Consider the following 63,161-nt stretch of genomic DNA (forward strand, 5'->3'; position numbering starts at 1 on the left):
TGAAGATGAAGACCCAAGATAAAGTTGTCGACCATAAGATAAAGTTGTATGGAAAATAATTGCTAAAGTTGTCGACCATAAGATAAAGTTGTTAAAGTCCTACTTTCCAAAAAATAAGAATCAAGTGACCCTTCGAAAAAAATTTTCCCAAAGGTCATTTTACTATACAAGTGTCAGTCGTTTTTCTATTATAAATAGATGAATCATTCCATTTGGAAGATCATCTTAGCTGAAATCAATAAAATTTTCGAGTATTATAAAATCTCATGGCAACTTAAGTTTTCCTTTATTTTCTTCAAACAAGGCAATGATACATGGCTCGAAGGGTATCTAAAATTGCTTCATAAAAGTCCTTTGATCGTTCAAAGCTGAGGAGATGGTTGTGTTTGATCGGGAATACCTTGAAGAAGCAACAAGGATATACGCATATTCATTTTGAAAGCCATCAGAATTTCGATACCTCTGCTAAGGAAGAAGAAGAAAGAATCCCTGTGGTCAATATGGCAACTGAAGCTGAAGTCCAATTAAGGTGCATCTAAGACCATCGTTTTAGCAAGATTTTAGCTCAAGAAGAGACTCCAAAAACTGAAATTTTCTGCTCAACTTTTGGCCATGAGTATGGCCTCAAAACCAGAATTTTTGAGCTCCAAGTTAGAGCTAAATTGGGGTTTTTAAAACTAGAAATTTTAGTACATGGTTGGAGTTAAAATGAAACTCTAAAAACCTGAAATTTTGTTCTCAAAGTCTCGGCCAACAGTAGACTTTAAAATTTGAAATTTTAGCTATCATTTTCAATCAAAATAATGGCTCAAAAATTGAAAGTTTTCAACTTTAACTCTCGACCAAAGAGGCTTCGCTAAAAACCAGTTTTTGGCTAAGATTTTAAACTACAAAGAAGGTCACTAAAATCAGAAATATTTAGCACCATTTTCGTCCAAAGAGGGGGGCTCAACCTGAAATTTTTAGCCTCAATATTCGGCCAACTAGTGGCCTTGAAAAACTGAAATTTCTCTTGCATTTTTCGGTCAACAAGGAAGATGCCAAAACTGAAATTTTTCACCAAAATTCAAACATTATAACTCACTTTTCATGCCATCAAAACAACCAACAAAGCAAGTCAATATTAACCAACAAAGTCATAATCTTGCAAGCTAGTAAAGAAGTAAAATCAAATCATCAAGCAAGCCAAGAATCCATGCTATATCACATGATCATCCAACCAAATCAAGCATATCATCTCTCAAGGCATCTTCCTAAGAGCAAGTCAAGAAAGCAAGAAAATCCTCAAGACATGCTACCTAATATCAATGTTCATAGAACTCTTCAACAATCCCAAGTTTATTTAGCTAAGATTTAGCTAAAAGATGAAAGAAAGATTGGAACTTGGAGAGGTTACATTCTTCCAAGGATAGCAAGCAAGATCTCAAGCACCCAAGCACTAAACCTCCAAAAATCTTCCCTCCACCAAGCCTTCTATCACGCTTGAAGATGATCCAAGATGTGAGCAAGGTTGGGAACAAGATTGAGAAGAAGAAGATGAAGTTTTTTCTTGGTCAAGGGAGAGGGAAGGTTCGACCAATGGAGAGGAAGAGAGAGTGTGTGTTGTGTGATTTTTGTAAAGTGAAATGGTGAAAGAGTGAAGTGACATAAACCAACTTTTATGGTACAAAAGTCAACATTTGAATAGTAGTTCATTAATGCTCCTAATTGAGGTTAACTCAAATCACTCAACTCTAATCCCTCAATTAACTTTTCTTAATCTACAATTGATCATCCTTAACTCTCCAACACCACTGCACTCTCAGACCAAATATTGTCTCGAAAAGCGTGCTTTCTCAAATTTTCACAAATTGGGCGACAGAAAAACTCACTTGATTTTCACAAATTGAAACTTTTCTTCACCAAAACTCACTCTTTTCTTGCTTCTATCTCAATAAATACCACACACATGTCCAGATAAAAGAAGTAAATGGTAAATGAAGTGAGTTCTTGATCAAAACCAGCAAAATCTTGCAGTTAAAATCTTTTAGTAAGGTTATTTCAAAATCCAACACCAATCTCATTTAGATTTATGTAAAACACTATGTGCATGTCATAAAAACAGAGATAGAAGGTATATAAGGTACATCTAGACAAAATCCAGCAAAACTTTAAAGAAAAGAACCGAAAATAGCAGCTTTGTCCTCTCAGTCTTCAGGTAGCAACTTGTCCAGAAATTTCCAGCTTTGGCTGACATTCTCTCTCTCGATTTTCTTAGCTAAAAGAGTTGAAATTTTTCCTTGTTTCTTGGTTGATGTTCATGGTTGAAAAATATGAAGAAAGCCCCTGGTTTAATCTTGTGGTTTTCCCTTGTTTTTTAGCAAGCAAATGAGGAGAGGGAATTTGTTTCTTCCTAACTCTCTCTCTCAGTTGGAAATGGATAGGACAAAAGTAAGAAAAATTCTCCATCTCTTTTATCTCTTTCTCTCAGTTAAGATAAAGGAAAGAAACAAGGAGGAATGAATTTTTGACTTGGTCAACTTTTACATACCATTGTGAATAAATTCTCTTGGTAAAAAATGGAGGCAAACAGCAAGACTAAAGAAAATTTCTGGTCAAAATGTTTTGTGGTTGAGCAAGATATTTTACACTTGACACACACTCACCCACTTGTCACTCATACATGAATCAAGAGTTTAATTTAACAATTACCTCACATCTCTCTATTATCATGCTATGACCTAACTAATTTCTCATTGTAGTTGTTGTCAAGTCCTATTGATTTTGATCCTACACTAATTGAGGGTGCATTCAAGTCATCTAATCACATGAAACAAGCAAACATGGAGGTTAAATAATATCATGCAAATTACAACACATTCAAATTTTTTATGAAGTCATAGATGACAAAAATAATTTTCAGGTTGTCACACTTCCATCCTTAAAGTGCCAAAACTACGTACCTCCATCACTCAAAAAGTACCTTTACAAGCCATATGGCAACCAAGTCAATGAAATCAAAATACAGCCAATCCACAATGTCAAAATTTAATAATATATTATTCCTCAATGTCAAATTTCCATACTCTGACAACCAATCCCAGCTTTTCAGAGATCTGAAGTACTGGAACTGGTTTCTCACAGCTCTAAAGTACCGATATTTCCTCAAAGGAGACGGGTAAGATGCCCCTGAGCTCTCACTAGCACTCATTAGTTCAATATTCATTGCACAAATACACTTGTTCAAAAACTAATATTCAAATGTTCTTAATAACTAAACTTAGAGAAATCATCCCAAATAGATCAATCCTACTTTAAGATATCCATCCAACAGAAATCAGTAAGTATAAAATTATAGAGTAGTTAACAAAAGTAGCTTATCAAGTTTATGCAAATAAACCTACACCCACTACTTAAAAAAAATAATAAATAAAAGATAACTAATACGAGCTTATGATTTGATTGGTAGCCTAAATTTGTAACTGTATTAGATTTACATAGTAAAATGCTTTGTACTCGAAAACGAATATCGGCACTTAATTTTAAGTTCCAAGAAAACCTTATACTATGGCTAGGTTCCTATAAAGTTGAAATATTCCTAACAAACTAACATATGGATCCCCACATGAAACATAAAGCTTCTCTAAAGCCAAAACTTCCCAACAGATTAACCAATAGGCCCTTAATCAGAATTAATCAATAGATTCCCCAAAACTTCGAGAGATTATCAAAATGATCCTAAGCATGCAATTCTGTGTTTTCCACAAAGTTGATAACCTTAAACAAACTTCCTAGCTAAAAGAGCTCGTCAAAGAATAAATCCATTTAGATGCCCAAAGATTATGTTATTAACAAAAGCACACTAAGCAAAGCCTATCCATCCTAAAGATACCTATCATGGATCCAAAACACATACCTTGAAATTACGGTCTGAAATCATTTGAAATTTCATACGGATCATCTTTTCATATGTCAATCTCTTGTGACAATCAAATCCTAAGAATATTCAAATGCAACATAATCACTTCAGAATACATATTTCCATGTTATAAGCATCAAAATTGAATGCATCAATCACACAAAATTACCTTTAGCAGCCATATGGCAACCTAGCCTATGCAACCAAAATAAAGTCTACCCACAACTCAGGTTGGCCGCTCCAAAGTATGGACAAACTTCAGAATCCAATTGAACGTATGGTGTCTAGTTTCCAAGATTCAACAAACATTCAGTGCTAGAGTCATATTTCAATACTCAAAGGGTGTGAGAGCCCGAATATTATTTTTGTCATCTATGACTTTATCTAGAATTTGAATGTGTTGTAATTTGCATGATATTATTTAATCTCCATGTTTGCTTGTTTCATGTGATTAGATGACTTGAATGCACCCTCAATTAGTGTAAGATCAAAACCAATAGGACTTAGCACCAACTAGAATCAGAAATTAGTTGGGTTATAACATGATAATGGAGAAATGTGGGGTAAGTGTTAGATTAAATTCTTGATTCATGTATGATAATTGATCTCTTTTGCTTCGTATAACACTGACAACTATTGATCTAACTTAAACGTGATTTTTCCCTTGTTTCGAATACGAAAATCTTATGATTTTTTGAACGAGTTTTGGAAGTTGACATGTCTCAACTGTGGTAGTTTGAAATTGTGAACTTTTGATATATTCTTTTGGTCTCAGGACTTGAAAGCAAGCGAGAACGTGAGCCCGGTACTGAAATATGAAATTTTCATTATATGGGTAAGTGATCCAATTGTATGTTAGAACTTGTTGCTTGATTGATATGTAATCTTGACAAGTTTGTTGACTACTCGAAATGCTAAACTGCTACTTCTGTTTATCACGCTTAACTTTCACAACTACAAGACTCAATTCGCCCAAACCATTTCTAACCTAGGTTCTAATACCAACTATCAGGACCTGGGTCCAAGGGCTAGCCCAAGCAATTTTTGAATCGAAATCCACTGGCCCAAAATGGTTAATCCAAATTATCTAATAGCCATTGGACCCAACTCTTATACACAGTCCATTCCCTTCCCACTACCAATGTGGGATCCCTCACTAAATGTAACTTTCCATATAGTGAGGACCAATCCCACAGCTTTGAGCAATTGATATAACCTCAGAAAGATCAACCCAATTCGAAGACATTCCTCAAAAAGAAATTAGAAGCATCTCGTGGAAGCTCAAGAATTATAAAATTACTGACTAATTAACTGAAGTAGCGCAAGGAGTTTATGTGCATATAAAAACTTTCAACAAACCTCGAGAAAAGCCACAACAAACTCATTACATTATAGGCAGATATGGTTTGCAATCTTATTATGCCTTAAGTCTTTATATTAAAACTGACATCTACTCCAAAACAAATACCAGAATAATTCTACATTCCAACAAAATAAAACTTGCATATTCCGACTTGACTCCCATAAAGTCAAAACTTTCCTAATAAATTACAGAATAGGTCCACCATGTAACAGGAATCATCTCCAAAGCCAAAATTTTTTACGAAATTAACTAATAGGTCCTTAACATCACTATTAATGACTAGATTCCCCAAAACTTCAAAAACTTTTCAATGATGTTCCTAAACTATGGAATTTCTGCTTTCCAAAAAGTTGATAACCTTAAAGGCACTTCCTAGCGCAAAGAGATCATCCTAGTACTTCAAAATGGATTTCCAAATATAGCCCCAGGCATTATATTATTAGCAAAAGCACACTAAGCGAAAAAAGATTCATCCTAAAAGAATTCTACCATAGATCAAAGACACATATGCCCTGAATCTATAGCGTGGAATCAATGGAATCTTCATAGGGGACTTCTTTTCCATGTCAATCCCTTGTGACGATTTGCCAAATCGTGTAGGTACTGAAATGTACCATAATCACTTAAGGAAAAAAAAGTTTAGATTGTTGAAATGAAATTTAGATTGTTGAATCTTGACAGAAATATATGTTTGAGGGTTTATGTCGTGTTTTGTGTCAGATACAGTTAACAGCTTTCATATAGTAGTCATCTTCATATGAGTATAGATGGCAATATTAATATATACTCAAGTTGTCAAAGTCCAGTATGAGAAGATATTAGAAATCCGAAACAGCTGGACTAAATGAAAGTCTAGGTTGCAAGCATATTATCTCGAGTTATTAGAGAAGCTCTCTAATACAAAACATGTGACAACATTTAAGTTACAACATTCCAGGATGAACAGATAAGAAAGATCTCTGAAATGAAATCCACTTGGGTGTGTATTTTGTGTCAAGCAAACGTTTAGCAGCTCCATATATACTATTTATCTTCTTATGAGCGTGGTGCATACTGCCCAAGTGATCAAAATCAAACATCAAAAGATATCAAGAAGTCATCACAGCTCAAATATACTATTTATTCTCTAGATAGTCTGTAGGTTCAAAAACAAAAATTGTACCCCTTTAAATTCTCCCAAATTCTAGTACCCCCACTTTCCATCACTCCAGTCAGCTTAAGCTATCTCCTCTCTCTCTCTCTCCCCTAGCAAATTTTTACCGACAGGAGTCTGGAAAAAACAAACAGGATAGAAGCAACCAAAACCTGCCAGGTCTGACCCAGTAGGTTAAAACAGAGATCCCCCTTAAGACACAAGGAATTACAAATAGGTCCTTAACATCACAATTAATTAATCAACCACAATAAATTTTGAAATATTTTCAACTATATTCTTGAGAGATTCTCTAATTCCCCTTAAGTTGATAACCTCGAAGACACTTTCTAGTTCCGACAGCTTACTAAAGTACTTCAAAACAAGGTCCTAGTATAGATTTCAGTTACTTCCCCAAACACTTTTATGTATAATGAATTCTTACCAAGCAATGTTGTCCATCCCAAAACAAATCTACCAAAGATCTCAACATCTCTATTCTATAACTACATTATGAAATCAAATCAATCTTCATATAGGACGTTTTTCACATGCCAACCCTTGTAAAAGTGAGCCAAATCCCAGAAATACTAAAATATACCATAATCACTTAAGAAAGTCAATTTCCATCTTTTAAGTACCAAATCTGTATACCTCTCTGACTCAAAATTCTCTTTGTCAATATACGGCTGTCCATCTATGCAACCAAAATAAAGTTCAACCACATCTCGGGCCGGCCGCTCCCAAGTATGGATTATCTTTATTTTAGAATCCAACAGAGGGCATGATATCTTATTTCCAGAGATTTAAATAAAATCAAGTCCTAAATGTCATGTTTCAATAACCTGAGAATCAATCCAAGCTTTGACTATCTAAAAAGATGATACCAGTTTCTCATGCCCAGACCTACCTTACAGGACAAGTTAATCATTATTATAGCTCACTAATTCATTGAGAGCCTACAGTTGCAGCCATATTAAGTCTACTTATTATTTGCCTCAAAAAAAGTCTATTTGCTAAGACTGCTATATACAAGAAAGCATATCTGAGCACTTCATTTTTTGACATTCCATAAAAATATACAAGGATAAGAATATTTCTGAAATGTATACTCTCCCCTCTCTACTCATCTCTCTCTCAGACTCCGAAAATCATTCTCGCACTTAGATAACTACAAAAGAAGTTTAGAAAAGTTATAAGCATATACAAGCACTTAGTTTCCTACATAGATTCAAAACATACATGTTTAAGAAAGATCTATTCAACCTTCACGTTCCTTAAAACTCTCACTAGCTCTAACAAACATTAGAAACCAAAAAAGAGAAAAGCAAGAGTGAAGCAAATGAAAGCTGACAGGTTCAACCTAGGAAGTTGGACCAGAAATCTTCTCTAGAAGGCCCAAAATTAAGAATTACACGAATAGGTATCTGACATGATTACGAATGACCTAAACCTTGACAACCTCAATAGAATTTCAACTATGTTCTTTAAGTGTGCCACTATTGAACTTATATTCAGTAAAAACAGCTAAAGAAAGTGCTCTTAAACAAACAACAAATACAGAGAGCACTCAATTTCAATGTATGCAACCTGATACAACTATGAATTATTCAATCAATTCTCCCCCCCCCCCAACACACACATCATCATATAACCAGATAGCAAAAGTACAAGAAACTGAACAATACCAGCCAAAAATTAACCAACAAAAGAAAAACAAAAAAAAAGTACCAAAAATAATAAATCGATCAGCAACTATAGAGACAAAAGCCTTCACAAAGGAAATTTCTCAAACACTTAGGCTGCAACACGACAAAGCCAACAAATAATCTAAAGAACCAGTGTATAGATTATCGACCAATAAAAAACAACAATTAGTAGAATCGTATCAAGAAACAGAGAACCAAAATTGGAAGAGAATAACGGAGAAAAATCAAAAGAATTGAGGAATAAAAGCAATAAATTAGTAAACGAAGATGGAAAAACTTATCTGATTACATCACCTGAAATCTCCCTCACTTCTTCTTTTCCTCCTCCTCTTCCTCTTCCTCTTCGCCTTGTTGCTGGCGCCCTCAAATTCTCCTCTCTCACACTCTCAAAGCTTGAAAGTAAGAAAAAATGCCTAATTTAGTTCTCAGTGGTGATTTAAATAGCATGAGAATGGGCCCCGCAAACGGCTAGTTTTCCTGCTCAAGGCAGTGGGGCGCTTTCAAAGTTTCATTCCTTTCCTAAAGGTCCTAAATGGGTTTTTGCTAGGGGTGGCATGGGGCGGGGTTGGGGGCGGGGATCCTTCCCCCGCCCTTCGTCCTGTTGTCAAATAACTCTCACCGTTCTCTGCCCCTTGCCCCTACCCCTGCTCCGTTTTTCCTACGGTCCTCGTGAGAGAAGAAATCAACTTATCATAAATGTTCATTTACAATAATACAATTGTAAACAATATTAAATAAGATTAAAAACTGTTAAGATGGAAATAAAGTATAACAAGTCAAGTTACATTTAGTGCAGAGAAAAAGAACCGATTGAAATAAAAAAGATTAGGAGCAAAACAGGTTAGAATTAGATCGCTTAGTCTTGGGAGGGGGGGTTAGAAACAAATCAACAATAGTCCAAAAAATTTCCACATTGTTGCGCCGTCCATTGACACTTACTAGCGTTTTACTTGTAAGTAAGGGCGCAACTTTGGAGAATTTAGGATTGTATTATATAAATAAATAAATATATATATATATATATATATATATATATTATTGTATGCGGGGGACGGGACGGGTGTATGTTTCCCAGCCCCCCACCCCGTTTTAAGGTAGGGGGAAATATTTTGCCCCCGTTTCCGCCCTCGTCCCGCCCTGCTTTTACCCCGGCGGTGCCATCCTTAGTTTTTGTTACTAAATTGGACTTTTCGAATTATTATTTTGGGTTAATTACAGTTGATTTCCCAAGGTATGCTTTTGTTCTCACATTACCCCATAATATTTTTGTGTCATTTAACTCCTAAGAGACAAAACTATCCAGTCTTTTTTTATTATGCTAATTTTTTTTATTTGTCAATTAACGTGAATCCGTGGTTCAACTTTCAAAAGAATCTAATAAGCAAAAATTCATTAGAGGAAAACAATGAAAAGATTTCCAAATAATTGCATGTGAAAGTGATTGTGAAAAGTATTCAATTTATTTCAAATTGTCTAATTATAAGGATATAATATAAAACTTAACTTTTTTCCTTTAATTTCTTGGATAGAAAAATGGATGAAATTAATTAGAATGCAATTTAGTGTTAATTGTCTAATTACAAGAAATATATACATACATGCATGCATGCATATATATATATATATATATCTGTATATCTGTATGTGTGTGTGTGCATTGGTGTGTGTTGTGCAATAATCATATTTTCACAAAAAGTTCTTTTATAATAATCATTTATATATATAATATTTTTTATTATATATATATAATTTTTTACTATATATATATATATATAGTTTCTCTATGTTTGTAAATTAGAGAAAGGACATCTTAACATTTTTGAAAGGATGGATTATAACAAACAAAAGAGAAACAAATTGCTATATGTAAAAATAAAAAAAAAAGGTAGAGCATAAATTCAATTAAATTTCTATTATTTGACTAGTACAAATTTTAGAAAAGGAAAATAATAAATAAATGATATTTCTATTTGCTTAGAACTAAGAACTTGAAAAAAGAAAACTAATTTGAAAAAAAAAACAAGAAAATATCAACATAATAGAGTGATAGTTTTGTTCTACAAGGGATTAAGTGACACCAAAAAAAAAATTGGGGGGATAAATATTTGAGGATTAGGGTACATCTTAGGAAGATAAATTATAATTCATTGCTCTTTTCTTTTAACATCAACACTTGTTAGAGTTTCCCTAGATAAATATTTTGTTTTTCATAAAATAAAGGATTATATTCGTTTTTTAGAAAATTATTTTTAGAATACTTTTAATAATTCAAATCAATTTTTTTAAGTATTGCCTAATGAATTACTAGTTGCTGACACACAACATACAGCAAATTTATTTTTAAAATACTTTTCAGCAATTTGAAATGATATCTTTTAACAAGTGTCTAACGAACAATTCATGACTAACACACAACTAAGTACATACCCCACCACCAATTTAGACACTTTCCAATTTAACTTTTTTCCCAAAAACTAGACCCGAGACCCATTTTAATGTGTCCATTTCAGTCATCAGATTAATCCACTTAATTTTTTTTTTTTTTTTTTTGCATCTTGAATTTTGTAGTCAGCTTTAACTTAATTTGCAAATCTAGATAACATCACAAACAAACAATTCGAGCATATTTATCTATCATAGGAGATTTTTGGAGAGTAAATGATGTCTTGAAGTGGGTGAGCTTCCTCATGTTTTAATCTTTTTGTACCAAAAAGTAAAAATTCAAAGAAAAAAATTGAACATGCATCAAAAAATATTCCCACATGTGGCTCAAGTAACTTATACAAGAACTAGCTCATGAAACCTTCACCAAAAATCATTTTGACTTGGTGTTTGGACATATTTCTCCCGTGGCACATTGGCATTTGATCCAAATTCCACCAAAAATATGGTCCCTTTTTATTAATCCATCATGTTTCTGAGGTTACAAAATTCATTAAAAAAATATTAAATAGGGACCGGCAACTTTCGGATCAAACAGCTAGATTAATTACTTAAAGCAAAACCTAGGAAAAAGGACATCCAAATATGAAGGGCAAGGGTAGTAGTCTAGGTGATGCATGATATTCTCTGCAAGTGCTCTCATTCTTCCTATTGACATATTTATACAGGATTGAACTGCAAGAAAAAAAGCGCTAATTCAAAATTGGATTACATAATGGACATGGAATATTATTTGAAAATTTAAGATGCTCAACAAATCTGGACCCCCAAGTCCTAATATCAATCAAGGCAAATCAACTCCACCACTGGTGCACTGCTACCCCTTGATCTCTCAAGCTTCCATATAGTGCTAAACATTGCCAATAAGTCATCTTGCTTTTTCTTTGTTCAGCTTCATCATCTTGCCACTGGTTCTTGCACTCAAGAAACAACTCATCCACCAAGCACATTGTCTTCTCCTTCATCAGCTCCTCGACTAGTTGTGCTTCCGCCTTCATCACAACAAAGTCTTCTTCCTTCACATTATTCCGCAACCAATCTGGTAGTCCAGTCACCTGAGAAGCTATCATGCTTCTTCTAGAGGATTTATCTGAACGGAAAGATCTTACCTCCAATGTATACATCTCAAAATGTTGCTTCCTGGTCGGATAGTTCTTCTTAAACCATTCCTGAACACCATTTTTCTCGTCAGAAATGAAAATTCTACGTTCATATGTTGCAAGAGAATCTTCTAACAAATCTGGAAGGAATCTGATCTTCCTCATTCCATTGTTGGATTTCAGCAGAGTCCGTCTTGGTGGCTCAAGCAAAGCATCTTCTATGCCATTCAGCGCAGCTTTCCTTTCCTCTTGTATAATGCCACAACCTGTTGGCTTTCTTGTGGAATTAGCTAACACATTGCTTAATCCTACTTTCCTCATTGCCACGATTGTTTTCTCAAATGAGCGTAAATACACAACTCGATAATTTGGTTGTTTTTTCAGCATAGTTGAAGGATTGCTGCACAATTGTGTGATCACAATGCCTCCTTTCTTGAGAACGCAATCGACAGCCTTGATTTTGTTGAATCTAAAGCTTACGACAAAATCAAATGTCTCATCTTGAATTAAATTTTTGTCCTCCAAGTTGCTACTTGATTGAATTACCAAATTGTTGTCATTGTCTTTTAAGAACTCCAAATCTTTCGCCAGACCATCAATGCCATAGCCCAGAATTAGGCCTTTGTGGCCCCTCCTCAAAAGGCCTTCATCAACCAAATCATGAAAAAGGATGGCCAAACTCTTGAAACTAGCAAGATTGAAGTCCATATCGGAACCATAAATAGCATTTGAAGGACCTACTACAATAGAACCAATGTAGGGTAACGTCAGCAAAACAATCGCCAAAAGCAATGATTTTGACATGATCTGCAAAACCCTCGAATCTGATGCCTTGACGATCAAAAGGGTACCAACATTATTCGATACCTTCACCTTCATTCCATTGTTGGCTCCATTCCCCTGAGCCGTATCCATTTTTAAAAGGGGAAATGGAAGCTCTTTTTGACTTCTGCAACTTTTCACCAAAAAAAAAAAAGCCTAAATCTTCCCTGGGGCAAATTTTTATTCAGGGGAAAACCCAAGATTGGGAAACTTCAAGAAATCGATGCTTGTTTGTAAGAGAGAAGATCAAAGCCGAAGGGGACAAGAAAACAGGACTTTAGCGGGAGCAAAATCTGGCAGCAGTGTGGTTTCCACCCACAAGGGCCACACGAGTGCTTCTTATTTTACACCAAAGAAGTATCAACTGTAAAATTCGTTGCAACCTCCATGACTCTTTCGTGGGTTCTCTCTCTCTATTTACCTCTAACTCAAAAAAGAGGGTCACTTCATTCAAAGGAAATATTTCATCCTTCTTAGATGATATTTTGTAACTGATCATCATCTGAAAAACAGCCAACATCAACCATGGAAAGAAAGACAGAAGAAAAAGCAAGAGAAATGAGCAAAGCAAATGAGGAGAGGGGTTAAGACTCGTAGGAATGAGGATGGGAAGTGTACGAAAATCTGAAGCAGGTGAAATGGAATAAAGAAGAGTTAGGCTTTAATATTGATGGCATGCAAGAATATTATGTGCGTGTGCAGGCCGTGGGAATTCGTTGCATGGTTTTCTTGTTTTGGTACATTGTGTTGTTTGTGGTTCGCAGGAGTCGAGATTTAAGGAAAAAAGAAGCTTCATAGCTGACATGTAGCAGAAGAGGTGTAACTGAAATATGTTGCAAGGAAGGATTAACCTTTAAAGGATATGAAGACAGAGCTGTACAACTTGGTTATATCAACAGCTTATGAGATCATTGCAACACGTAAATGAATAGCAACTAAATTTGTATAATTGGGAAAATTACTGGTTGTCCTTCTGCTGCTTTGTGGTCGAACCACATCATCCTCCTATGCTATAAAAATAGACACTCTTCTATCCCACATCCTGTGCCACGTCCTTTGCAACGGATCTTCTGTCCCACATCCTGTGCCACTCTCTGTCCCACTTTTTATTATATTACTATTTCTTTTTCATAAACATCATGTTTTAATTCCTTTTTGCTTCCTTAAGATCCAATAACTATTAATTGAGTAATACACAAAATTTAACAAACTCAAAAAATCAAAATGCATAAAAATTTAAATTTTTTATGAATTTTCTGCTATATTTTTAAATTTTGTATTATATATTACTTTTTTGAAGCTGTTGTATTTATTTTTTACTTAATTAATAGTTATTGGATCTTAAGGAAGCAAAAAGGAATTAAAACATGATGTTTATGAAAGAGAAATAGCAATATAATAAAAAGTGGGACAGAGAATGACACAGAGTATGGGACAGAAGATCCGTTGCGCTCTTTTTTATTGTTTACTATGTCTAGTAAACAATAGCTTCTCATTTTTTTAGAGATGATTCTTCTGGCGTTCCTGCCTTGACTACATACCGGACTCAATCAGTTCTTTTACAAATAATCTCAAAGAAATCTCTGACGATTAATCAACAATTCAGAGAGAATCTTTTCTTCTGAATGAATCCCTACTGTTCCATCCATGCGAGCGGTGGTGGACGAAGCGGAAGAACTAAGAAAAGGTAGCGAAAGCTTTAGATGTAAATCTTTTGGCTGTAACCTAGAATTATCTGACACGATATATGGTAATTCCGTCATTGAAAACAAAGGCGGAAATTTTCTTAGTGCTGTAAAAGTAAGGTAGAACATAAATTCAAGAAATATTGTGCTCAATAAATATGCGTCACTGAAAACAATAGATCAGAGATATTCTCATGTATCCCGCACTAAATTGATTCAGAATGGAGATTCATGCTATGTTATGTTGTAGAAACAGAAATTGTATGCCATCTCACAGTATGCAACTCCAAAACTGATAAATAAATGAAACCTGACTATTTCAGAGAACTAGTAATCATCTCACTTTTTCAAAATCAAGCCACTTCATTGCTAGAAATAGCTTATGTAAAAACAACTTAAACTTTTTGTGAGCAAATATCTGAAAAATAACTTAAAGTTAGTAATTCATAAGCATATCAAGCATACCAGGCCGTTTCTGACAACAGTTCATGACAATAAGCAATCTCATCGGCTATAATCTTGGCATTAATTTCACTTGTTTTTGGTTTGTTCTCCTTAGTGATTCTTAGCTGATTAAATGAGTTGATCAAGCCCAAATCCTTAAAGTGCAATCCATGCACAGAGAAATTTATCTTGAACCAATAAATCCTCTCTATGTCTGGCCCTTCCGCAAGTTCTGTGTTACTTGGTGGCTCACAAACTGGGAATGCAATAGGAGAAGGATAACTAGAGCAAAGGCCAGCTGAAGAAATGTCTCCTTCAGACTTGGAAATGCTAACCATTGCATCAAAATGTTTGGAAGGATGCATTTGATCGGAGGGAAAACTTAGGTATGTTAAACATATGTATCGGCCCACCTTGATTTGTTTGCTGAAATGGGTCTCCAGATAAGATTGCTATCAGCATTGCATTCTCATTCTACACTTATAGATGTATTATCAATACCTCCAACCACTTCAGTAAAATAAAGAATAAATGGAAGTCTTCAAGATTTTTTATGATAAACTTGGTGACAAAGCACAAAAGAACTAGTCACAAATGGGTGGCCACAATGGGTGGCCACAAAAGAACTAGTAAATGAACAAGTTCAACTGTCTGATCCAGAAGCCAAAGATGATAAAAACCGGCCATTTTGATCGTCTGGATCTGTGAAAAGGGCATTGCGAACAAACTTGTATTGCCCTGTCAAAACATGCTCTTTAGGGTAGTATTCTTCTACCTTCTTTAGCAAATGAGAGAAAGCACACTGCAATGCTCCATAGAAGTCCTCTAGCCAGACACAGATGCATAGAACACCATTTAAGCAAGAGATATTAGGTGAAGTGGACAATTAAATGAAAAATGTAGTAGTAAAGAGACATGTACTCTGATGATGTAAACAAAAAAAAAAAAAGCATATCAATGAACCAAAATAAGAATGAAAATCTGTTAGGGAGACTCATTCGACGCAAACTCAAGCAGAGAAACTTGGTCACCATTTCATTCATATGAATACCACAAAAAAAGGCTAGAAAACTGTAAACAGTCTACAAATTTGCTAGTCGACAAAACTGAATAAAGAAAATGTCACACTGAACTCAATAAATTTGTAAACTCCATACACAGAACAAACATATCCATGCTAATGTGCCCATGAGTGTGGTAACATGCATCATGATAAAATCCAGCCATTGCTCATGTCTTTGAGTCATCAATTGAGACATGCACATCGCATGTATAAATTTTAATACAGTGATTAATTGCCAATAATGACCAAGACCAAATGCGCCTAGGTAGCCTGTCTACCAGTCTTCCACCTTACCAACTCTGAAAGCATTTCAGATTTTGGCCCATAGCAAATTTTAAGGGAACTTGGAAAAGAGCACCGCTTTGGACATGGCATTGAGCTATTTGAGTGAAGAACATAATTGGCTGAGCAAAACAGTGAAGCAGCGTAGGAGCACAAATGCCAATTCAAGAAAAATAACTAAAACATAGGATGTATGCTCCAAAACATAATAAGAGAAAATGTGAATCCAAGTTCTAAAAGCATTTCAAAATTCACCATCTTGTAAGGTCCAAGTGCTAAACTTGTTCAACTGGCCATTTATCCTCGAATACATTGATATTACAGCAATATGATTAAAATAATTGTTGCAGCATGGAGAAGACTTAAATGTCAAGTGCATAATAATGCAAAGGTAGATCCAAACTTCACATTGAAATGATCATCTCAAACATGTGGATTTAAATGATAGATGAATATCTTGAGCCCCTCAATTCCCTCATCCTCAATATTCTTGACCGAGTCTTCAGTAGATTGTCCACACCAGTGTACTTCAATTGTCTCAATATTTCTTAAAAAGTAATGGGACTTCCTCAAGGTCCCTACAACCTCTAAGTACCAGATAGTGAAGGTTGGGAAGGTGATCATTACTGGCATTCCATTGGACTTCCTTTGCTTTTGAAAGGCACAAATGACGAAGCAAATCATGAACATGGCATGTATTGCCCCTTCCATTAGATCTCCTTTTTGAATCATACTAGGATGCAATCAACTAGATCCATCAAGAATCCTCTGCAGCATCGTCTGAGCACTTCAACTCAGTCATTTGTACAAAACACTCAGCAACCCATAACCATGTCAACTTGCTAATCAGAATATCTGTCTTCCCGAAATGCACCCAGATAGAGAAAGCATGTTCCTAAGTGTGCTGGCAGGTGATGGTAGCTCAACTGCAATATCTCCTTGCACCAAAACACTGGATTTTCAACAACCAGCGAGCTTAAATTGTCTGCAACTTCCTTCCACTTGTTCTCTTGCTTTTCTGTTTTTTTGAGGAAACCAGGTATTGCAATAATTGCAAGTGGTAGTCCTTTACAATTTTCAGCAATTTTCTTTCCAAATCCCAACAGTTCATCAGGACAATTCCTATCAGGAAATGTTCTCATCTGCCACAGTTTCCAACTTTCTCATGAGACAGTATAAGAGAATGAGGGACAGTATCAAATTCAGCTATTGCAGCCAAGTCATGGAGACGACTCATAATCAAAATTCTACTTCCATGTCAATCGTCTGGTAGTGAACCTTCCAAGTCCATCAACACAGCAATATTCCAGACATCATCCATAAGTTTGGTTCGCCATATCGGCTGATACCGATACGTATCGGTCGAGTTGTAACTGGAATGGAGGGGACCAGTTCAATACCGATTCCCAAATCACGGATATTATCATATCCGTGACGACTCACTCTGAGTCGGCCGATATTGACCAATTCGAATCTGTGATGCATGATATCGGCCGATATATCCGAGTCAACTCGGATATTTTTTCAAATTGTGCCTTTTTTGATATTTTTTCATTTTAGTAATTTTTTCAAAATTTTTGGAAACTTTCATGTTTTATAATATGCATATTACCCGATATTCAACCGATATGCCGCGATGGATGTGGAACAATCGAGACCGCGACGCGACTGCGACCCCCTATGGTGAACCATGTCCATAACTATGAGATATGCACCACGCTTCAACTGCTGATATAGCTGTAATGCTAAATCCTCATCATCCATTTGACAAATATTATCACTAGGCACTCTAATGTTGCTCAAAATTTTAAGCAACAATTCCCTCTTTTTATATTCTTGGAAGACTGGGCAGCAACCATGAGCATGAAAGTGATTTGCAACTCTAGGATGATTGTATAAATTCTTAGCGAGAGTTGTCTTTCCCATCCCTGTCATGCCAACAATGGAAACAATATCAAGTCGCGAAGATCCTCAAGTAAGTCATTTAATTATAAACAATCCTTGATCAACTTATAGCCTGCTCGTATTTGGCAGATTACGGCTTGAAGCGTTGGCAGCAGTCTGAACTGGTCTACTCCTCACCAATTTTGGTGGCCTGGATCTTAACAAGTCTAATATCTTCTTCTAGGAGGTAATAAAAACATAAGAAATATCGCCAATTAGAAGCTCTCCCAACCTCAATGCAGTCGATTGTATATTCCACCTTATATGCGATATCTATAACAGCTTCACCATCGTCCTTCAATTTTGAATGCTCAGCCACAAGCAAAGATCTTAAAAGTTCTTAGTTCTAAAAAAATCTGATTGATGTAATGCGTCATTGGTGCCACTGACTCAGGTTTACGATTCAGCAGCTTCTCCATGTTTCCCAAGAGAAAAGCATGGAAGCCCATCAAACCTCTCAGAAATTTAATAATGCACAAAATGGAAGACAAGTAATTATTTACACTTATAATTGATAAACAACCAAAAAATATATGATCCTGATACTTAAGGGAATGAACACTGATCCTAGTCCTATGATCCATCCAAACGAGACAATGTGACATGAGACTCAAGGGAATGAATACTGATATTAATCCTACATTGTACAATATATCCATCCTTGAAGCTTGAAACTTCAACTATAGCTAGTGAAAACGTTTAATTTGGTATAGCTTTAAGAAAATGCAAAAGTATTCAAGCTGCATTCATGGAAGACAATTTCTGGTTTTCAATTTAAGCTGCACAAGTTTTACCATTTTCCAACAGCTTGTGCTCTTGCTAATGGTGCATCACATTGGCTTGCAGAGGTAGATGATGGTTTCAACTTTCAACTGTATCATTGCCTTTGATATTTCCAGTGAAGAATTCGAGAACTTGGCCCACTTATGGGGAAGGTAATTTTCAGCAAAATTGAGCATCTTAAATTGTTGCCTTTCTTTACTTTATTGTTATATTTCAAGTGAAAGATATCATGTCAATTTATGGATCATGGATGAATTAATATGAAGTGGACAGAACTTGGACTAAGTTAAAATCTCATTTGAAATTCCCGACATTTGGTGTTGAAGACCGATCATATATATGCTCAAACCAAAGCAGGTAACTGCTTTTGCAGATTGATGGAACAGAAACGCTTGTGCTCTATGATCTTGGAGCCGGATACTTTAGAGACGTAGCTACTGCAAATGGTGCAGCTAGTTTCGTTAGATGTGAGTCTATTGGTCACTGGCATGAAAATGCCTTCTTGCATGTCTTCATGCACCAATTTCGAACTTGTGTAGCACTACATTTACCTCTTCTGGTTGCCATTCTCTGTTCTTAACTAAAAGCTCATTTCTCCAATTTCTTATTCAAATTTAATTACAATTGAAGATGTCCGTTTGTTGTGAGTGCAATCATCCTAATCCAGAACCCTCTATCAGTTACAAGTTCAAGCTGCAAGCCATTTCACTTTATCCATTTGCCATCTTGCACAGGGATTAAATTCATGTTGAGTATGTTCATACTTTCTGCACTAATGGCAGAAAATACATCAAACAAATATGACACAGATACGTATAAATCTGAAATCAATATATATAACAGGTCTAAAAAAACAATACAAATAACGATAAATATTGATGCTCCTTTATATCTTTCATCCAGATGAATCACTATAGCCCAATACATCAGTGTATGTCTGATGACAATCAGATCTAATTAAAACTAGTTCAAGTCCAAAGTAAGTCCATACCTAAAATACATAACTTAGATGTTGTAAACTCTTGTTTTTTTTGCAAAGAACATCACATTCATTGTCACCAACTCATTTTTAGATAACAAACAAACTGAAAAAAGACAAGGAAAGAGGCTAAAACTAACTTGGAGAAATTAAAGGAAGCAAAATTGCATGTTCAATTAGTGGGATACAGAAAAGCAAAGGATGAAGGAAAGCAAATGCATAAATCACTTGTACACAGCCTAATTTTGCATAACAGACAGTCTGTATATAAACATGACATTTGGGAAATTGTTAACAGTTTTTCCGTATAATATTTTTGTGTGTATAACACAAGAATAGCACATGACATTTGTGCGTGTATAATGTAATTAAACATGACATTTGTGTGTGTAATTAAATGAAGAGGTGGTCAAATTTTTGGCCCACTAATTTGTCCTTTGGCTCAGAATTTTTTTTTTTTTTGAATATTAACGGTTTTAATAGTTTTTTTATTTTGTCAAATGTCAACTTCTATATATTTAACGGTTTTAATAGTCAAGTAACCAACTCCTATATGTATGTAGTCAGTTTTTTATTGCTAGAGAAGTATAACAGTTGTTGGTTGTTGCTAGCTAGCATGTAATTAGCGTCCCATTGTTTTGTACATTCACATGTCACGTTTGCAAGAAGATAGAGTGCAATATAATTGACATTTTTGAGCCAATCAAACAAAATACCTATTTCATAATAAATAAAATTAGAGCACAGTGATGAATAGGATCGTATTGACAGAGATTGGGATGATTTATTTCTTCCAAAGCAATGAATAGAAAGGGGAGATTTTGGAGATTAAACCAACTGATTAATTTAAACACATACAAAAATTAAGTAAAATTAAATTAATAATAATGAAGCTCTAGCCAAAGGAATAATTTCCAAAATGATTCGTACAATTTTCAGATGGCTTTCATTACAATTTTCGCAACAAAGCATAAGAATTAGACACGAACAAACCACCTTGGCTGTGCCAGTTTAGCATCAAACTATATTTACAGCCCTTGACCATTTCAGATCTATATCAAATGGCACAAGACAGAAATTTTGACAGCATTGAGCATCAACTTCTTATATAGACAATGACTATCAGGCTATCTTCCAGATAACTTTCCTTTCCACTGCCCATTACCGACCCACCCCCCCCCACAAACAAACAAAAAAAACCGGCAAAAGATGAGAGAGAGTGAACAAGTAGATGCTGCACAAACATCTTTCATAGCCAGTCCTAGAAGAGCAGAAGTTACGTGGATAATGCACAACTAGTACCGGCAACTTATAATCAATGATGTAGTTCGCCTTCTGAAGTGTTAGAAAACGACTTGTACAACAAACTTATCAACGCACCAAAGCAGAATCATGGTAGAGGCATCATGGCATCATTAAACGTTAGTTTCACTTTCAGGCATCATTTGTCATAGCCATTTGCTGAGAGGTAGAGACCACTTTCCTGAGCTCACCCGTCCCATTCCAACAAGTATATATTAATGGATACTTCATCAAGATATTCATCCAGTTGGTAGTATTCCTGCTTTTTGCTCATTTCCATTTTGCTCTAGCTGCCAGTTGATCTACGAGCCAGAAGTTGGGATATTTTTCTCGTCCATCTATTTCATTGTATTTTTTTCCCTTCTTGAAAGATCTTCTCTTCCCACTTTGATCAGCAACCAACAAATATTGGACCTGGAAAAATTTGAAGTGTTGATACTGCTTATTCTTTCAAAAATGCAACAGAATCGCTCCTAGGATAAATCACAACAGAGGTGCTTAAATTAAAGTGCAGTGATTAAATCAAAATGCTGCTTACATGATTTCAACAGATGTGCCCAAGCCAAAGAAACTGATTCTAAATTAGAATCATATTGATAGATTTGAGCCACCTGTTGAAGATGCAGCTTATCAACTAATTGCAAATGGGACGTCAGAATGCATGCTAAGTCGGATGAAGAACATAGTAACAGTCTATATACTTAAAATTTTCTGGTACAACATCCTTTCATCTAGCTTGAAATTCCTCCAACCCCAGGAACTTTCAGCATCTTTTCGGTTAATCAGTGAGATGGGAAAACAACAATCCATGAAAAATATCTTCAAGCAAATTATTATTAAAGATTAAGTACACAGAAAATAGTACCTGTTAGAACCAGATTCTCATGTTTGCCAAGCTGTCATTAACTATATACACATATTCTACCCAACAAGGTTGCAAAAGCAAACAGCATTCTTTGCATTAAAAAAAAAGGGCAAATTACATTTTACCCCCTTGTGGTTTACCCTTTTTTACATAACCCCCCTATGGTTTCAAAAGCTATACATAACCCCCTCATGATTTGGATTAAAGTGTCAAAGTGACGGAAATAGTCACTCGTAACGGAACTTCTAAAAATGTCAAAATCACCCTTATAAATACATGACACATTAACCCCGTATACTTTTTATATTTTACCATATAACCCCCTTATGGTTTAGTATTTTACCATATTACCCCCTTATGATTTTCAAAATATACACATAACCCCCCTTGGTTAATAAATAATTTTTAACTTTACATAAGGGTAATTTTGACATTTTAGATGACACCGTTACGAATAATAATTTCCGTTACTTTGACACTTTAATCCAAACCATAAGGGGGTTATGTATAGCTTTTGAAACCACTAGGGGGTTATGTGAAAAAACGCTAAACCACAAGGGGGTAAAGTGGAATTTACCCTAAAAAAAAAGGAATAAAGAAAGTCTCGGGTCATTCAGCTATTTACTTCAAGAAAAGAAACCTACTCTGCATTACTTGTGGTCAGCTGGTTTTGAGGATCATACCAATCTGTAGCCAGATTGAAGAGGATTTTAGAAATTAGATAGTTTTGATTTCATAAACACATGACCATTCAAACCAAAGAATTGAAAACCTCCAGAAGTTGGTTTGTGAAATATGAATGATTATATCATTCAACTGATCCAACATATACAATTAGTCCTATGGGAGTGGATCTAACCTCATGAGTGGAATTCTTCTCTTCTTTGACTCCTTTTCTGAGTAGATCTAATAATAACGCTCTTTAAGTCCTTGTTTCCCCATTCTCTCTGTTCTTCCAGAATTCGCTCCACAGAATTTACAGCAGACTCACTACACCATTTCACCTCAATCGTTTTAAGAGTGAGGCTTTCCCCTAAACAAGGAGGGACCTCTTCCAGCTCCTCACAAAACTCCAAAACCAATTTCTCAAGACAGGAAAAATTATCAGAAGAGGCAGTCCACCTACGAATGTACAACCCTGACAGTTTCAAAAATCGGAGGTTACAGAATTCCCCTTCTTCCATCTCCCATTCTTCCTCCCGAACGGAACGATGGCATAATTTGAGCACTACAAGGTTGGGCAGATTTTTTCCAATTGCTGAAATTTTTCCCCACGGCCAATAATTATACGAGAGAGTCAACTTTTTCAAATTCAAATTCAATGAGAATTCAAACTCATCTCCGCTAATCCTGCTTATCTTAAGTGATTCTAGTCGACTCATGTAGTTCAGCACGAGAATCTCCTTGCGATTTCCACCAGATCTGAGTGCTTGGTAACTTTCGTATGTCATCCTTTGGATTCCATATGTTATTGTTAGCCTGCGGGTGCTCTGTAACTTTGATAGTATCTTTTGTGCATTTTGAGAAGAGCGATGGATTGCAAGGCTTAAAGTGTCTAAATGTTTTAAATCAGGGGAGCCTTCAAGATTGTCCATGGGAAATATGAAACCACAGTCGGACAATGATGTGACAAGATACCTCAATGTTTCAATGCTCCAGATAGTGTTTGGCAACAGATAATTTCCACGGCGTGCTTCTACTACAAAAGTTTCTAACCTTGAGAGGTTGGCTATTGCAGATGGGATATCCCCAACAAAACGTCCAATTCTCAAGTACCTCAAGTACCTCAAGTACCTCAAATATTCATCTGCCACATCCTCTAAACTCTTTCCTTCAGTCTTTTGCACGAATCCTTCCGAGATCCAAATCCATAACAACCTTCGGATAGGAATTTCTTGGTCTTCTTGAAATGCACCGAAGTAAAGAAGGCATGGCTTCAAATAATCCGGTAAATTATTGAAACTTAGCTCAATAGTCTTCATGCAATATTCATTGTCAACAAAAATGCTAGAAGTTAAATGTATTACAACTTCTTCCCAGCAATCTTGCTCGGTAGTAGCAAGAATTCCGGCAACAAGGACAACTGTGAGAGGCAGGCCTTTACAGTATTTTGCTGCGTCCAGTAAAACATTACTTAATATTGGAGGACAATCTTCTTTGGAAAATAGCTTTTTCTGCAGCAATTCGCAGCTCTCATTATCTGTAAGCGGGCGAAGATGGTGAGGCTCGCTATCAAGTTTAATTTGCAATGGCAATTCCTGAAATCTGCTGGTTAAGAGAATCCTGCTTCCATTGCAATCATCTGGCAGTGAGAGTTTCAATAAATCCCACCCCAGAATGTCCCAAACATCATCCAAAACTATGAGATACCTATTTCCCTTCAACAATTTGCGTAGCCTGTCAGCCATATAATCTTCATCTTTCCGAATATATCCAGCTGAGTTCCCATGATCAATATTACACAACATTTGAACTAACAAACTATGCTTGGTATATGCTCGAGAAAAACAACACCAAGAACGAATGTGAAAGTGGGACTTTACCAAAGGATCACCATAAACTTTATTGGCTAATGTTGTCTTACCAAGACCAGGCATACCCACAATGGCAACAATATCCAACCGGCTTGGTCCCCTTACAAGTCCATCAATTATAATTTCCCCCTCGTCATTGAGACCCACCACAGCTTCATTAGATATTGGAGCAGTAACTTGTGATGGCATGGGAATGGTAGTCTTAACAATACTCTGGGTTTCATAGTCAAATCGTATGCTATCATAAATCTTTTTGGCCTCAATCTTCATAAGCTTGACATCTCCAGCAATAACATCCAAACAATGTTGATGTTTTCCACCAGGTAGTGTAGAGTCAATGATTATCTCTGCCCTGTATGCCAGCTCAATAATACGACTCCACAGAGCTTGGAGTTTTTCATTCCGCTTTCACTGCTCTGCAATCTTGCCTAGGAAAGGTCTTAAGAAATCAAGATCTTCACGAACTGTGTGGATTTGATTATTTGGGAAAGCAATTGAATTAGCTGTAGAATTTTCCAGTTCCTTGAGAGTTTCTTCAATAGAGCCCAGCTCATTAGTCCTAGGGAAACTAATTGATGATGATGGTGGTTGTAGTGGACAAATCTGTTCAATTTCTGGAATAATGAGCTTGAGCAGTTCGAGCGAATGAGAAGCCACAAGATCTATTTCCTTGGGCAAGCTTTCTGTCATTTCACTCTTATAAAGGGAGAAAATCACAATTCCAGCATCACAGACCACAAATCCAATAAGATCCTTCATTTCATCATTTAGCTCATCGAACTTCTCGTGCTGCTGGCTGAGAAGGACACTCAGGAATCTTGCTCCCTCATAGAGTTTTAGTAATTGATCCTTCACCGGAAGCAAGAAACTGGTGTAAGATTCTGTTAGCTCCATAATAATATGTAAAAGATGATCAATAAATTCGGCCACTAGGTGCTTATTCTTCTCCAGGGCTAAAGTGTGTGATGATGGTGACAACTTGGAAGCTGTCAAGACGTGGATATAAGTTTCTCGGACTTGGAGATCAACGGGATCAATCTTCTTTTGTATCAGTTGAGAAATTTCAGATTCCATCTCATTGCACACCCGTTCATCATTTCTCTGAAACCAAGATGTAGAGATCAGGCTTGCAGCATTAATGGCCACAACTTCAATGTGAACTAACAGATCTACTAATTGCTGACCCTTAACACCTTGTAGTGTTGCAAAGCAAATGAAACTCTTCAAGAACATTAGCTTCTCTTGAAGGGTTCCCATTACACTTTGCAGAGCTGCATCATCCCTGTAATTTCTGGTGCAAAGACGCCTCAGATTCTCTAAAATGGAATCGATGATATCCATAACCAGTTGTGAATCTCCCAGCAAGTAGTAATGCAATAAACTAACGATGTTTAATTCCTTGATATCTGAATCAAAAATCAACCGAATATTGCCCTCGAATCTGTCGAGCTGGCATTTGAAGTCATCAGGCGATATACGTCTAACACGATCAAAGTTAGGTTCATGCGTTATTCCACTAACCAGCTCTTGAATCCTCAAAGAGATACTGCTGAGCCTCAAACTGTCAGACTCAGCATCACCCCTGTCCTCCTTATCATATTCCAAACACATACACTCTTTGCTTCTCTTCCTCCTAAAATTTCTAATATACAGATCAAAGGTTTCCAATAGACTTATCCCCATGTTCAGCTCCCAGATATGAGATTTGAACAGACCTTTGTACCTAGAGTCTAAGTAGTCCAGATGATTACGAGCAACATCGAAGCAACTAGTGCTGCTGCTGGAGGAGATGTTCCTCATGGTACCTGCTTTTCACTCAGAAATGAGATTTCTGCCTATTGTAGCCATTGATATTCAAGATCAACAACTTTCTTATTATCTAACAATATTCACAGTTTGCCATCAGGACTCTATCTCTCTGTTTTTTTTTCCCTTTTTTCTTTTTTGCGTGTGGCAGGGTGGTGCTAAAATATTGCAAGACTTTACCCTCTTCCTCTTGAGTCTTTGTCAAGGGAAGTTCGCATCGATACAACAGGCATAAGCTGTTGGGGTCCCCATATCAAAGATTAAAGCATTAGAGACGCATTCAGCTGAGGCCTGATGGCTATGTAATTTGCCACAACCTTTTTTACCGCAACAATATTTTTTACCACAAAACGTGAAAGGCAAAAAAATAGATGAAAGAAAATCAATCTATACTACTGTAGTTTCAATCAAATGCGAATATGGCCAGCACTAAAAATGAACAAAATGAGAAATATCAATTAGATTAGCAGTCAGATAAACAATAGAAAAATCAGAAGAAAATGATCCATGGCTATTGTTTAAGAATGTATAACTAAATGCATTTAAGGATTTAGAGACAATTGTTTTAATTGCCAATGTATGTGAGTGCTGATGCTTTAATGCTTCTTTTTTTTAATTTGGCAACTTCTCCAAATTTAAAAAGTTGTATAATAAGAATAACAATTTTACTCCTTTTCCTGTGTGAGATAACTTGAGCCTGTAAACCATCTAAATCATTTTTTCTTTTTTTGGTTTTCTACATGCACCGAGAAATAATAATAACCTACAAGTACGAAAAATCTTGTGAAGTGAAGACAAATATTAATAGGGCAAATTATACTTTACCCTCCTGTAATTTAGTTTTTTTTTACATAACCCTCCTATGGTTTAAAAAGTTATATATAACCCTCTCATAATTTGAATTAAAGTGTCAAAGTGACGGAAATGATCATTGTAATGGAATCACATAAAATATCAAAAATACCCTTATGTAAAGTTAAAAATTATTTATTAACCAAGGGGGTTATGTGTATATTTTAAAAATCATAAGATTGTTATACGGTAAAATATTAAATAATAAAGGGATTATATGGTAAAACATAAAAACTATATGGGGTTAGTGTGTCATGTATTTATAAGGTAATTTCGATATTTTTAAAAGTTACGAATGACTATTTCGGTTATTTTGACATTTTAATTCAAATCATGACAGCGTTATGTATAGTTTTTAAATCATAGAGGGGTTATGTAGAAAAACACTAAATCACGTGAGGGTAAAGTATAATTGGCCCATATTAATATCATAGTTACTCATCATATCATATCACATGAAATTCAGTCACATAATTGCTTCACCTAAAATCGATAGGTCACGGGTTCAAATCATCATGGGATTAAGTGAGACACCACTATTAAATCCTCTTTTAAAAAAAAAAAAAAACTTCAGTACTTTTAGCACTGTATGTATTCAAATCAAAATTTAATTTATCTAATGCTGAGTCAAATAAAAAAGCTGAAATTTCCTCCTATTACGTCCCAGGCATAAGTGAAGCGATGATATGCGAGTATGAAGTGTCAAGAACACATGGAAGCCGTGTACATTTCAACCACAAAATAATGTGTGGAAAAAAGAAAAGAAAAAGAAATTCAGCACTTACTTTGGAGAGAATGAACGCTATGGCAACAAGTGATCTGTTGAATCTGCAGAAATTTCATTTATATGGTGAAGCCACGTTTAAAAAGAAAAACTTTAAACTTAAAAAAAAAAAAACGAAATTCAGCACTCACTTGAGAGAAAATGAAATCCCTGGCAATAGCTGGTGATCTAGTGAATATGCAAAAAAATTCCCAGTATATCTTGCACCTACTCACTCAAAATTAAGTTCAAGAAAAAGAAGAACACTCCGAGGAAGATGAATGATTTCAACCAAAATGAAAGAACTCGAACATGCAAGACTTTTTGCAGTGAGCTGGTCCAAAGTCAATGTAACGGACATAGTAGTCCTAGTAGCGGTAGGTTAGGACCTATGTTTTCAGAACCGGACCAGATAGTGACTCGGCCGAGGTCAGGGGTCAGGGGTCAATGAGTTCGACCGGGGGTCGATAGGGGTCGAATCGGATGACATCATAAATAAAAATTATTTAAAAATTAAAATATTATATATATAATATCTAATAATATATTGATATTAATAAAGGTATATTCATATATATTTGATGTTTCAAATATATTTAACAAGAAAATACAAAGAAATTAGAACAATCAAGTAGCAATTTATATTATTTAATAAATATTTACAAGTTTAGAATTCAAATTATGAATTTAATTGAATAATAACATCAAATTTTAGGACAATATTTATAAAGTATTAAATATTTGAGGTATATCAACAAGTTTTAACAATTTAGGGGGTCAAAACATAATATTAAAAAGTTTGAATTTTTTTTTTTAAAAATTACTGTTGAACCGGAAAAATCGATTTTTTTCAGGTCAAACCCGATTTTTGACCGGTTTTAACCGGATTTTAAATTTTCGATTTTTTAATATGACTCGGACCGGCTATCTGACCGGTTTTCGGTTCGACCGACCGATCCGGTCCGAGTTTGAAAACAGAGGTTAGGACTCACTATTTTTATTATAAGGAACTCTCTTTGATTTTTGAGTGTGTGGTGGGGAGGGATGGTGGGCGTGAAACCTTATCCTGACAAGATGCTGTGTTAATCAAGAATTTGGCAAGTGCGGTAGAAGACTTTGACGTGTGTGGTAGAATACCGTGTTTGCTATAAAATTTTCCTTTGCATACTTTATGTAATTATTGGTCACTCTAAGGTGGAACATGCATGCTATATCAGCGGGCTCAGATTTCACGAGAACTGTCGACGGATATTGAGTTAATCAATCTCAGAAATTAGTATATTTGGTGTAAGTTCGTAGAGTTTTGATATAATTTTAAATTTTATACAAATTTAGTTATATGACGTGATAAATTTAAATTTACAGCCGATTTGGACGATTTTACACCAAAAGAGGAAAGAACTAGACCAATCGGTTGGATTGGACAAATTCCAGCTTATGAGACCTGTGATATATATATATATATATATATATATATATATATATATTTATTTATATGAAGTATGGTTTGGCTAATTGTTACCTGTTGAATATTTGAAAGAGTGCTTAAATGCAAAACATATAATAATTGGGATTGTGTAACGAATATCCATGCCGATTGGAAAAACAAAACCATATAACTATAAATATAAATAAATAAATAAATGATTGACTATATATATATATATATATGTTTGTATGTATGTTTGTAGTAATATGTTTGGAAAAAAATCCGAATTCAAATTTATGCAACTTTCGTATGATCTAACAACTATAACACATTGCCATCAAGATTCTCTTCTTTTGCGTACACGCTACCTACAAGGATCTCTTTTTTGCTTGTGTGGTGGAGAGGGATGGTGGGGCATGGTACGCATAAATATCGCAAGAATTTTCCTTCTTCCACATGAAATTTTTTGTGTATGTGGTGGGGAGGGAAGATGGTGGGGCGTGGTACTAATAAATATTATAAGACTTTTCCTTCTTCCACTCGAAACTTTATCAAGAGAAGCTGTGTTAATCAAGGCTTACATGCGTGGTTGATGCGGTAGCAAAAGCATAAAAGTAGAAGGGGTTTCATGAACACCTTTCAAATGACAATCATTACACGAATGAAACCCAGCAATAAATCAAAGATTCATAAAAATAAGAGAAATTTCTCAATAATTTGATAAAACCAACAATATTTGAATTACTAGAAGGAAATTCTTTTTACAAAAGCCCTAAAGAAAATAATATGTAAACTTTTAAACAAATCAACTACGTATCTGGATGCATTTAGGATCCTCATTGACACATTTAGTACTAATACTAATATTATTAATTAAAAATAAATAAAAATATAGAAATCTACCCTAATTAGAATTCTAAATAAAGTATTAACAATATAGATGAAGAATTCCTGAACCCAGGGACCCTCTAAATATATTGGCAGTATAGATGAGGAATTTCTGAAACCAAGGTCCTCGTTGTGTATCAGTGGTAGAAGACTTCTGTGTGAGTAAGCAGACTATTTTTGCTCCTAAAATTTTTCCTTTGCATACTTCTTGTAGTATTACTGGTCACTATAAGATGGAACAAGCATACTATATTTTTCCTCTGTATACTTCAGTAGGCTTAGATTTGTTTTCCTCCTAAAATTTTTCCCTAAAATTTTTCCTTTGCATACTTCTTGTAGTATTACTGGTCACTATAAGATGGAACAAGCATACTATATTTTTCCTCTGTATACTTCAGTAGGCTTAGATTTGTTTTCCTCCTAAAATTTTTCCTTTGCATACTTCATGTAATATTACTGGTCACTCTAAGATGGAACCAGCATTCTATATCAGTAGGCTTAGATTTGTTTTTCTCATAATGACTCTTAGAAGGATAATCATATGTTGCCGCAATTTCGCAAAAACTGTTGACTGGCTACATGAGTATATGATGCATATTGAGTTAATCAATCTCAGAAATTTTGATGTACAAATGACTAGAAATTAAAGATGCATTCAGCTAAGGGACACTTTCTAAGACCCATGGCTGCCATTACACAAGTACAAATAGGGATCTTTTTGAAATATAGCATAGGTGAACAGAAAGTTCCATGAATTGGGAATGCATACGAAAAAATGAAGAAATCATAGATGATAACTCATTTTCTCATTTCGAGTACTTGACTCTTGAATTGAGACCATTCCGCTATTAATCTATGTTCTTGGCAGGCATTGTTTTACAGTGGTAGCACCTGGGACAAGGAGCATCACATCACATAAAAAAAAATAATGAACATTGTATCATTGGTACAAAATATTTTTCAAGAATTACTGTCGCGCCCCATTTTTCGCGATGGAAAAGAAAGTGTTTATAAAAAGATATGATTTATTAATAATAAATGAAAAAGGATCTAGAATGGAACTTAAAAAAAATGCGATAATTTGGGTCCAAAATTTAGTCTAAAAGGGTTTTGAAGAAAAATTAGAAGTCTCCACTTGGTATCGAGTTTGGGTGTATCAAGTCACCCAAAAAGTGTTTTTAAATAAAATAAAATAAAACCCTTTTCGACAACTCCAGGTCTTTGAAAACAGAGAAAATGAGTTCGGGAGTCACGGTTGAAGAAAGGGAAGGCAAAGGTTCAATTATCTCAAACCTAAGGCACCCTTTCAACCTAGTCTAAGCTAGTTGCATGGTTTAGTCAAAATTTTCTTAATCTAACCCTTAAATTTATCACATTTGGATGTTTTCTACATGGATGCAAATCTAAATTTATAAAATATCGAAAGGGACAAAATATCCATTCAAGGATTTAATTGAAACAATCGCATTAATTGCGAAGGCCAAAATACTTCTTTGAAAGGGTCACGAGTATGCAAATGATGAAAAAAAGAAAAGTAAAGAAAAGAAATTAAATTATATACATAGATATAAGTAATCAAAGAAAAAAGGGAATGCAACATAAAGGGTATGGGAGGCAAAAACTTGTGACATAATTTTCTTATACAGGGATTAATGGAGTATTTAAACTAAAAAATTATAATCATCCATTTTCCATGTTTGAAAAATAATTCCCCTAATATGACCAAGCAAATGAACCTACTTATCATACAATTTCTTAAATGAAATGCAATTCTAAGTGATATGATTAACACATATTGAGAATAGGGGATAATATAATAGGGAATATCATGCAAATGAGAAAAGATTCTAAAAATGAAAATATGCCTGAAAATGTAGTGAATAGCACACAAAGATGAATCTAGCGCAAGACGACCTAAAAGGTCTAGTGTTGGACTAGCCAATTTCTAGAAATCCTTACTAACGTTGGACTAGCAAGTAAGCGGAGGGAGAAGCCACAACTAGCGTTGGACTAGTGTGGTGACGTCATGCATTAACAATTCATAGTGAAACAAATAAAGCATAAATGAAAACAAATAAACACATAAGAGCACGTAGCACATAACACGTAAACATAATATCTAGATGCCAAAATCCTAAGAAAAGCGGATAAAACACATAACATATAAACCACATAAACACGCAACCTATCTATTACATCGGAGAATCTAACTACAATCTAAAATGGAAAAGATATGATAAAATAAAATTAGCTATCCTATCTATTACATTTTTGAGATATTTAAATGCCTCTCGAATAATTATAAAAATTAACTAAACAAATATAGTATAAGAAAATTTAAATGAACATTTAAATCCAATAAATAAAACATATAAAAATACATAAACACATAGGAACACATAAGAGCACGTAATTGACATTGAAATAATAAAAATAGGGGTACCTCCCATTTGAAGTGGTGACTAAATGGAGTCAAATTGTCCTATTTATACTCACAATGAACAAAAGAATCATGACACCAATTTAATTGAAAAAAGTAATAATAATAATAAAAATTCACCTTAATATGTCAAACGTAAATAAATTTAAGAATATCTAAAAATTACAGGTTAAACATACTCAAAAATAGCATAATTAGCTATTAAAGAAGAGAAGCAATCATAATAAAGAGAGTCAAAATTCATCAGAGACTGAATTGCAAAAATTGAAAAACTTTTAGGGACAAAAATTATATTTTTCCAAAGTTCAGAGGTCAAAATTAATTAAAAGATAAAGTTCAAGGACCAAAGTGAAATTAATTTAAGGACCTAGGTGAAAGAAATTTAAAATGTTCTGGGCTACAGTAAAACTACTGCAAAGATCAGGGGCCAAAGTGCAAATCGTAACCAGATCTTCTTAAAAAAACAGGCCACTGGGCCATTCTCTATTTTTTCCGGGCCAAAGGCCATTCGGCCCAAACGAAAGTTCAAGCTAAAATACCCAGGCCAGCCCGTTTTGTTATAGCTCAAGCCCGACGAAAAAAATACATGGGCTCCAACCTCCTAGCCCAACCGAAACCCAAAAGAAATAAACACATATCCATTCCCAAAATCCAACCAAAAAATAACTCTTGGCCCATCAGAGAAATAAACATTAGCCCAATTCTTTTTTTTTCCTTTTTCCTTCCTTTTTTCTTTCTTCTTCTTTCTTCCCGCCGTTTCCTTCTTTCTGCTTCTGCTTTCTCCTTCTTCTCCACCGAGGAGCTGAAGCTCCCTTCTGGCTGGCGGCTATGGCGGTCGCCGGCAGCACCACCGCCGGACCGCCGGTCGCCAAAATTTCTCAAAATACACCTCTCACTCGATTTTTCGCGTAGATTCCATTTCCGGGCTTAGTTTTAACAAAAATTGACCCTAAAGTGGCCAAAAAGCCAAGAAATCAGTTCAGTTTTTATTTTCTTAAAACCTTTAAACCTCCACCAAAAATCATAAAAAATTATGCCAAAACCCTCCTTATAACTTCTACATTACAACTATAATCTTAGTTTGACAGGTAAACAACAACAAAATGATGCATTAAGTCAAAACAGCCCCAAAAATAAAGAAAATATTTCAATGCCTTTAAAGCTCAAAATTCCAAAAAATTTAGATAAGCAAACATTTCTAGGCCTGGTGCTAGCTAACGATCATCCGTTTTGACAACAACATGCACAATATTCAGCTTTTAAATCCATTTTTCCATTTCGGCATTTTATCAAGCATTTGGCATGCATTCACAGCACCGTTTCTTTTTTCTTAATTTTATACAGGCTTGTCCCAAAAACTTCAAAAACACCACAATAGCAACAAAAATCAGTGAAAGGAAGAGAAAAATAGGTAGCCAAACATGCATTTAATCTAATTAATTTAAAAAGGAAAAGCTGGAAAAAATACCTCAATGAGGTTGTGGTCCCTTGACTAAAATTTTGAGGAAGTTCCAAGCTCTTTGTCCAACCGGCGGCTGCCTCCTTGTGTCTGAATAGTGTGTGGGTGTGTTGTGTGAAGTGAGCAAAGAGAGGGATATGGCCGAGAGAGTGAGGGAGCTTTCTTTCTTTTTCTGTTCTGTTTTCTTTCTTCTGCCCAGTCCGAGAGAGGGAGAGAGTTGGGGAGTGCTTTTTGTTTCTTTTTTTGTGGCTTGTCTTCTGTGAGAGGGAGAGCCGAGTGAAGAGTGAATTCAGGGAAAAAGGTGGGGAGTTGGTATTTTTCTTGTCCAAGGGATGGTCTCCCTGTCAGAGCCGAAAGAGTACATATTTTTGAGCCCCAAAGTGTCATTTTTTTTTTCTTGTCAGTCCCACCCTCGAGAGAGTGAATTAAGGGAGTGTGTTTTGTATGTTACTTTTCTTTTCTTCTTTTTTTTTTCTTTTCTAAACAAACCTGCAAAAAAAAATAAGAAAAATGCACGTTAAAATGTAAGAAAATAAATAAATTATTAAATAGAAAAATCTTGAGAAAATATTAAAAATTGACAAAAATTTGGTGTCTACAATTACATTTGGATAAATTTCATTTTGACCCCCTAAACTATTTGCAGTTTCCCATTTCAATCCCTAAACTTCAAAATGGGACACTTAAGTCCCCAAACTACTGAATCCGTCCCAATTAATTAAAAATATTGATAGAATCCACAAAACCATCAGGGTTTTTGCGTCATGTAAAACATGTGCTATTGACCAAGGGCAAGGATGGAAATTCAAATAAAATATATTAAAAAAGAAAAGGGAATTTATTTTTAGCACAAAGGAGGGAAAGTTTCCCTCCTTTTATCCAGCACATTCGGGTCATATAATCGACCCGATCCAATTCACAAAAGGGAAGCGATGTTTCCTAAGAAAATAGAGACCAATTGGCTGAATTTTCAAATAAGAGGTAAAAACTAAGAAGAAAAGAGCATATGAAGATAAGAAAGGAGACAAAGGAAAGATCGCATGTTAAATTTATCATAATTAAATTTTTTGTATGTTAGAAAGACACTCTGCTTACTTTGCTTTAAGATGTGAAAGAATCGCTATCCTTACGATGAATTTGCTCCAACAATAAAGGCAACCTTCTATAGGATATAATAAAACTGTTCTCTTGATTTCTCAAAATAAAGTGTAAAAATCGTACATCAATTTTGATTGAATTCTCGTTATAGATGTTAAAAGAGGGTGTTTTAAGAGTTGTTACTGTGTTTTATATAGCGGATAATTATAGTTACAACTACTGGAGTTGGAATGGCCAAACATTTGAGTCCAAACGGGCATAGTGCCTAGAGAGCTATCAGTAAATCTTGACACAGTTCGGACTTCAAAACATTTAGTTTGGCCCACGAACATCCACTTTGACAGATTTGCATAGTTTTTGCAAACTACTCAATGATTCCCCACTAATTTGCAAAACTTATGTATCTTAACCCATGGAGTCTTCAATAATACAACTTTAACTGATGAATCTTAAGCATAATTAGAAGTATCTCTTGATTTAAACTTCCAACTGGTGTAGGTGATTTAAATTTTTAATGGAGTTGTTAGAGTTCTTAAATTGAACTATAACTCTTATATGTCAAAGACGAAAACACAACACAATTAATGATTGTCTTCTTTTCTCAAGAGGTTAATATGAACTTTAATTAGAGCTATTTTAGCCACATGCTAATCCTAGTTTCACAATCATCTACAAAAGTATACTCAAACTCTTGTTGAAATGGCATCACTTCAATACTTATACAGGTAAATTTGTACTTGTAGAGTTCTATGTTTATGTCATGCAAAAACAACAGCAATCCCACTCATGGGAGTGCTGTAAAGTAAATATTATTGACTAGGAACGTATGTTAAGCAAATTTCTTTATGATTTACAAAGTCGAAGCTATCGAACCAGTGAGACTGTTTCTACCCAAGTCCAAATGAGACAGATATTCGAAAGAAAACAATGACCTTGCAATACTTCCAATGAATTTATTGCTCTTCAAACCGATGTATGTTATGTGTGCGCAATTCATCTAACAATCAGGAATTTCTCCTGATAAAGAATTCTTTTAAGATCTAGAATTGCAAGACCTGATTTTCCATTCTTCATTTCACACAAAAAGTGAGAAATACCTTCCGAAAACAAATAGATCGAAAGGTCTAATTGTTTTAGAGAATGAGAAATTGATTGTGCTAGTGGACCATTGAATCTGTTTGACTACAATATATATATAATCTTTCAACAATTTCAGAGATGTTTGAACTCTTACCATGAAGTCGATTATGAGAAAGAGACACGACTTCTGCTGCTGAGTTGAATAACCAACGAGGATAGTATTTGAAATTCCTGTGGAAGATAAATTCAAATACCGAAGGGTTTTTTGGTATTGGAGCCATATAGGAAATTGAAGACCGAGATTCCAACAACCTAATCCAAGTCTTTCAAATGTGCTAAAAGAGAAGTTGGCATTAAATGGCATGGTGGTTTTCATCCTCCACTTTCTAAGCACTGTTACCGGTCAGATTTTGTGGCCTTCAATGCCAACAATGTTTCTTATCGTCCTAACACTACTAGCTTCGCTTATCGATATTTCCAGTGAAGAAATCGAGAAGTTGCCCCACTAATGGGGAAGGTATTTTTTTCAGCAAAATTGAGCATCTTAAATTGTTGCCTTTCTTTATTCTATTGTTATATTTCAAGTGAAAGATATCATGTCAATTTATGGAACATGGATGAATTAATATGAAGTGGACAGAACTTGGACCAAGTTAAAATCTCATTTGAAATTCCCGACATTTGGTGTTGAACACCGATCATATATATGCTCAAACCAAAGCAGGCCACTGCAAATGGTGCAGCTAGTTTCGTTAGAAGCCTGATTAGGCCCTGTCGGGGCGGTGGAACATATTAGACTAGCAGATGTCAGTCTATTGATCATTGGCATGAAAATGCCTTCTTGGATGTCTTCATGTACCAATTTCGAACTTGTGTAGCACTAGTTTTACCTCTTCTAGTTGCCAATTCTCTATTCTTAACTAAAAGCTCATTTCTCCAATTTCTTATTCAAACTTAATTACAATTGAAGGTGTCCACTTGTTGTGAGTGCAATTATCCCAATCCAGAATCCCCTATCAAGAAGAGGTGGTCAAATTTTTGGTCCATTAATTTGCCGTTGGACTTGAAAATTTTTTCTTTTGAATATCAACGGTTTCAATAGTTATGTAACCAAAACTTTAGAATAATAGTTGTTGAGTTGCCTTCTAAATTATGTAACCCTAATTTCGTTACCATAAGTATAGGCACTATAGCATTGTCCTTCTAACTATAGCATTGTCCTTCTAAAGTTTTGTCCTGTATACATGAATGTTGTCAGTTATTTGCTAGCTAGTATGTAATTAGCTTCCCATTGTTTTGTAACATCCACATGTCACGTTTGCAAGAAGATAGAGTCCAATATATTTGACGTTTTGACAGTCAGCCAATCAAAATAAAATACCTATTTCACAATAATAAAATTAGAGCTCAGTGGTGAACATATCGTACCAACAAGGATTAGAATGATTTATTTCTTTCAAAACAATTAATAGAAAGGGGGGATTTTGGAGATTAAACCAACTAATTATTTAAACACAAAATAAACATACAAAAACTAAGTAAAATTAAATTAATAATAATGGAGCTCTAGCAAAAGTATTAACTTCCGAAATGCTTTTCTTGACTATCTTGATAGTCAAAGTACGACCATTCACTACTTTCCTAATTGAAAAGATAATCATAGGTATGATCGAACATAGGATTTAATCTTACAGTTGCATTAGAAATAAAAAAGCTCAATTCTAATCAACAAACACGCTATGGAGGTTTATTTAATTTTCATTATATGTCTCCCTAACACAAACTCAATCATGCCATTTACCACAAATATTGACCAATAGTTTGTTAAGCTCCTTTGTTTTCCTTCAATCTTCTGTACAGCATTAGGTACATTAAATTAAGAATCTAGTAGGAAAGTAAAAAGAAAGAAATAGTCAGACATTCATACTTGAAATTCACAAGCACAAAGTTTCCAGTAGAGAAAGATACTGAAACTGCTAAGATAGGATAGGATAGGTCCTACGTCAATTAAAATGTCAGATGTTCTTTCTTGGAGAACCTGCCAAAAGTAATCAACAGGTGTGTGTATGCCCTTCCTCAGATTTGCGAGGCAATAGAACAAAAGAAAAGCAAAACAATAGAACAAAAATAAAATGTTCGATATAACCTTATATTGGGAAAAATTGCAAAAGTATTTGGTAATCACAAAGCTAACAGTAAATTGGACGATGTTCACCTAGGTTTCATCAGCAGCAGACACAAGGAATCCTTTAGATGCTTCCAAATGTCTTCAAGTCTAAGTGCGTAATTCTTTGAAAGAACAGAAAATACATATGTAGACTTCACAAATGGAGTTCATATGCTGAGCATCTGCAATGAATTGAATGCTCCACTAAGGGCTAATCTAAACTCAAAGGACAAGCTGAATGCATTACTTTCATCGATCTGAGCAATAAAAATTAAACATTAGACATGTACAAACTTTTTGGGAGTGCTAGTTTAGCAGATGGTCAAGAAAACAAAACACGTATTGCTGGCTTTTTCAGACAGGAAAAAACTGCAGACGTCTCCATAACCAGGACATTTGAAAAACAGAATTCTAGTGTCACCTGCGGGAGGGGGGTAGCGATTCTAGAAGAGCAGAAGCTACATGATGACGCACTACCAGCTACCAGCAACTTTCTGAGGTGTAAGCAGAGGACTTGTTAATGCTCATCTGTTCTGTCTTTCCTGCTTTCTGCTTGTTGACATTTTCCACTAGCTGGCAGCTAATCTACTAACCCGAAGTTAAGAAGTTCTTCTCTTCGTCTTTAATTAGCAACAAAGACATATGGGACCTGGATACGTTTGAAGTATTATAAGAGCTAATCAACAAGTACAGAACTGTTTCCAGGATGATTTCACTATGGCTCCTTAAATAACGGCACAGAAATTATATGGAACTTTTCAACATATATCAACCTATATAGTAAAAGCGCGAATGGATCTGTTAAGAATGGTGGTTTTGTGCTGACGTGGCTGTGTTTTATTGGTTGGAGGATGGTCGTCACTCATGCGTTTCTCACGTGCCAAAATTTTGTTTTAGGGCTTCCCTTGTTTTCTTTCCCCTCATTGATCTCCATCGCCCCCAACCAAGAAGGAAGTTGAGGAGCCGCATATGGCAATGGCAGAGCTTGAAGCAACTCATGCAACTCTCATCTTGAATCCCCGTTCCCAAAAGCCAATGACAAATCAGCAGCTTATTCACCGCCAAGGGCTTCCAAAGAGGACGATTCACCGCGAAGAAAACAATCTCCCTAGCTGGATCAGAGTCACTCAATCTCTTCTTCTTTGCTCGCTCTGTTCTCTGATTCTTGTCGAAGACGACTTAAGTCTTCCGTCTGTGCCTCTATTTTGTATATGATCTGTCTGATTCGTAAGATTCTCCTACCAAGTTTTTTTTTTATCCGGTAAACAAACCCAATCTTGGCGAAGCCGGAAACAAACTAAAAACAAATGCTCACCAGAGCTCCTCTCCTCTCCCCTTCCATTTTTCTTTTCATTTCTTTGTTCCTTTCTTCCTTTTTGTTGTTTTTTATTTGGTCCTTTTTTCTCTGTTTTTCCTTCCCGTTTCCCCCCTCCCCCCTTTTCCCTTTCTTCTCTTTCCTTTTTTCAATTATATGATTCTAACTGATTTTTTTCCCTTGTTAGAATTGGTCTGGATATGAAGCTACTAAACGCATGAGACGCAGAAATCATCTTAATTGGTAAGCTCCAATATTTCCCTAAAGTTTTACAGTTTCCTTTATTTAAAAAAGAAAGACATTTTCCCTGCTAAGATTTGTTAATCTTTCGATTAGTAACAGGGGGATGATAATGTTCTGGATGGTTTAGCAAGTCAAAAAAGTTTGATTTTTTTCATACCCTTTTCTAAATAATCAAGAACATTATAATTGTACTTTTTTGGATTGAAATATCATATATTTCATAGCATTTTGCCGAAGGATTAATAGGGAATGCCTTTGGAAATATGCTTTCAACAATCAATCATATGCATGTAGAAAAATTACTCCACTTCTTTTGTTTGGTTTGAAAAATGAAGTAGTGTATTTTTTGGCTAATACAGGAAGTTTTCTGAAGCAAGACTTATCACTCGAGATATCACAAGTGAATAGGTGAGAAAGTTGAAGTTTTGATGTTAGAAATCACATCGGGAATGGTGATACAATTGACCATAAACCATTTATGAAAATTTGTTTTTTTGCTTCCACTGGACTGGAATGCACTTACTTTTATACTTTTTTTCCTTCATTCTCCCAATTTTTTTGTCTCCTATGTTTCGGAATTTTTTGTCTAAATGTTTTCTTTTAAGCAGAAAAAGTAGAAATAGACTTTTGTGTGTGCATATAGGGATTTAAAAAGTAAATACACTTTTAGAGTTAAATAAAAAATGAATGGTGTTTGTTAAATTGGTTGGTGCAGAATATGATGAAATTGGGGGGGGGGGCATTGCAAGAGTTAATTCAGTTTGAAGGCATTCTCCAGTTATGATTCTGATACTTGTGTATTTGCCATACTGCCTATCTTTACTGCCTTGAAATTTAGCGGGGTTCTATCTATCTCTATTGATAGCAGTTACTGTTTCTCAACAGTTGAAATGTCTTACATTTAGCGGTTAGAGCAGCTGATGTTCTATGCTCAAATTTTCCAGCTCTTGTTTAGTTGTTGCTTGGGATTTTCAAAAAAACTTAAATTGTCAATTTTCTTGGTTTCTTTTTCATGTCTCTGCCATTGTCAATTTGCAATGGAATTGAACTTATTTCATCTTTTGATGACTTTAGTTTGAAGTTTTTAATTATAGTTTTGAATAAGTTTCAACTAATTGTGGGAAAGAAAGTTAAAGTGGCAAAATTTGTTAGATTGGTTGGTAGATGAACACTTTGGCCACAAATGTTGTTATGAAAGGTGTATGTTTACCAAAAACCTATTACTTAGAAGAAAAATATCCCTAGATCTCTTTTCCTTCTTTGACCATATAGTTTTGGATTCATGGGTTGTTCAAATTTAGCACAATGTCTTTGGCTAAAAACTTGGTGATTATTTTTGTGTAACATTTTATAGCTTTCTTTTTTTCTATTTGTTTCCATTTTGCATATGAACAATTTATTTTTGCTTCTATTTATTGTTGTTAACTTTTTGGGTTCAATTTTATAGGGGTAATGCTTCGTTTAGTACCAATCAGTCAAGCCCAAGCTTTGGCCTTTTAGCATAGTTCAGCTTTAGACATGTAAGCTGTTTACACTTTATTTAGAAAAATATCTTAGTCAAATAGATGTGCTTGTATACTAATAATTAGTAGATGTCTCTGTTGATTATGTTTCTGTTGATTATGAGAAAATGACTAAGTTTCTGTTAATTATGTTTTCTGCTATTTAACTTGTGAACCTCTGTTAATTATCTTTTCTGCTATTTAACTTGCGAACCATTTCTCTGTGTCCTTATTTGGCATTAAATTAGATGGATACCGGGCTCTTCATGATGGAATTAGGTATTAAAATTATCGGCATATAATAAAGCAAATAATGGCCTTCTACTACTTTTAAGGTGCTGATTCTAACCTTTTTTCTTTCACCTTTCGTTTTAATATAACCATCTCTATGAATGGAATTTTTTTTTGCAACAGTGTCTGTATTGTGTATATAATAATGTAATGGAAAATTGTTCATTTGTAGTTATTGCATGTTTTATATTGTAATTGAAGATTGTTCGTTTATTCTTTGGCTACACTGGTGCAATATGCCCCGACCTATGAATTGTACAAAATCCTTTGCTCCATACTTTTGCCTCCAGGGATAATTATATGGAAAAAACTTGTCTGGCATATAGGTAATTGCATAGATAGGCGCTAATGTTGATGTTCCTGTAAGTGAAAAAAGTTAGATTAAAATGGAAGTGACAATGATAAAAGAAAAAAATCTATGATATATTTTTGGAGAATATGGTAATTGTTACTAATATTTAACTGTATGAAGTGGATTTTTGCAGTACCACTCGAATGCTTCTGCCATTTGATTAACAAAACTACGTGTTTATTTATGTGGGAAGCAGAATCGGCCACCCTTGAAGCTTTATCAAGATCAGAGCCTTGAAGCATATGACCCTGGATATTAGATTTTGCACTAACTGTAGCTATTTGATCTTTGCATTACCTGCTGTCTATGTATATCAGCTCTTCATGCATTATATCTCACATGGCTTGTGTTATCATAATATTTTTGTTTGGTTTAAAATCTTGTGTAACTGGATGAGTTATTTTGTGCCAAGAGTTTGACCATCCCTTTTGCTACCGATGTATTGAGAGATTAGAATTATGGCCTATACTAATAATCCTCCTCCTTTTTTGGTCAAATGCAATTTATCCCACTGAGGTTAATGTGTAAGCACAGTTTCTTTTTATTGGATTTTGTTGAAGTTACAGGCTAATGAAAACCTTTTTAGTTATTGTACTACAAAGTAATGTGTTTTTAGTCTTTGGGTTATTTTGAAGTGTATGATTCTAATAACAAGGAAAAGGCTTGATGCAATACTACACTGCATTTCTTTTTTTCCTTTTTCTTATATTCCTTTTTGAGCTGGAGCAGCTTTGACATGTAATGAGAACCTCTAGAATGCAGTCTACTGGTCGCAAGTTTCATAAATGTAGCCTTTTACATTGTCTCATGTACTTGTCTTTCCTTTTACGAGATTCTAGCTGTTGACATGCATCAAATGATCAAGGGCTGAATTGCATTGAGGCCAGTGAAACTTCCTTTTTTTTTTTTTTTGTGTTAAGTAGTTGACCATCCCCTATGCTATTGATGTATTGAGAAGATACACCTGCATTAGTAATCCTCCTCCGTTTTTAGTCAAATGCAGTTTATCTCACTATGGTTGATATGTAAACACAATTTCTTTTCCTTTTCGTAGATTTCTTGAAGTTACAAGCTAATGAAGCTATTTTGGTTATTGTACTACAAAATAATGGGTTTTTTTTTTTTGCGGTCTTTGGGTTAATTTGATGCAATTGCGAAAATAGTGGATTGGTTGTATCAGAGTCTAAAAATAAGGCCAAGCCTTGCTGCAATACTACGCTGCTCTCGTTTTTTTTTTTTTTTTTTAGCTGGAAAGTCACAGATTTTGATGTACATAAAAAATATAAGGCAGTATTACATAGTGATATATTATTTTCAAACTAATGACATTGCCATTGTTGTCCAATTAGTCAGCATAACAAAAATGACTGTCATTTAGCAACCAGACTGAAATTGTGTCTCTCTTCATTGTTTAATAAAATTACAAAAAATAATCACAAAGATTTGTGTGCACCTTCATGTAATTCTTTATATTGAATATCCCAATTTGAATAATTGAATATTTCTGGGCAAACTTGAAAATTACACCGCGCATCGCGCGGTGTTCCCCTCCTAGTAAGTAGAATAAGCGCCGAAGAGCTCTTATGACCTAGATGGTTTTCGTCGTCCTCTCACGTGCGTTGTGTGTGGTTCCTGACGACGTCGTTTTGTGTTGTTCGACTTTCAACTTGAATTTCTGAATTTGTTGTTGTCTTTCGCTCGTTTCTTTTCGTCCGGCAGGGTTTAGCTTCGTTGTCTTCTTCCATGACGTTCGCCACTGTTGTATATCAGAAAGGCTGTTTGCCCTTGGTTGCTCCCATTTAACTAATCAGCTAGCCTTCGTCCTCATCTAATAACGGCAATAAATAATTTCTGTACTACTTTTGCTTTTACTCTTCAGCCTTTTTTTCAGCTTTTCAGCCGGAGCATTAATGGGTTCGAGCTTTCCCAGCCTTTCCCAGCCTTCGTCTACATGTACTTGCTCTCTATGGTTTTTCTTAAATTTCCGCCGCTTGCCCCTCTCTTTCTTCCCCTTCTCCTTTGCCTCACCTTCATCCTCAGAAGCTCCGCCGCCTCTACTTCGTTTCCTCCTCTCCAAAGCATTCGATCTCTCATTTCTTCTTCATTCTTTTGCATTTTTTCCCATTCTCCTGGTTTTGTGTTAAAACCTTCATTGCATTGAATTTTTTTTCATTTTTTTTGGGTTGCAGCTGGAATGATTTTTAATTTCTGGACTCTTATGCTCCATCTAAGATAGAGTTGGTAGCGCAGAATCATCTTTCCTCGCTGGCTCTGTTTTTGCAGGTAAGAATGTGAGAACCCGTAAATTTTTCTTATTTATTTTATTTTCCGGCGTGCATTTTTCTTACCTTATTTTATTATAGCAATTTTTCAGAGATTTTTATAAGTGAATATAGTTTTAAATCATTTTTCTAGTATAAGTTAGTTCATGAGAAATTAGGAGTGTATATTGGACGTGGGACCCGCTAGTACGCTAAATGCGATAAATTTCTGGCAATTAATTAAAGTTTGGTATTGATGGGTATTATTTTACAAGGTGTTAGGAGACAATTAGAGATTAGCTAGATAGCTTAACTATTGGAAGATAAGAGGATTAGATCAAACCCTTAAAGTGCCACGTGTCGCTTTCCTATTCAAAGTTGGACTTGCCTAACTTTCTTACCTTTACTAAAACATCAATTTTGATCAAGCTTTCTCCATTTTATTTCCTCCCTTGGCTGAACCTTTGAGAGAAGAAAGGAAAGAAGACTTCATCTTGTAACTTCAAATTCTGGTCCCAATCTTGAGTTTCAACTGATTAATTTTCAAATTCCTCCATAAAAGTGACTTGTTAAGGAAGCTTGAAGGTATTAGTGAAGTTGTTTTAGAGGAGGAAACCCTAAGCTACTACCTTTCTTGAGGTGTCAAGTTATTTTGCCTGGAAACTCACTCTTTGTTCCTTATAATGGTAAATTAGTAACTTGTGGTGGCTAAATAGGTTGTTTTATGGAAGATTTCATGGAATAAAGTGGAGTTAGATAAATTTCTGATTTTTTTGTGGATTTTTCTGTTTTCATATGATGGGTATGATTGGTCTTGGATTGATAGTTCTAAATTGTGTTAAATAGAGCCTTTGTGCGTTAATTGAGGTTAGTTGCGAAAAATTTCAGTTTTGTGCAGAAATTTCAGGTTTAGGGTTTCAAATCTGCCCTATTTTACACTGCATGTTCGTCCTTGAAGGAGGCCGAATCAGCCCTTGCCAAAAACATGAAAGTTGTTGGTAATTGAGTCAGCTAGCTACCTATAAAATTTGAGCTCAATCGGAGCACTGTAACATATGAAATAACCAAAATACCCTTGACTGCCCATAAGCCTTGTTTCACGGACAGTTTTTTGTCCTCACTAAAATTTCGATTTTTGATCATGAAAATGCATGATTTGGTTTTGGAGGTCTTCATAGGAAATGTAGGTATATGTCTTGGTTTCGAAACGCCATAAGATTCGTTTCAATCCGATATGTGTAGCTTCAGTTATGGTTATTGTGCCGAAAGGTGTGTTTTATAGTCTATGATTTGTATGTGGTTGATTTGAGATGAATTGGTGTTGAATGTAGGATGAAAAAATAAGAAAATGTAGGGGACATACTGTCCAAATTTTGGGAATGTGGGATTTCTTCGAGTTTGGTTTGGTTTGGGATATATATAAGAAAGGCTTTTGGGGTTGTTCGAACCCTAGGTCTTCATGTTACCGCCCTAGGTTTTCATATTATCTTTTCGTTCCCAAAATCATGTTTTGCACCATTTCATTAGTAATTATTTGGCGAGGCATACGACTAGTAGTCGAGTCTCATTTATGCATTCCGTTTACTCGATTTTGGATGTGAAACATTCAATTATTTTACTTTGGTTATTTTAGGGTTTCTTGGCGATTAAAGCCACTCTGGCGTGAAAACTTTTGAAATATCTGTACTTCAACCAGTGAGTGTACCACTCCCTTGAATTATTGCTAAAATGGTTATCTGTACTTACAAATTACTATTTGAACGTCTTTATCGACTGTTTATTTTGTACGAGACGAGTGTGTACCTTATCATACTCGTTCTCTAGCCTGTGTGGCTTGTTTCCTGTATATACTTGAATCTGTTACCTGCGCCTATTATAATGTCGTTTGGAAGTGTATCCAACGACCTTCCTGTTACATCAAAACTCAATCTCATGGGGAGTTAATTGAATCGAGCCAGAAGGGCTTCGTCAAGAAAATTGACAATCCATGGGTGCCTGTTCCTAGGGAATCTATGGGTATTGGAGACTCTGTATTTTCGGTATACTCGAGTATATTACCATTCCTGTTTCTGTTTGGCGTTTGGGCCCGGTAAGGAGTATGTTTGGTGAACGGGATTTTGGTATTAAAGTGATATTCTACTGGATTGGTTCCTTTATTTGAACGTTGACGGAGGGTCAACAAGGCTGGATCATGTATTGCAACGGGGATTTGGCTTTTGAGAACCACCTGTATCCTTTACATTGTGGTGTTCATTCATTTCTCGTATTTGATGTGAATATGTGCCTTAAAAGTGATTTTTCATGAGTTCTACTATTTCTACTGTTTATACTTTTGGTACCTCATTGAGCTTTTAGCTCACCCCGTTCCGTTATCCTTGTTTTCCTTACAAGGAACCATCTTTTGGAACTTCGATGTTTTGAAGAATCAGTGGAACTAGTTAGAAATTCTTTTGTTCTTTTGGTATAGCTCCTCGACAATTTGAAAACCCTAAATGTATCTTAATACAATGTTCCTTTTGGTTTGTAACCTTACTAATATGCATATATTAAAGTGTTTCCTTGGATATGTGGCATATGTATTTGGGAATGTACATTCTCTCATGTTAAACAAAGTTTACTTGAACCGGGTTGGATTATGACGTGACAGCGGCACTTCCATTACGTTTTCATTTTTCGTGGGAACGTTGTACCAAAGATTTATTGTATCTTTTAGTTCGACTCAATTGGGATGTGAATGTCTATCTTCTCGAAGTTCTTTTGAGCGTTGGGTAAGGTTTACGTTTGTTTCGGATCCGTAGTTCCGGCGAGAGTTGAGCTGGCGGTCCGCCAAACCCTTTGGTTCACCTTAGGGTGAGGTGGGGCTGTCACAGGTGGTATCAGAGCCGCTTCACGTGGTCTCTGCGTGGAGTGAGTTTGGGCCAAATGGTGTTATGATCCTGCTTTCATGAATGTGTCTAAGTGCTCGTATGAGCATAAGTTATGAAGCGAGCATGTTATATGTGTAAAAATCTTTATCATGGAACTTGAGGAAGATAGATACGTATGTCGGGTATGAATCTATAATATGGATGATTTACTCTTAGGACCGGCCGGCTCAAGTTGTGAATTATTTTATTGTGGATTCTTGTATTTGAGTATCAAGTAGTGGAGAACGCGAGAATAAGGGTCTGTATCTTGATTGAACTTGAGGTATGTCTGGATTTCAAAGTCTAAGGTACGGAAGATTTTACATTGGACCTAGTAATTAGATTGGTTGAGGGGGTTTGATATGAAAGTGTTATCATGGACTACTCTTGTACTAGTCTGGCTCGGGTTTTCTAGAGGGTGGCTAGATTGTAAGGGAATTCGCACCTAAGACTTGTTCCCTTTTGCTATGACCGTAAGGACTTGATAATTGTTTACGTGACTTTGAGTTAGTCTAGTTACAACCACAGAGGTTTTTTCTACCCCTATTGTGAGATTCGATACCCGTAGTTTGGCTCTCGATAAACTACCCTTGCCTATACTTTCTTGATATTTATCCCTTGATGTCAAAGTATGGACCTGACTTGATTATTATTGTGTCGAGGTCGAGAGTTTGAAATTAGGTATGGAAATATGAGAGAAAGGATTTAGCCTCTATACCTGTATGCTTCTAAGTTTAATTTTTTGTGGTTAGATTGGGAGTGAGGGAACTTAACAGTTATATGGTTACAGTCCCAAGTGTACTTGGTTACTTATTTTGATTTTCTAATTTGCTTGGCAGGCTATCCCTTGAGTTCGAGCGAATCGGTAAAATGGCACATTTGGCTGATATGTATAAGGAGATAGAGATTCTTCGAAAGGAAGTAGAGTTCCAAAAGAGATTAGCTGAGCACTGGGAAGGGCAATGGAAACAGGGGCTCCGTTTGGATTGGCTGTTTTTTGGATTGTTTTTCAAAAACACCACTGTAGCATTTCGAATTTGAAAAACAAGTCCGTTTGGATTAGTTGTTTTTTGGGTTGTTTTTCAAAAACTATATGAAAAACTTTCATTGTAGATTTTTTTGGATTTTTTTTAGAGGTATTTTTGAAACATATTTTTGAGTATAAATATACATTTATGCATTTATGATACATTTATATTTACAAATGTATAAATGTATATTATTATAAATGTATAAATTATAAATGAATATTATATAAATGTATAAATTATAAATTATAATTTTTATATTTTTATATAAATATACATTTATGCATTTATAATACATTTATAGATATTTATAAATAAATATATTTATATATTCATATAAAAATATATAAATGTATTATATTATATATAATACATAATATAAATATATTTATAAATGTATAAGTGTATATTATTATAAATGTATAAATTATAAATGAATATTATAAATATATTATAAATTATAAATGAATATTATAAATATATTATAAATTATAAATGAATATTATAAATATATTATAAATTACAAGTGTATATTAATATAAATGTATAAATTATAAATGTATAAATTAATATATTATAAATATATATTAATATTATGTAGAAATGTATTTATATAAATAATATAAATGTATATATGTATTAATATTATATATAAATGTAAAATTAATATTATGTATATTAATATAAATGTATAAATGTATTATATTATATATAATAAATAATATAAATGTATATTTAAATGTATAAGTGTATATTATTAAAAATTTATAAATTATAAATGAATATTATATAAATGTATAAATTAATATATTATAAATATGTATTAATATTATGTAGAAATGTATTAACATAATTTATATAAATGTATACATGTATTAATATTATGTATAAATGTAAAATTAATATTATGTATAGTAATATAAATGTATAAATGTATTATATTATATATAATACATAATATAAATGTATATTATAAATATACATAAATATTTTTATATTATGTATAAATGTACATTTATATAAATGCATTAATATAATATATATTATATTATATATAATTTATATAACATATAATATTTATGTAAATATATTATAAATATATAAAAATATATTTTAAATAAAATAAAATATTTATAATATGTATGTATAAATATATAATATTAGAAATGTATAATATATATGATATACATTAATATTAATATAATTTATATATAATATACATAATTGAAATATACATATTAATATATATTATAAAACAAAATTGCATAAATATATTTATAAATTTATATATAAATAAATGTATTTATATAAATATATAATATTTATTTCAATTGATATAATATATATAATATTATACATAATTAAAATAAATATATTTATATTAATATAATATATATATAATATACATAATTGAAATATAAATATTAAAATACATAATTGAAATATACATATTAAAATATATAATTAAAATATACATATTAAAATATACAAATTGAAATATGCTTATTAAAATATACAATTTAAATATACATAATTGAAATATATTTGGAGTTATTTTTGATATATTGTTTGGATATGGTGTTTTTGAAATTGTTTTTGAAATACACATTTACTGTAGCATTTGGAATGTGAAAAACAGTTTTTCAAAAACAAGTGCAAAAATACTCAATCCAAACGGACGCTAGGAGTATTCGGAAAAAATTGAGTTACTGTACAAGAACATAGAGCTGAAAAAGAAATACGAAGGAATTCTGGAAGAGATACGAAGTAAGTTTGGGCTAGTGCCTTCATCTAGTCAAATGGCCTCTCAGGACATTCCTAATAATAAAGATGAAGGAGATAAAGGAAGTGCTCACAATAACAAAGGGAAACGCAAAGAGATGGATGGAAAAGGAGTTGCTATGAAGGATAAGGGGAGGAAGAGGAAAAAGAATGGACACTTTAAGAAGAAATGTGTGGCTGCTAAGTGTGAAACGTATAACAAAAGTCATACATGAATATGTTATGTGAAAATTGGTGCATGCTTTAGATGCGGCCAACTGGGACACCAAATGAGGAACTACCCAGAACAAATGAATTTTGGGATGGCGAATCTGCTGTAATAGTTAAAATCGGCAAGTAGTGATGTGTTAGCTGAAATAATTGTATTTATGGACCTATGTATATGCAACCTCTATATAGTGAGTATGTTTTGGATAAAAGTAGTAGATCTAGTACTTGATATTTTGATGACTAATATTAAATATTGGTGATTTGACAGTATTGAATCCTGATTCATAAATCTTTTATTATCTTTTAGTCTCGATGTTAAGTGAAATTTGCGTCTGTGGTTCGGAAGGGGGAAACTTTTGATGTCTTCACTGATTTTCTTAGCATGGCGTTTTAGTCATAGTATTATTGCGATTTCTCTCTAGATAGATTGTGATACGAGAAGAATTTCGAGGACGAAATTCTTTTAAGGGGGAGAGGGTGTGAGGACCCGTAAATTTTTCTTATTTATTTTATTTTCCGGCGTGCATTTTTCTTACTTTATTTTATTATCATAATTTTCCAGAGATTTTTATAAGTGAGTATAGTTTTTAAATCATTTTTCTAGTATAAGTTAATTCATGAGAAATTAGGAGTGTATATTGGACGTGGGACTCGCTAGTGCGCTAAGTGCGATAAATTTTTGACAATTAATTGAAGTTTGGTATTGATGTGTATTATTTTACAAGGTATTAGGAGACAATTAGAGATTAACTAGATAGTTTAACCATTGGAAGATAAGAGAATTAGATCAAACCCTTAAAGTGCCATGTGTCACGTTCCTATTCAAAGTTGGACTTGCCTAACTTTCTTACTTTTACTAAAACATCAATTTTGATCAAGCTTTCTCCATTTTATTTCCTCCCTTGGCCGAACCTTTGAGAGAAGAAAGGAAAGAAGACTTTATCTTGTAACTTCAAATTCTTGTCCCAATATTGAGCTTCAACCGATTAATTTGTAAATTCCTCCATAAAAGTGACTTGCTAAGGAAGTTTGAAGGTATTGGCAAGTTGTTTTGGAGGAGGAAACCCTAAGCTACTACCTTTCTTGAGGTGTCAAGGTATTTTGCTTGAAAACTCACTCTTTGTTCCTAATAATGGTAAATTAGTGACTTGTGGTGGCTAAATAGGTTGTTTTATGGAAGATTTTATGGATTAAAGTGAAGTTAGATAAATTTCTGATTTTTTTGGAGATTTTATGTTTTCATATGATGGGTATGATTGGCCTTGTATTGATAGCTCTAAATTGTGTTAAATGGAACTTTTGTGCGTTAATTGCGGTTAGTTGCGGAAAATTTCAATTTTGTGTGGAAATTTCAGGTTTAAGGTTTCAAATCTGCCCTGTTTTTCACTGCATGTTTATCCTTGAAGGAGGCCGAATCAGCCCTTGCCAAAAACATAAAAGTTGTTGGTAATTGAGTCAGCTAGCTACCTATAAAATTTGAGCTCAATCGGAGCATTGTAGCATATGAAATAACAAAAATACCCTTGACTGCCCATAAGTCTTGTTTCATAGACAGTTTTCTATCCTCACTAAAATTTCGATTTTTGGCCATGAAAATGCATGATTTGGTTTTGGAGGTCTTCATAAGAAATGTAGGTATATGTCTTGGTTTCGAAACGCCATAAGATTCGTTTCAATCCGATATGTGTAACTTCAGTTATGGTTATTGTGCCGAAAAGTGTGTTTTATAGTCTATGATTTGTATATGGTTCATTTGAGATGAATTGGTGTTGATTGTAAGATGGAAAAGTAAGGAAATGTAGGGGACATGCTGTCCAAATTTTGGGAATGTGGGATTTCTTCGAGTTTGGTTTGGTTTGGGATATATATAAGAAAGGCTTTTGGGGTTGTTCGAGCCCTAGGTCTTCATGTTACCGCCCTAGATCTTCATGTTACCTTTTCGTTTCCAAAATCATGTTTTGCACCCTTTCATTAGTAATTATTTGGCGAGGCATACGACTAGTAGTCGAATCTTACTTAGACATTCCGTTTACTCGATTTTGGATGTGGAACCTTTAATTGTTTTACTTTGGTTATTTTAGAGTTTCTTGGCGATTAAAACCACTCTGGCGTGAAAACTTTTGAAGTATATGTACTTGAATCAGTGAGTGTACCACTCCCTTGAATTATTGCTAAAATGGTTATCTGTACTTGCAAATTGCTATTTAAACGTCTTTATCGACTGTTTATTTTGTACGAGATGAGTGTGTACTTTATCACACTCGTTCTCTGGCCTGTGTGGCTTGTTTCCTGTATATACTGGAATATGTTACCTGCGCCTGTTATAATGTAGTTTGGAAGTGTATCCAACGACCTTCCTATTACATCTGAGTTCAATCTCATGGGGAGTTAATTGAATCGAGCCAGAAGGGCTTGGTCGAGAAAATTGACAATCCATGTGTACCTGTTCCTAGGAAATCTATGGGTATTGGAGATTCTAAATTTTCGGTATACTCGAGTATTACCATTCCTGTTCCTGTTTGGCGTACTGGCGCAGTAAGAGGTATGTTTGGTGATCGAGATTTTGGCATTAAAGTGGTGTTCTATTGGACTGGTTCCTTTATTTGAACGTTGACGGAGGGTCAACGAGGTTGGATCAAGTATTGCAACGGAGATTTGGCTCCTGAGAACTACCTGTATCCTTTACATTGTGGTGTTCATTCATTTCTCATATTTGATGTGAATATGTGCCTTAAAAGTGATTTCTCATGAGTTCTACTATTTCTACTGTTTATACTTTTGATACCTCATTGAGTTTTTAGCTCACCCCGTCCCGTTATTCTTGTTTTCCTTACAGGGAACCATCTTTTGGAACTTCGATATTTTGAAAAATGAGTGGAGCTAGTTAGAAATTCTTTTGTTCTTTTGGTATAACTCCTCGACAATTTGAAAACCCTAAATGTATCTTAATACAATGTTTCTTTTGGTTTGTAACCTTACTAATATGTATATATTAAAGTGTTTCCTTGGTTATGTGGCATATGTATTTGGGAATGTACATTTTCTCATGTTAAACAAAGTTTACTTGAACCGGGTTGGATTATGACGTGACAGCGGCACTTCCATTACGTTTTCATTTTTTGTGAGAACGTTGTACCAAAGATTTATTGTATCTTTTAGTTCGACTCAATTGGGATTTGAATATCTATCTTCTCGAAGTTCTTTTGAGCGTTGGGTAAGGTTTACGTTTGGTTCGGATCCGTAGTTCCGGCAAGAGTTGGGCAGGCGATCCGCCGAACCCTTTAGTTCGACTTAGAGTGAGGTGGGACTGTCACAGAGAATCACGGCCATTAGATTCGCATTCTTGAACTCCGACAACTGGTTGCTGAACCCACTATGAGGTGCGTACCAGAGGAACTTTTCTCCCCTAAATTCTTCTGAACTTGTGCATTGTGGAGGAACTGGGACTTGTTCGGAATTACCTGAAATTGAAAGCACGGATGGGGGAAGAAGGCGCTTGTACGTAATGAAAAGAAGAAGAGAGCAACAAAGAAGGACAAAAAGTGCGAAGGATTTTGATTTGGGATGCTGATTTTGATTCTCTCTTTTTGCTTCTGATGGGATTCAGCGGTTCCATATTTCGTCTTAGGAAGAATCAAAAGGTTTTGGATTGGTCGTTAGTTAGCTGTTCATAAATTCACATAAGTCGCAATGAAGTAGTACGACATTGGATCAAGAAAATTGGATCAGAAAAGAACTGTCAAGTTCTAAAATTATACTATAATTTTGGTTCCATTGTCCTTTTTAAGGTACTACCTTCTTTGTTCTGATGTTTTTTCCCATTTTTTCTATTTCCCTTGTTCGAGCTTTGTGGATTAGCCCATATTTTAAAAGCGACAAGTCAAGATTGAATCCATGTTGCGAGCTGCTGAGTTGCGGCACATTAAATTGAACACGGTTGCATATAATTCTGCGATTGGAAGTTACATGAATTTTGGGGACTTTGAAAAAGCAATAATGGTGTATGGGTCGATGAGGAAACACAATGTTAAACCCGATTCTGTCACTTACAATGTGTTGATAAGTGGTTGCTGTAAGATGTCAAAGTTCTCTAATGCACTTGAATTTCTCAATGAAATGTTGGACCTCAAAGTTCCATTATCACAAGAGGTGTATTCATCTGCTATATGTGCCTATAGTAAACAGGCAAGGACTATCGATTTGTGACTACTGTCCCTGTAATTAGATTCTTCCATACTTAAATCTCTCTCTCTCTCTCAGGGTCAACTTGCTGGAGCAGAATCAATGTTTTCCATGATGAAGATGGCTGGTTTTCATCCTGATGTTGTCACATATACTGCTATGCTACATGCATATAGTGTTGCTGGTAAAATCCTATGTCGGACTATTTCATATATGCTGGCTTAAAATTACTGATATTAAGAAGCTCAAACTGAATGTCTTGTGGAAATTCCGTATGCAGATGACTGGGAGAAAGCTTTTGCAATATTTCAAGAAATGGAATTGCCTGGTGTCCAGCAATTCAAGGAGTGGTTTTGTAAATGAAGCAAAGCTCCTCCCGGAACTGAGCCCAATAAAATTCTTTCCTTTGTTGGAATGCATATGGATGTTGTTACTGCCAACCCTTCTGACTGGGTAACAGATTTTGAACTTTTAGCATTTTTGAGTAATTTATTTGTAATCTGATTATACATTTTGGCATTTTTATTACATTCTGATGATTGGTTTTGTCTTGTGTTTGACTGGAACTGATCGTAAATTTGTTTTGTGTTGTGAGTTTGCCAGAATGAGGACAAAAGAAAATGGTATATGTTAATTGGGTTTTCTTACTTTAAGTTTGCAACTCTCTCTCTATTCTGAAAAAAAGATTGTTTTAATTGATGATGAAAGGGGTTTCTTTGATTGGAAGTTTAAATTTGATAGTGCAAGGTTTAAAGTTGGAGACTTTTTGTGTTTTTATACACTGGCAATATTTTTCTGAATCGTTTCATTGTTATTATGGTTAGATCTCGCTGTTGCATGTACAATGCTACAAACATATCCATTTTCCCCAGGAATTTGAACCTCGTATGGAAATTGTAGTTATGCAATGACAAGCCGTGGAACTTAGTTAATTTTTCGTAGATATTGAATGCATGCAAGTTTTATTTTACGGTAGCTGCTGATTTGTAGTCTAAGGATGTTCACTATAAGAAAATTAAATCTTGAGTGCTAAATTGGTACCTTAATGAAAATTTTTGGCTCTCTATATTGTTTTATGAGGCCCGTGCTATGATTTGGGGGAATGAGTTCATTAGCCTTACTAACTAATGGGTATCTCATTCTGTTGTTGCAAATATTGTATTCCATCGAAACAAAATTACGTCAGCTCGTAACTTATATTTAAAGCTATTTAAAGCTATTTAACCAGCTATTTCTTAATTCGAGGGCATGATTATGGAATTTAGCTAGAACCTGTCATTGTAATTATCTTTTTCCAAGGTTTCAAGGAAGTAAATAGAGGGGTTGGAAACAAACTAAGTTTGAGTTCTGCTCTTTGACCTGGGTATAAATTTTTGTCTCCTCAGTATTCGAGTGTTTTGTATTTAGAGTCTAAGACAATATCTATGCCTCAGAATTTTGATCCTTTTTCGCTGAGCATTGATGGGGATAAACTACGGGGACGCGGAACTACTGATTGCCTTGGGCATGTCGCTCTTGTAGCTGAACTTATGACGAAACTGGGAGAGACAAAGCCACAGCTGAAGTCCTCTGTTGTTGCTGTTTTTATAGCCAGTGAAGAGAATTCATCTATTCCTGGGGTTGGTGTGGATGCATTGGTTAAGGATGGATTGCTCGATAAGTTGAAACAGGGGCCTTTGTAAGGACATAAAAGTAGTATTTAAGTATGAGAATCTTTTATTGGTTAATTGGTTATGTTGAAATTGTTTGGCATTTGGTTAATGGTTTATGTGTTTGAAAACAGATTTTGGATAGATACAGCGGATAAACAGCCTTGCATTGGGACAGGTGGCATGATACCATGGAAACTCCATGTTACCGGAAAGCTTTTCCACAGTGGTTTGCCCCATAAGCTGCTTTTTGGCTTTCTGTTGTCTCATATCAGCTGCACTAATTCTTTGTGTAAAACTCACATATGCAGGAAAGAGATACTGTCACTTTCTTAGTTGTGTCACCATGCAGGCAGTTCATATTATGACAAAGATCAAGTAATTAAAGTAACCATTTTTCTGGAATGATGAAACTAAACTAAAAGAGAGGCATCAAAAAAAAATTTTAACTTTGCAAGCACAAAAAATACATTTAATATTATTTCCTCTTGAATTAAATTATTTATGCAGAAACAACTGCATTTGAAGTATTCTTAGTTCACGGATAAATCCTTGTTAGTGATCACAGTGCACCAAAAATAAATGGGATAGGGTTGGCTGTAGATGAATTAATGTTACGATAATTTAGCTGGACAATAACTTGGAGGGATTGAAGAGGAATACTGCTGCAAGTTCATGCACATTAAGAATGCTCCATTACTGGGAGGAACCTGTGAATGTGTTCCATTTAGTAGTTTTCTTTTTCTGTAGGCTATTAATCCCTTGGAGCTAGCAATGGAAGCACTCAAAGAGATCCAATTACGGTTCTATAAAGATTTCCCTCCTCATCCTAAGGAACAAGTTTATGGATTTGCAACACCATCAACAATGAAACCAACTCAATGGTCTTGTAAGTCTTGATCACATTGTGGAAGAACTCGGACAAGTGTGATATTTGACTTGCCATAAGCGGCCAATCCAATTCCATTTTTCTGAATAACCATTTTATATTGCAGATCCAGGAGGTGGAATTAACCAAATTCCAGCTGAATGTACAGTTTCAGGGGATGTTAGGTACATATTTCTTTATATATTCTTGTTTAGGATCTTGAACTTTTAAACCCTTCTAACAATGCCTCTTTACTTTTGCAGGTTGACTCCATTTTACAGGTGGAAAATTTTTCCTTTTTTCTCCTTAGTAAATTGTGGATGATTTAATTTATCAGATTATGATATTTCACAATTAATTCCTTTGCCCTCTTCATTTTTATGCTTTAGGCTTAAACTAATTATCTTCCTGTACTTAAGTCTGCTGTAGCTTTACCAGTTGAGTTTAGAAGGATATTCAGGTAAAAATTCAAAAGTTTGACAGTATATATTATTCACTCCTCAACAGTGTATCAGATGTGCTGAAGAAGTTACAGGAGTATGTAGAAGACATAAATGAAAATATTGAGAAGCTTGATACTAGGGGCCCTGTTTCAAAATATGTGCTACCAGATGAAAACCTAAGGGGAAGGTATGCCTTTGTCGACTGCTTTGTTTAGTAGGAGCATGCTGAGTGGTTGTTGCTTTCACTTTAAATTTGGTAGGAATGAAAAAGGGGATTGTAGTTTATCAAATTGAAAATCATTTATCCACTAATTCAAGAAAATTTTAATATACAGAGAAGAAGTATGCATAAGGTAATTACACATCCTAAGATTATAAACACTGCAAGAAACCATTATTAGGCCCAACAGTCAACAATGTAATGCGAAAGTTTTTTGTAAACTGACAGAAAAGTTAAAACTGTCCCTGGATACAATCTATGAATATAGGATAAATTCTACATTTTAGATCTTGAACTAAGACTTCTCTGTTGCAAATGGTTTTTCAACTCAAAGCCACATGCTTCATCTGGGACTAGGAGGGATCACAGAACCAAAGCTCCCTTGTTTTCTACAGTTTCTAATTCATATCTTTCCACTTTCCCAGAAGTTTAATTGAGTATGCTCTTTCAAAGTTCAAATAAACAGAAAAGAAAGTCCCACATCTTTCTTGCAAACTGGAAAGCATTTCATCGAAGGATATTTAGGTTTGGGCTTCCTGTCATAGACATGCTTCATCACGTTGGGGGTTTTCTTTTATCTTTTTCCTTGGGAGTTGGAATGGGCAGCACTGATGGCAAACAACATAAGGGAAAAAAATGCCCATGTCATGAGAACTTTTGTTTCCACATAGGGGATGGAACAGCTTTCCACTAATAAAGACATTCCTTGATCAAGTATTTATGTTGTGAATTGCATTGCACCCTGAGATTATAATTTCAAACATGGAAGTAGGGTGATGGTCTTATGGAATCAGTTTTCTTTGCATATCAGTACAGTACTCATTGTGTAACATTCAGTTTTACAATTTATTTACCCTCAGAATCACACTAAGTTTCAACGAGGCAAATTCTGGAGTTGCTTGCAATCTTGAATCCCCTGGTTTCCATGTCCTATGTAAAGCGACTGAACAGGCAGTGGGGCATGTAAAGCCCTATTCTATTACTGGTAGTTTGCCACTTATTAGAGAATTGCAGGTACAATGAATTTGCTTGTCATAAGACTCAAATCTTTTGGCATCCTTCTAACTTTGTTATTTGGCAGGATGAGGGCTTTGATGTCCAAACTGCAGGCTATGGTAAGATTCTTCCATATCCTACCACTTTTTTATTTAAATAATATAAGCTTATAGCTGTATGCTTCTGGTAGTATTTTGTGAAAAAGATGTTTTAGTCTGCACTAGGATTTTTCCTAGAGCTTGGTTGCTTGAATCCTTTCTTGAGCATGTTACTTGCCAGTTATACCATTCCTCTTATCTTAGAAGGAACTCGATGAAAGCATGTTAAGATTCTGTCTTCTTGATAATTATTTCTTCTATATGGCTAACACCTAACCTGGTTGACATCTTCTACACCCATTCTGATGCAAAAGATATATATGCTGCTGTCAATTTTGGCTACACCAAAACAGATGGATTAATGGATTTTGCTCTTTTCATAAACATGCAGGCTTGATGGCTACATACCATGCCAAGAATGAGTACTGCCTTCTAACTGACATGTGCCAGGGCTATCATGTGCCTTGTGCCCATGTCATGCTAATAATAACGAATAAAATTCATGACTTTTCATTATTGATGTGAATGTCAGATGATGGAATAGTGGTAAAGGTGAGGTTATTTTCTTTTAATGCGTAGGAAGTTCCACGAATGGTTGGTGGCTTGTTAAGACTATATTTTCTTGCATGTGGGATATTCTTTTGTATATTTTCTAGCATGTAGGATATTCTTTTGTGACTTGTGAGAAAGTCGTGGTAATTGTTATGTTTCATATGAATAGTTTCCATATTTTAGTTATTCCTATCTGACACATATGGCTCACTCATTGCCAAGTCTTGGAAATTTTTTGCACGGGAGCACCATTGATGGTAATAAATGGAAAAAAAAATGACAATAATAGGTGCAGAAATGGTATAATGGTAAGGTTTCTTACACAAATTGAAAAAACAATGAAAGAAAAGGATAGGGATGAAAGAATATAAAGGACTTTATGAACTTTGTGTTTCTATAGCCATTTGATATTCACACACAGATTATTGCTTCATTTTGAAACAGGTTGCAAAGGAGGGAATTCCACTGCCTCCAGATAGAATGTTATGCCCTTTGTGTTCACAAAAGCATGTAAATCCATCAGCTGTAGCTGTTTCAGGATTTGTCTTTTGTTATTCTTGCATATTTAAATAAGTCTCTTAGGTTTGTTTCTCCATACTTTTGTATTGATCATGGTAAAATTGCAGAACTACTGCCAAATATTGTTTCTAAGTGATGCTTTCTCTTATGTCGCATTTCAGGAAGCTTTATCATTTTTCTGTATAGTGTACGCTAAACTTAAACAGTAAATTGTACACTGTAGCCAGAAATTCAATTTTGCAACTAATTCTTTTGTTTAATCATACTAGCAGTTGCATGTTACCCGAGTTCAGTTACATGAGATTTGCCATTTTCAGTTACAATTCGATATTATTTTGAGTTGTTGATGGGCTGGGATGCTAGGCTATCTAGATCCATGTCTGTCTTTGTTGTTGTAAACTACTGCAGTATCTCTGATGAAAAATTATCTGAGTGTTCTCTCTTTTGGTAAAAATTTCTGTAGTAGGATATTTTGTCGTATATCATTTACTTTTAAGTTCCAATTCTTTTATGAACAGGACTGTTAGGTCCTTTTCCTTTTCTTCCTTTTTTGGTCGAATTAATGAATGGAAGATTGTAATCGCATGAATATTGTACATTGTGATATCTACTCAAGTTAATGCATTCTAAGGGCATTTGCCAATCTTTGGGCTGACCATCCTTTGCTGTTGTTGTATTCAATCAAAAAGGCATCGAAAAAATGTATCCATGGCATTTTAATTTTCATCTTCAGCTCAATTAGGCCATTATTAATCTGGTACATTTCAGTAATTGACAGGTGTCGAGCCTGTGCAATAATAAATACCTACTCGAGAAAAATGAATTTTCTGTGTATAGTAGTGAGTAGGGTCGAATCCACAGGGATTGGAAAAAATTCGATTCTTTTCACGTTCGGGACACGGGGGATTTTTATCAAATAAAACTAAAAATAAATAATTAAACAATTTAACTAAAAATAATTAAACAATTTAACCAAAGATAAATAATTAATTAATACAATTGTAAATAGCAATTAAATAAATGATAAATAAATTCTAGCCAAGGATACAACTACGCAGACACAGTCCATTCATCCGATCATTGATGCAAAGAAGGTTCACTTAATTTAATTAATAGGCTAGTTATAGTCGCCGATAAACTCTAACGACCAGTTTTTCCTTAATTTATTGATAACCAAGGTACGACCATTGATTACCCCTAACCAGGAAATACTCCTAGGTACGACCGTAGGAATTAATTTCCTAATTGCATTAAAAACTAGAAAAGCCTAACCCAAATTAATAACACGCTACGAGGGTTATTTAAATCAGATTGCATGTTCTCCTAGTATGTGAAAATACTAGTTGTCACTAATATTAACCAACTAAACAATTACGGATTTAATTGATTAATTTGACAAGAGATTAATAAGTCAAATTGCACATCGGGCCCTTGATATCCAATTAACAAAATAATCCCATGGAAATTAAAATAGAAAACATGCAAATATTAACAAATTAAGGAACACGTAAAATTAATTAGATCTCACAGATATTTGGGACTGCGTCTTCGCGTTGATCCTTGACTAGAGGAGAAGATTAGCCACGCCTCATAAGAAAATTCCCACGCAATTTAATTGAACTCAAAGACATTTATCTCTTACTAATAATTAAAAATAAGAATTGTATTCTCTGTAGTCTAATACAATAAAAATAGTCTCATGGAAGAGACGGAAGAAAACAAGACACACGAGAAATCTTCACCCCCAAAACTAAAAACTTCTCTTCCCAGACAGAAGAGAAGAAGAAAAACTGATTCTGTAAAATGTCCGGCCCTCTCTCATTCTCCTCTGCACTAGTTTTATATGAGAACTAGTTACGTAGGAAGCAAATAGAAAAGCTACTTTCATCATCAAAGTCCACCTATGGCTAATGAGTACATCTCCCAAAAGAAGAACACATTTTCTAAATCAATGTTACGTGGTCCCTGCAGAATTCTCTCCTTTTGACTTCTTATTGCTAGTGGACTTGTCAGGACTTAATAATAGGAAGGCAACTCTTCATCAGCAATTCCGTTGGTTTGCACAATTTGGGCTGATTGTGGAAAGCTTTTAGAAGCTTTCACGTGTGGAGAGATCTTCTCAAGAAGGTTCCCTTTTAGCACTTTTCTGCTCCACTTTCTGAAATTATATCCAAATACCAAATATAAATATATATTGACAATTAAAGCAATATTTGGCAAGGATAAAGAGGAGAATTAACAATAAAATTACTAACAATTAACATCCTATCAATTCCCCCCACACTTAAATCATGCTTGTCCTCAAGCATGGGAACAACTAAATTCAACAATGGCTAACTCTCATTTCATTTACTGCCAAGCTATGCTTATCCCAAAATCAAGTTTTAGTGGCTAAGTGTCAAGACATATTTCTCCCGATTAGCTCCTGAAATCATAGACTCGTCCAATTCATGGCTAACTCGTCTAAGAAATTAAAATATTAAACTAGCAAAAGTTAGCAATTGGGTCAACTGAAAATCAAAATCTCAACATTGAAGAACAAGGATCGGCAGGCCAATATGATCATAAGTTTACACATTATTTTATTCTCTCTTTTTTTTTTTTTTTTACATAAATGCTCAGTCCCAAGCTATTCAAGTCTTTTGACGTGAACTCTGACATTTTTAGATGAAAGAGCCCAGTTACTCAACTTTTCACAGCTTCAGGACTAACTACTCATAGATATCGCCACTTTTTGACGCGAAAGTCGACACTTGTGGTGAAAACTCCCGGTTACTGGGTGACGGCACTAGCGGAGTAGAGTCATTTATTAATCACAATTAAAGTATCAGAATACCAGATAATTAAAGATCATGGCCCACGTCATCTCCTAATATGGAGAACTAAGATCAACAATTGCCCAATCCACATAACAATTGCTAATAAAATATTTAAATTGCCTAAACAAGTTAACCACAATTTGCACCAAGTCATTAAACTCATGATATTCACCAAGATAACATGCGTTTACTTGCCATCTAAACAAAATTCATAGGATAAATCACAACCAGCAATAAACGAATGAATTGCCATATTTATTCATCAAAACACTAGTAAGAAAGGCAGTAAATTAAAGAAACACCAATCAAAACTAAACCCAAATCCCCCCCCACACTTAAATCACACATTGCCCTCAATGTGATAATGAAACAGTAAAAATAAGAAGAAGGACAACGAAACTCCCCTGAAGCTGGTGCCAGCTATTAGCACCTGTAGTTGGAGGAGGCGGAGCGGAGGTCAAAGGGTCGGGATCGTGGTTTCACCATTCTTTCCAAATTGTACTAAATAAATAAAAATCAAACAAAGTAAAAAGAAACAAGCAAAGTAACACAGAAGTATCCAACTAAGGATGAATAGAAATGTCAGGTAGTCCAAA

General features: G+C 34.7%; 3 protein-coding genes and 2 long non-coding RNA genes across 8 annotated transcripts; 2 read left to right on the plus strand and 3 right to left on the minus strand.

The window, feature by feature from the left end:
• Positions 1–11,338: 11,338 nt before the first annotated feature.
• On the minus strand, positions 11,339–12,559 carry LOC113717100 (uncharacterized). The gene has a single exon (XM_027241754.1). The coding sequence runs from the start codon at positions 12,557–12,559 to the stop codon at positions 11,339–11,341; it is 1,221 nt and encodes a 406-aa protein (XP_027097555.1).
• Positions 12,560–20,542: 7,983 nt separating this feature from the next.
• LOC113717305 (putative late blight resistance protein homolog R1B-14) lies at positions 20,543–24,624 on the minus strand. Of its 4 annotated transcripts, XR_011823064.1 has the most exons (3): positions 22,673–24,624; positions 21,487–21,559; positions 20,543–21,362 (listed from the first exon to the last, which is right to left on the minus strand). XR_011823064.1 is itself a non-coding variant. In XM_072070739.1 (2 exons), exon 1 carries the CDS (start codon positions 24,615–24,617, stop codon positions 22,674–22,676), a length of 1,944 nt encoding a protein of 647 aa, XP_071926840.1. In that variant the 5' UTR covers positions 24,618–24,624; the 3' UTR covers positions 20,543–21,362; position 22,673. The 4 variants fall into 4 exon arrangements, 2 of the variants coding, with proteins under 2 accessions (XP_071926840.1, XP_071926839.1); XR_011823063.1 differs by having other exon boundaries at positions 21,487–24,624; XM_072070739.1 differs by lacking the exon at positions 21,487–21,559.
• Positions 24,625–32,958: 8,334 nt separating this feature from the next.
• LOC140016727 (uncharacterized) lies at positions 32,959–34,382 on the minus strand. The gene is made up of 2 exons (XR_011822935.1): positions 33,994–34,382; positions 32,959–33,474 (listed from the first exon to the last, which is right to left on the minus strand). It is a non-coding gene; the product is annotated as an uncharacterized lncRNA (long non-coding RNA).
• Positions 34,383–39,273: 4,891 nt separating this feature from the next.
• Positions 39,274–40,372, plus strand: LOC140016715 (uncharacterized). Its single transcript, XR_011822919.1, has 2 exons — positions 39,274–39,887; positions 40,247–40,372. It is a non-coding gene; the product is annotated as an uncharacterized lncRNA (long non-coding RNA).
• A 13,741-nt stretch (positions 40,373–54,113) lies between these two features.
• LOC113717101 (acetylornithine deacetylase-like) lies at positions 54,114–59,800 on the plus strand. Its single transcript, XM_027241755.2, has 14 exons — positions 54,114–54,404; positions 54,480–54,585; positions 54,646–54,673; positions 54,767–54,854; positions 55,835–56,079; positions 56,185–56,291; positions 56,799–56,939; positions 57,046–57,103; positions 57,182–57,199; positions 57,426–57,548; positions 58,442–58,595; positions 58,663–58,696; positions 59,067–59,149; positions 59,672–59,800. Exons 1-14 carry the CDS (start codon positions 54,114–54,116, stop codon positions 59,798–59,800), a joined length of 1,605 nt encoding a protein of 534 aa, XP_027097556.2.
• Positions 59,801–63,161: the final 3,361 nt, after the last annotated feature.

This window comes from Coffea arabica, chromosome 11c (assembly GCF_036785885.1).
Source record: "Coffea arabica cultivar ET-39 chromosome 11c, Coffea Arabica ET-39 HiFi, whole genome shotgun sequence".
Lineage (NCBI taxonomy): Eukaryota > Viridiplantae > Streptophyta > Magnoliopsida > Gentianales > Rubiaceae > Coffea > Coffea arabica.

Bases quoted from the DNA above. Each gene is read 5' to 3' on its own strand.
- LOC113717101 (XM_027241755.2), top strand. From the start codon at position 54,114: ATGTTGCGAGCTGCTGAGTTGCGGCACATTAAATTGAACACGGTTGCA. The intron at 54,855-55,834 runs GTAACAGATTTT...TCTATGCCTCAG, and splicing joins CTGCCAACCCTTCTGACTGG to AATTTTGATCCTTTTTCGCT. The intron at 58,596-58,662 runs GTACAATGAATT...GTTATTTGGCAG, and splicing joins CACTTATTAGAGAATTGCAG to GATGAGGGCTTTGATGTCCA.
- LOC113717305 (XM_072070739.1), bottom strand. From the start codon at position 24,617: ATGAAGATTGAGGCCAAAAAGATTTATGATAGCATACGATTTGACTAT.
- LOC113717100 (XM_027241754.1), bottom strand. From the start codon at position 12,559: ATGGATACGGCTCAGGGGAATGGAGCCAACAATGGAATGAAGGTGAAG.